The sequence below is a fragment of the Oncorhynchus keta genome, chromosome 31 (genome assembly GCF_023373465.1).
Source record: "Oncorhynchus keta strain PuntledgeMale-10-30-2019 chromosome 31, Oket_V2, whole genome shotgun sequence".
In the NCBI taxonomy this organism is placed as follows: Eukaryota; Metazoa; Chordata; class Actinopteri; order Salmoniformes; family Salmonidae; genus Oncorhynchus; species Oncorhynchus keta.
This window is the reverse complement of record NC_068451.1, coordinates 11,078,108-11,142,599: the sequence shown is the minus strand read 5'-3', so window position 1 is coordinate 11,142,599 and position 64,492 is coordinate 11,078,108. Positions and strand designations below refer to the sequence as shown.

The window sequence follows — 64,492 nt, the reverse complement described above, 5'->3', positions numbered from 1 at the left end:
GTTTTCTTTGCATCTGCCTTGGTGTGGTTATGCTATCCGTTGTCAGGCTCCACAAGGGCCCATGGTTTGGACAATGCACTCATGAATTTCACTATAAAACATAATACTCTGTGCTGTACTGATGTCAATTCGGGTATCTTTTTAGGGCTTTCATCACGTTTAACACGTAAATCCTTTTGTATTGGTCATTATATTAACTGTCCTGCTTTGTCTGGATTGCTGTGGGTAAAAATAATTGATAACAATAAAGAGATCGTTTTCCGTTCAAGCATTTAGTTTTGTTGTTTATAATAGGCCTACACAACTCATTGTTCCTAGACAGTATTATTGTATTTTACTTTTCAGTTGTTTTTCTGTTGCTTTAAAAAGAACATTTACTCAAATCAACTCTGAATGCCATAATTAAATGTCTGCTTTTAATTTGACATTGTATTTCTTGTTTTGTTTCATTACCCAGTTACATCGAAAATCAAGCCGACCTGGAGAACATTACAGAAGTAGACCTTGCCAATTATAGAGAGTTGAAGAATCTGTGAGTAACCTTGCATAATTTGTAATATGTACAGTATTTTTCTAAAGCTGTATGATAATGTGTTTGTAGATGTCTGTTTGTATTACTGCATGACATGTATATATATGCAAAATGTTCTACAATACACCTAGCAGTTGATCTGATTGACTTGGCTTTAAATGTTTGGTTGGTCCTGTCATTGAGTGAGTGGTCTTCTCTACACTCCACCTTGTAGTACATAATCCCTCCCTATTCATCCTCTCCAATGTGCCCTCTACCTTGTTATAGCAATCTGCAGTACAAAACTTTACAACTCAACATTTCATTCCCTTTATGGCTCTTTCAATCAAGGGGGTAAAAACCTCCTGTGTTGCACATTAGCCATTATTCTGCACTATAACCTGCAGTCCTGTACAGTCATTTCATTTCAATCCTTCTTCTGAGTACCTTACCACTACCGTATTCAAAGAAAGGAAATGGTCTGGCGCTAACTAATACAGCTAATACAGACTGGTCAATATACACACTATGGGTTTACTGTAGCTAATTAGTAGCATAATCAGTGATTCACACTTCCTGTTCTGTCTTTTGTTTGTCTGTCGTGTTTCTACCCCCCAGCACGGTCACGTTCTGCAGGCTGGCGTACATCTCGGCAAATGCTTTCGCACACAACCTCAAGCTCCAATATGTGTAAGTGTCCTTGGTTTTACAGAGGGATTGTCTTTCCTTGTCATGTCTCGACCCATGCTTGGGTCAGGCTCTTTGTTGCTGTCAATTAAGGGGAAGCCTCCCGAGCCTTGAGATCTTGAGCTTATTATTCAGCAGAGGTCACTGCAAAAATATAACAATTGCATAACAATAGATTTCTGCTGAAATACAGATTGAAACGACTGAAATGTAAGAATAATTAATTTGATACCATTTTATTCAACAATGACACTGTGTAAGTTATTAAGGCCTTGGTGTAGTATCAGAGGCTCAACAGTAGTGGGTCATGCGGGGACAGATTCTTACCTCTTTAACAGTGTGTTACATTTGTTTTACAAGAAACCTGCCATTTTAATTTCAAGTTAAAAGGATTGGGTTGATACAATGTAGACCAACCTGTTTTTACAAATGTAGTCACTATCAATGCACCAGCTATGGGACCACTTTTAGCATATTGAAATGACTTGGATTCCTCTTGTTAGAACGTTTGAATCAACTATATTAGAAAAACAAACACTGATGGGTGAATTGTAGATTATTTTTCTGATGTTTGTGTTTCTAACTCTGTGATCCAAACTTTCCCACAAATGGAATCCTTCAACGACCTTCTAAAGACACACCGTACAGCACACTGAAAAAGAACAACTACAAACTAACATTAGTGTTGCCCATATGTAGTGTTGGGGTGTAGTGAACTACACATTGTTCAACTAGTAATTGAACTACATTTAGCAGTAACTGGGTTGTTGTTTAACTAAATTCAGATCTTGGTAGTGTCTTCAGTAGTCAATGCCATTTGAATCATGAAGTGGGGCAGCTAACTACTGGAACTACACACAACTTTTTTGGGCGAAAATAAAACAAAATATGGGTGAAGTAGGCAAGAATGTCCTTACTCTTTCATCATCAGACCTGCCTAATTCTCACTTACAACATTGTTTTAGTTTTTAACAGGATAACAACTAAAACTGTGGTTGGTAATATAAGCCCTTAATTCTGTTAACATCTGACCCCAGAGTGAACCGTTCTTGCAATTTGTAGTCTATGACATTTCCGACTTAGATATGTTAATTTCCACACAAAGTAGTTTGGATGTAGTGAACTACTTTTTCAAAGTAACTTTAGTTAAGCAAACTATGTTTCTCTTAACAGTAGCTTAACTTCTTACAGTGTGAAGTAATTGGTAGCTTGGTAAACAATATTTTCAGAGTAGCTTCCCCAATACTGCCTGTATCCATGGCAATCATCTCTCCATCAGTAGCTGACCCTAATCTCCACCATCTTGTCCTCATCATCTTACTAAACGTGTGTGACATGTCCGATGTTGTTCATCTGAAAGACAGGCGGTTTGGGAGGAGGAGGGGGTGTAGTGGGAAGGGCTCTGAAAGGGGTTCAGGGTTGGTGGTGGGGTGGTGGTGGGGTGGGGGGTTCTGGCGAAATCGGAGAAGACTTCCACCAGTCACCATTTACTCGCTCATTTTGGTGGATTATCGACAACTGCTGCATAATAAATACACTCCACTAAGGGTCCATTATCGCTTAATCAATATTTCAAAGAGGGGGCTGTGGGGTGTAACAGATGTGTGTCACCCAAAACGGGTGAGAACATGGGGGGCTCTGATACTGTACCCCCTTCCTTGATCCTTAAGATATTTAAGCAATAAGGCCCGAGGAGGTGTGGTGTATGGCCAATATTCTACAGCTAAGGGTCGTTCGTACGCAAGACGCAACGCAACACGTGGTATATTGGCCATATATCACAAACCCCCGAGGTGCCTTACTGCTATTATAAACTGCTTACCAATGTAACTAACTACTACTCTGTTTTGTCATACCCATGGTATACGGTCTGATATACCATGGCTGTCAGCCAATCAGCGTTCAGAGCTTGAACCACCCAGTTTATAAATTAAGATGCTAGGAGCAGCTGCCATTCCCGGCCATCTTCCCTCCCCCTGTGGCCTGGGAGGAATCGAGCTGGTAATAGATAAGCCCCAATGGCTAACCCATCTGACATGAACTTTTGGGAGCAAGGAAAACAAATAATTTAACCCCTGCTGGCCCCCATTGGCCCTGCCAGAGTGAATATGTATCGGTTGCATGAGCGGGCTCCCCAGTGTGGTCTGCTGTCATCTTCTGAGAGGTTTTGTTTACACCCTCTGTCAGCACAGACGCATTTCAGAGCAGTCATGGTGATCTGCAGCACGTTTAAAGAGATACAATAGGGATACATAGGGGATAGCATATCTTAGCAGTGATATGCCTCAGAAATCCACTGCAAATCACCCGCAATATTTCATATTTTGGATCCAATTAATTAACCTCATACTCCTAATACACAGTATTTGATATGAGTAGAAACCTGTTCTCCTTTCTCCTCTTACAAGTACAAGCAGCAACATCAGGCTAATATAACTCGAGCACTCTAGTAGTGATCGATGGCCAAGTATAGCGCCCACCGTCTCAGAGAAGTGTTTGGGCTAATCACCTAAAGTACAGAACGGTGAGACAAGGTGCGCCAATGACGTTTGTGAATGTAGCACTTGATGTAAAAAGACTTGCCTGGGTAATTGAGCAGAGTACATTTGGAGGCACTAATGTGTCCACCCAGAGAGTAATTCTAAGTAGGTCTGCATTGTTCTGCAGTGAGTGAACATATCATGGGATTAGTTCAGTAGGATTTATTTCAACAACATAAACACACACATTTTACAAAACCATCTCTCCAGATGAATGTTTATTTACTTCACCCCCCCCCCAAAAAAAATATTATAGATAAGACAAAAAAAAGTATATTACAGACTTGATATTTTGTCCTCATTGTGGCAGCGTTTGAGAAAGCAACAGGTGTCAGACGCGCGGTAGAACAGAAACACTCATTTGAATAGATATAACAAAGACGTGTGTAAACATAACAAGCAGCCAGGCTGTAGTGACTGCTGATTGTTTGTGCGTGAATGTGAGGACTCTTGACACGTTGGACGTACAAAGACGAGCATATGGAGACAGTGCAAAAACAAAATGGCCTCTTTTGCTTTAAATATTGAGCTGTTTGCCGTGCAAAGACCATTCTTATGCAAAACTCAACATGGGTGAAACGAGGGTGGGGAATCAAATCAAATCAAATCCAATTTTATTTGTCACATACACATGGTTAGCAGATGTTAATGCGAGTGTAGCGAAATGCTTGTGCTTCTAGTTCCGACAATGCAGTAATAACCAACAAGTAATCTAGCTAACAATTCCAAAACTACTACCTTATAGACACAAGTGTAAGGGGATAAAGAATATGTACATAAAGATATATGAATGAGTGATGGTGCAGAGCGGCATAGGCAAGATACAGTAGATGGTATTGAGTACAGTATATACATATGAGATGAGTATGTAAACAAAGTGGCACAGTTAAAGTGGCTAGTGATACATGTATTACATAAAGATGCAGTAGATGATATAGAGTACAGTATATACGTATACATATGAGATTAATAATGTATGTAACATTATATTAGGTAGCATTGTTTAAAGTGGCTAGTGATATATTTTACATCATTTCCCATCAATTCCCATTGTCGTTCTGTAGCTCATAGGCATCAACAACAAATTATATAATACTGACCACCCATATTTAGAATGTTTTGCCATTTATATGCTGAATGTCCTGTTGGATATATTTATTATTATTATATTATTATTATTATCATAGGCTCAACAACAAATTATATAACTACTGTATTTAGATGTTTAGCCATTTATATGCTGAATGTCCTGTTCCATTTTCATCCCCCTCAATTGTGTCACACAGAAACCTGGCATCTAACTCCCTGGAGCATATCAGTTGGAAGGTGTTCCATTTTCATCCCCTGCTCAACCTGTGAGTAAAACACCCCCCAGAACACCACTTCTGTACTCTCTTCAACTAGTCAACCTGTGAGTAAAACACCCCCCAGAACACCACTTCTATACTCTCTTCAACTAGTCAACCTGTGAGTAAAACACCCCCCAGAACACCACTTCTATACTCTCTTCAACTAGTCAACCTGTGAGTAAAACACCCCCCAGAACACCACTTCTGTACTCTCTTCAACTAGTCAACCTGTGAGTAAAACACCCCCCAGAACACCACTTCTGTACTCTCTTCAACTAGTCAACCTGTGAGTAAAACACCCCCCAGAACACCACTTCTATACTCTCTTCAACTAGTCAACCTGTGAGTAAAACACCCCCCAGAACACCACTTCTATACTCTCTTCAACTAGTCAACCTGTGAGTAAAACACCCCCCAGAACACCACTTCTATACTCTCTTCAACTAGTCAACCTGTGAGTAAAACACCCCCCAGAACACCACTTCTGTACTCTCTTCAACTAGTCAACATGTGAGTAAAACACCCCCCAGAACACCACTTCTGTACTCTCTTCAACTAGTCAACCTGTGACTGAACTATCAACTCAAAGATGGTCACTTTGTATGAGCAAAATAGACCCATTCCACTCTGTTTTGGAACTGATTGCAGAGAAATTTTCAACACTTATTTCACTGATGAATTATTTTCTTTATTGAGTTTTTTCTCTCTATTCACTCTATTAATTCTAGAATGTTCTATTTGCTGTGTGCGTCTTTGATAATAATGACCTCGAATACTTTGTATAGACCTTTAGAAAGAACAAGAAGGTTACACAATTGAGAGAAAACTTTCGGACAAAAGAGACCGATTTTCTCTGTGTTCTCTTTCAGGGTTTTGAGGGACAACCCCCTTGAATGCTCCTGTGATATCCATTGGCTGCAGCAATGGCAGCTTAACGACCACAGTGACCTCGACAACCAACCGCTACAATGCTTCTCAAATGGCCATGCCCTACAGTTAGACTCCGTAGAGATGGAGAATTGCAGTGAGTTGAATTGATCGATTTTTTTACTCAGTTTCAAGATAAAAATGTGATTTTACTTTATTGTTACTAAGTAATATATGCATGAATAGCATATCCACGTATAGTTCAAACATTGTAGAAATAGTCTGACAAGGCTTTATTAGACTTAATTGCATTAGTGGCATTGCTGATTGGATTGCTATTAAACGTCATTATCAACATTTAGTACCCCAGGCCAAACCATAGAGTTTCCAACCCATTCTCGGTCCATTGTTTTGCAGCTGTACCGGATGTCGCCATTGTCCATGCCAACACCAAGGTCCAGGAGGGAGGCAACCTGACATTTGTATGTCAGGTGACAGGAGTGCCCATGCCTGTAGTGAGGTGGCGCACGAATAAACTGCTGTCTCGCTATACTGTACAGGTACTGAGTGATGATGTCACCTGGACATACTGATTGGGGAAAACCAGCTAGATCAGTGTTTTTTCTGAGATATTGCACAATGCACTTTTTGTTCCCCTTAATATGCCTAACATATGTTCAACATATGTTTAAATACAAACTAGTAACAGGATCGGGGTCATATATGAAGGAATATTCACAACTAAAAATAAAATAGAATTATGGTGTGTTTAGGTTTCCTTATTGTGTACATTGTCATAATCATTCAGACTCTCCTTGCATCTCAGATGTCTCCATGATTGTTGTAAACTGTAATGTGTAGCTAAACCCATGTTGTCCTCTGCGTCTTGTTCCATCTGCAGGAGAGGTTCTGGGGCTCCACTTTGGAGCTGGAGTTGCAGCTGTGGAATATGTCATCAGAAGACAACCTGCACAACTTGACCTGTGAGGCAGAGAACCGGGCCGGGCCTGGGGAAGAGAAAGTGACGTTGGACATTGAATGTAAGTGCCAATGAACTATTAAAGCTGTCAGGGTGTTGAAAGCTGAAAGACTCAGTGAGAGCTGTCATACTACAATGAAAGCAGGGGAGGTAGAGGAAGAGAAAAATTGTGTCAATTTTCCTATCGCAGCAATGGTTATAGCCAGACATTCATTCCCCAGAATTAAATATTTTGTATTAATAATTGTGGCAAAAAATAAGCCCACCTTGTCACTTTGCTTTAATATGCCACAGGTCTTTCATTTCGATTATTACTGTTATCAGTTGTCACTCAATAATACACGACTACAGTAGGGATTTTAGCATGTAAATCTTGGTGGAGCAAACATTTATACTTTTTTTTATGCATACCAGCAAAGCCACTACATAACACAACACTAAACAATACATTAATTTCACTATAACGGTGACAAACGGTGCTCACAAACTGTTAGAGTCTTCTGTTCCAACAGCAGAGTTTTCTTTTCAGCACCATGGAGTGAATCCTTACCACCGCTACACCTGGCCATCAGCAGAGGCTTGTCTGGCAGCCAAACAGTTCATTCAGCCTCATAAGTGGATAAGAGCCCATCCATAATTTCGATAAAGACATTAACGAGCCAGCTAAGACGGACGTTGTCAATGTAACTATTTGTTCAACACTTTTGAAATGTAGAGGGACAGAATTCAGAACATGGGTAGTTCTTGGAGTATTCTCTCTGTACACCAATTCAGAACAGTAGGATAAATAAACGGGGCATATATATCTACAGTGCATTCGGAAAGTATTCAGACACCTTGACTTTTTCCACATTTTGTTATGTTACAGCCTTACTGGGGTGGCAGGTAGCCTAGTGGTTAGAGCTTTTGGCCAGTAACTGAAAGGATGCTGGATAGAATCCCTGAGCTGACAAGGTAAAAATCTGTCATTCTGTCCCTGAACAAGGCAGTTAACCCACTGTTCGTCATTGTAAATAAGAATTTGTTCCTAACTGACTTGTCTAGTTAAATTAAGGTTAAATAAAAAAATTACATTATTCTAAAAATGTATTTTACTCATCAATCTACACACAATACCCCATAATACCCCATAAGTAAAAACAGTTTTTTTGTTTACAGATTTATAAAAATAAAACAACTGAAATTTCACATTTACATAAGTATTCAGACCCTTTACTCAGTACATTGTTGTAGCACATTTGGCAGCGATTACAGCCTCAGGTCTTCTTGGGTATGACGCTACAAGCATTACACACCTGTATTTGGGGAGTTTCTCCCATTCTTCTCTGCAGATCTTCTGAAGCTCTGTCAGGTTAGATGGGGAGCGTCGCTGCACAGCTATTTTCAGGTCTTTCCAGAGATGTTCGATCGGGTTCAAGTCTGGGCTCTGGCTGGGTCACTCAAGGTCATTCAGAGACTTTTCCCGAAGCCACTCATGCGTTGTCTTGGCTGTGTGCTTAGGGTCATTGTCCTGTTGGAAGGTGAACCTTCGCCCCAATCTGAAGTCCTGACCGCTCTGGAACAGGTTTTCATCAAGGATCTCTCTGTACTTTGTCAAGGGGTCTGAATACCTTCTGAATGCACTGCATACAGTATTTATATATATATATATATATATATATATATATATAGTTGAAGTCGAAGTTTACATACACTTAGGTTGGAGTCATTAAAACTTTTTTCAACCACTCCACAAATTTCTTGTTAACAAACTATAGTTTTGGCAAGTCGGTTAGGACATCTACTTTGTGCATGACACAAGTAATTTTTCATTTAAACAGCTTGGAAAATTACAGGAAATTATGTCAAAGCTTTAGAAGCTTTTGATAGGCTAATTGACATAATTTGAGTCAGTTGGAGGTGTACCTGTGGATGTATTTCAAGGCCTACCTTCAAACTCAGTGCCTCTTTGCTTGACATCATGGGAAAACCTCAGAAGAAAATTGTAGACCTCCACAAGTCTGGTTCATCCTTGGGAGCAATTTACAAGCGCCTGAAGGTACCACGTTCATCTGTACAAACAATAGTACGCAAGTATAAACACCATGGGACCACGCAGCCGTCATACCGCTCAGGAAGGAGACGCATTCTGTCTCCTAGAGATGAACGTACTTTGATGCGAAAAGTGCAATCAATCCCAAAACAACAGCAAAGGACCCTGTGAAGATGCTGGAGGAAACAGGTACAAAGTATCTATATGCACAGTAAAACGAGCAAGGAAGAAGCCACTGCTCCAAAACCACCATAAAAAAGCCAGACTATGGGGACAAAGATCGTACTTTTTGGAGAAATATCCTCTGGTCTGATGAAACAAAAATAGAACTGTTTGGCCATAATGACCATCGTTATGTTTGGAGAAAAAAGGGGAGTCTTGCAAGCCGAAGAACACAATCCCAATCGGGAAGCACGGGGGTGGCAGCATCATGTTGTAGGGGTGCTTTGCTGCAGGTGGGACTGGTGCACTTCACAAAATAGATGGCATCATGAGGGAGGAGATTTATGTGGATATATTGAAGCAACATCTCAAGACATCTGTCAGAAAGTTAAATCTTGGTTGCAAATGGGTCTTCCAAATGGACAATGACCCCAAGCATACTTCCAAAGTTGTGGCAAAATGGCTTAAGGACAACAAAGTCAAGGTATTGGAGTGGCCATCACAAAGCCCTGACCTCAGTCCTATAGAAGATTTGTGGGCAGAACTGAAAAAGTGTGTGCGAGCAAGAAGGCCTACAAACCTGTAAGCTCTGTCAGGAGGAATGGGCCAAAATTCACCCAATTCATTGTGGGAAGCTTGTGGAAGGCTACCCGAAACGTTTGACCCAAGTTAAACACGTTTAAGGCAATGCTACCAAATACTAATTGAGTATATGTAAACTTCTGACCCACTAGAAATGTGGTGAAAGAAATATAAGCTGAAATCAATCATTCTCTCTACTATTATTCTGACATTTCACATTCTTAGAATAAATTGGTGATCCTAACTGACCTAAAACAGATAATCTTTACTAGGATTAAATGTCAGGAATTGTGAAAACTGAGTTTAAATGTATTTGGCTAAGGTGTATGTAAACTTCCGAGTTCCAATATATATATATTTACAGTATCGATCAAACGTTTGGACACACCTACTCATTCAAGGGTTTTTCTTTATTTTTACTATTTTCTACATTTACATTACATTACATTTAAGTCATTTAGCAGACGCTCTTATCCAGAGCGACTTACAAATTCTACATTGCAGAATAATCGTGAAGACATCAGAACTATGAAATAACACATATGGAATCATGTAGTGACCAAAAAAGTGTTAAACAAATATACAAAATGTTTTAGATTTTAGATTCTTCAAAGTAGCCACCCTTTGCCTTGATGACAGCTTTGCACACTCTTGGCATTCTCTCAACCAGCTTCATGAGGAACGGATTTCAATTAACAGGAGTGCCTTGTAAAAAGTTCATATGTGGAATTTTTTTCCTTCTAAATGCGTTTGTACCAATCAGTTGTGTGTAACAAGGTAGGGGTGGTATACAGAAGATAGCCCTATTTGCTAAAAGACCAAGTCCATATTATGGCAGGAACAAGTCAAATAAGCAAAGAGAAATGACAGCCCATTTTTACTTTTAGACATGAAGGTCAGTCAATACGGAACATTTCAAGAACTTTGAAAGTTTCTTCAGGTGCAGTCGCAAAACCCATCAAGCGCTATGATGAAACTGTCTCTCATGAGGACCGCCATAGGAAGGGAAGACCCAGAGTTACCTCTGTTGCAGGCGATGAGTTCATTAGAGTTACAAATCTCAGAAATTGCAGCCAAATAAATGCTTCACAGAGTTCAAGTAACAGACACATCTCAACATCAGCTGTTCAGAGGAGACTGCGTGAATCAGGCCTTCATGGTCGAAGTGCGGCAAAGGATCCACTACTAAAGGACATCAATAAGAAGAGACTCGCATGGGCCAAGAAACACGAGCAATGGACAATAGACCGGTGGATATTTGAGATTTTTGGTTCCAACCGATGTATCTTTGTGAGCCGCAGAGTAGGTAAACGGATGATCTCCGCATGTGTGGTTCCCACCGTTAATCATGGATGAGGAGGTGTGATGGTGTGGGGGTGCTTTGCTGGTGACACTGTCTGTGATTTACTTAGAATTCAAGGCACACTTAACCAGCATGGCTACCACAGCATTCTGCAGCGATCCGCTTTCCCATCGTTTGGGAATATTATTTGTTTTTCAACAGGGCAATGACCCAACTCACCTCCAGGCTGTGTAAGGGCTATTGACCAAGGATAGGGATGGAGTTCTGCATCAGATGACCTGGCCTCCACAATCACCTGACCTCAATCCAATTGAGATGGTTTGGGATGAGTTGGACCGCAGAGTGAAGGAAAAGCAGCCAACAAGTGCTCAGCATATATGGGAATTCCTTCAAGACTGAAAGCCTGAAAGCATTCCAGGTGAAGCTGGTTCAGAAAATGCCAAGAGTGTGCAAAGCTGTCATCAAGGCAAAAGGTGGCTACTTTGAAGAATCTAAAATCTAAAATATATTTTGTATATTTGTTTAACACTTTTTTGTTTACTACATGATTCCATGTGTTTTTTCATAGTTTTGATGTCTCCACTATTATTCTACAATGTAGAAAATAGTAAAGAATAAAGAAAAACCCTTGAATGAGTAGGTGTGTCCAAACTTTTGACTGGTACTGTATATGTATATATTTTTAGCTAAACAGGTGGGACTCAAAACAGGTGACTCTGCCTCACCTGCCCTGAATGACGAGTCGCCACAGCATTAGTAATACATCACTGTAACGTTACATTGGTGATGCATTCTTTTTATAGTTGCATTTTTCTCATTTATCAACCCTACGCGGACAAAGACCCCAAACAGATGACAGAACAAAACAGACATCTGATTATAGAAGAGACATTATACTGTCAGAGACTGTGGTTTTGCATTAGCCCAGCTTCGCTACTGAAAAATATCTGAATTATTGCAAACTGTGATGCCACAGAAGAGAGTGTGTTGATACATTGGCAATACATTACAGTAAATATTGGCCAAACAATATCATTTCACCAACTCAATGATATTCATTGGAAAATAAATCCCAAAAAGAGTTGCAGCCAAATGCATGAGCATCGAGGGACAGTTAATGAATGTAGGGAGGAAAATGGGCTGATAAGCGTGGTAAGATTCGATAAGAGCCCCGGCTAATGGACTTCTCCCTCCTACTCCGGAACACAGTATTCATCCGGAGTGATTGGCAGCCTGTAAGTGCGTTAGCGCGGCTAATCTATCAACATCAGTCCCCCTGGTGGATGGACACTCATTAACCGCTAGCCTTTAATTACCCTTAATTAGCTCCCCGATCAGTGCGGTGTTTACAGCCAGGGCTCTGCTCTGTTGAGTGGCTGGTCTGACCACTTCCTGTGATTCAGGCGATTGGTGCTGCAAGGGCAGCATCCGTTCAGTAATATATATAAAATAAACTTGTTTGGGAAAAGGTTTTTCAAAATGAAAATATAGACCGATTAGAAGACTCAATCAAACAAATCGAATCTACGAAGAAAACGTTTAACGGTTAACAATAATTTATTATTTAATTTCATACAGAGTTCAACAAAACTCATATTGTGCTCTTTTCTAACTCACTATTAACTAAATTGGGGACATTAAGTCAAACCCGATGGATTGTGCTAATTGTGCTATTTCTTTGCCGTCCATGACTGTCTTTAGCATCTCTTTTCAGAGATATTCTCAAGAGGAAAGAGACAAATGCCTTGGTATCCCTTTAGCACAGTATTTTCTGCAGTAGGGTCATAGGTTAAGAGCAGTGGAATGGTCGGTGGAAATTGTCAGAGTGAGGGGTCTCTCTGCATCAGCATAGTCTTCGATCTAAAGAAGCCATTTCCTGAAGCTTCTTGTCGGCTCCGTGCTTCCAGGTAGCTCTTGTGGTTAGGGGCCCTAACAAAACCTGGATTCATTATTCATACCAGGTCAACAGGTTGACAGTGCAGATGGAGAACATTGATTCATGGAAACTCATAGGAGGAACCTATAGAGCACTTGGATGAGGCTGTACCTTCTATTGACCAACCAATAACTTTGTCTGAAACAGGTTGGATGTGGTAAACTGAAAATTCAGTACAAAGAGATACTTTACGTGTAGATAACTATGGTTATAGCTTAGTGGATAATTATTTCAGCTAAATGTGATCTCATTCTAATATCATGTGTAATGATTTACACACATTTATTGTCAACGATTTTGAGGGTATTGCTCACTGTACAGTAGGTTGACCAATGTTCTGAATTCAGAAATAGCCTTTGTTTCACCTTACCGCCTTACTCATTCACACATCCTAATGGACCACATCTCATGTCTTCCATCCAGTTCCATCCAAAATCATATTCCTGCACAACGCTGAGCAACAGCACCACTGGTGTTTCCCCTTTAAGGTGGATGGAAACCCTGAGCCATCCATCCGCTGGCTTTTCAACGGTTCCAACCTGACCGAGGGCCGTTACACTTACACACAGTTCATTCCCGACTCGAACGACGGCTCTGTGATGCACGGTTGTCTATTTCTCAACAAGCCCACCCACCTGAACAACGGCCTCTACACCATCATCGTGGGGAACAGACTGGGCGTGGACCAGGCCACGGCCACGGGGATGTTCATGGACAACCCCTTTGACCCCTTTGATCCTGAGGGCATCATCCCAGGTGATTGTCTGAAATTAAAGGTCATAGAATAACAATAATAATAGTAATTGAATAGGATCTCAATGATACTGACCCTCACTATTCACCAACTTGTGTTATGTTAGATACAGTCTCATGTGCTTGCATGTACAGTATGTACTGTATACTTAGTCTAAATTTGTCATCCTCTCCTTTTCTTCATGCCAGTCCTTGAAGAAAGTGATCCACGTAAGCCTTTTGAGTGTTATTTTAACAGTGATTATTACCTTGTAGAAACAGATAACCTTCTAAACTGTACCTAACGAGAACAAAAAATACTTATTACAGGTAGTAGAGTGTAAATTACCCAGGATTTTGCTTTCAGATACTCCACGTATCCTCCCCCAACATTTTTTTTTATACACTGTGTCAGTGTCTTGCATACTTTATATGTGGTTATCAAGGTGATTTGTGAGTAACGATCCATCATTAATGATTCCTTTTCTGCTCCCTCCAGTTCCCACCAACAAATCTAATGAGGATGTCACTGAGAACACGGAGAGCAGAGTGTTTGGGGTGAGACACCATTCAATGGGTCTGAACCATAGTAATAATATAACACACAGTATGGAATGCGAATGTTTTAGCAAATGTCTGTTATGCTATGCTAAGCTATGTTGATGCTAATTATGTTTCTGTGCAGGTGTCAGTGGCAGTGGGTTTGGCTGTGTTTGCTTGCGCCTTCCTCCTTATGATGGTACTGGTCATCAACAAGTGCGGCCAGCAGTCCAAGTTTGGTATTCACCGTAAGTGACACACTCTACTATGCAATGTGTTTCAAATACCACAGTAGTGTCTGTCGGTTGTCATTTTGAACAAGGTATAGTCTCCTTTACTCAGAGGGTAAGCAACACGTTACTTGGGATTTCATAGAAGACAGGTACGAAACAACCTGAGATGGGTTAGCTGTTCTCAAAACACCTCAGTTGGTAGAAAGTGAAGGGTTGAGACTAAATTCTGACACTTCCCTGTCTGGATAATTCAATACGAGACAACCCCAGGAGAATATGACATTTTGACAACGGTAAAGACTCTGAAAGCGCATATCCATTCCAAACTGAAATAATCAAAAGCCAGCATCAATGCCAACTCATTTATTACATTATCACATTGGAATTGCCAATAGTTCCGCAGAAAGCATTGTATTCCTTTCTAAAAGTAATTCACATTAGGCCAGGCAAAATAGGGTTTCCGCCAGGCTGTAACTTTGCACACTATCAGCCCAACAGCTGGGTTAGAGTGCCTTAATTACAGCAGTGAACGGCGTCAAGAGCCCCTAGCAGCAGCGTTGGCCATTAAAGAAGACTGATGGAGACCAGCTCATGTAGGCGTGATAGGTCCTCTCGGACCCACCCCCCAGAAAGTGCCTAAGTGGGTCTGATTGCCTAAGTGGGCCCCCCTCCTGGCCAACTCGTTTCCCCTCGCTTGCTGCCATCCACCATTTTCTATCAGGGGCTCTGGGGGTTCTGTGGTTTCCCGTTGAGTGGGTTTTACGATTGTTAATACTGTCTGCAGAAAATACAGTAGTTGCTTACTGCTCCGACGTCCACTTCCAACATTTGAACAATGCATCCATAAATTGCTGGAAAATAAATGAATGTATCACATTCAGGTCTCTCTCTCTTTCTCCAGGTTCATCTGTCTTGGGAACAGAGGATGATCTTGCTGTGTCACTGCGTTTCATGAACTTTGGGACCAGCCCTCCTTCCTCTGACGACTCTGGCATGTCCAGCTTTGTGGAGAACCCCCAGTACTTCTGTGGCATCTTCAAGGACAAAGACATGTGTGAGTGGAATTGGAATTACAACTAGGGACTCTGGATACGTGCTAACTTCATTATGATTGCATTTCATATCTACCATGTTTTTCCTAGATAAAGTTGGTAATGCAGTGATCTTACAATGTTTTATAAGGCCCAATGTTAAAAGCCTTTCTCTTTGTATGTGCAGGTGTGCAACACATCAAAAGACAGGATGTAGTTCTGAAGTGGGAATTGGGTGAGGGGGCGTTTGGCAAAGTCTACCTGGCAGAGTGTGCCAACCTCAGTCCGGACAGTGACAAAATGCTGGTGGCCATCAAGGTATGCATGAGATTCCATCCATGGCCACACTTTCAGAGGTGCATTACATGAAGTTTAGACCTCCTAAACATGATGATGTCATATCCTCCCGTGACTGTGTTTCTCTGTGGTCAGACTCTGAAGGATGCCAATGAGTCGACCCGGCAGGACTTCCAGAGAGAGGCTGAGCTGCTCACAGTGCTCCAGCACCAGAACATTGTTCGCTTCTATGGAGTGTGTACAGACGGAGAGCCACTGGCGATGGTGTTTGAATACATGAGACATGGAGACCTCAACCGCTTCCTCAGGTATGGAAAAGAAACAGAAACTCCTATTTAAATCCCCACAGGGATATCCTCATGGCCGCCCATGTTAACTTCTACTTATTAGCTTCAGCATGGTAACTATTTAGAAGCCGAGGGTTTTGTTCTAACATCTCTGCATCGTTGTGTCCACTGCTCTTCAGCAAAGCCACTTAATTGACCTTGATGAACCACACAAATGCAACTGTTTCTATGCCAGGCCACACATGTAGACACCATCGTCCTCGCTGCTCTACCTTGTTGTGTTCCCAAGGCAATAACCCAATTGGGGTGGACTACATGGACCAACAATGTGTTGGAGTGGTTAAGGACACTTAGTTGTGAGAGTACCAAATTATTTCTGTGATCTGGGATGACTGAATATGTGATTTTAGATGCATTTTGGATATCATATCATTGAAGATGTCCACGTCGACCGCAGAACTTCTTGTATCCTGTGTACACTCTGAAGTTATAAAGACAAGTCTGGTCCAACATGGATGCAGGAGATATGTTCACTGAGCACTCAGACAGAGCACCACGTTGATACTGCAGATGACCACTCATGCTGCACCTGGGACGTACTCTGAGACACCATTGAAACAGACATAGACAGTGTATGTCTGCCACTGCCAGGTGTCCAGTGGGGCCAGACTGGGAATGGAGACTCAATGCGCACACAGACACAGCCCACACTATCCAGATTCATGGATAGATGGAAATCACATTTCCAAGCAGACAGAATGGATGTGTGTCTCTTGGCCTATGAGGCAGCTGCTCGTCTACCCTACCACCTGCCTGTTAAACTAATAGTGATAGAATAGATAACTTCCTGCAAGTGACACATTTCTATTAGGATTGATGGACACATCGAGGAGCTTATTGGGAGTGAGCTACAAGTCAGAGTGGGTGGGGTGGATGCCATATTGAGAGAAACTGTGGAACGTTTGAAGAGTAAGGCTATCATGCATCTCGGAATCAAATTATTCCAAATGAATGCGAGGCGTATAACAAGCCTTATGTTTCCTATTAACCATTTGTTAAGTTGTTTTGTTATGGCTTGGTCTCTAGCTGACCGCCTCTATTACACTTAAAAGATCTCGTATACATCCAACATGTTCCATCTGCAGATTGCATGCAGTAATCATCCATCTGGTCACTGTATGTTGATATTGCATCACTAGGTTGGCGCAAAAGTTAATGCATCAAAGGACCAATCAGAAGCCTAAATTAATCTGGGAGAGCTGGGCCCATATCACAAAGCATCTCAGAGTAGGAGCGCTGATCCAAGATCAGGTCTTCCGGTCCATATATTCATTTTGATCTAAAAGGCTATGTGATCCTATATAAACACTACTCTGAGACTCTGTGAATACAGGTCCTGATGGATGTCAGCCAAAGTATGTCAGCCAAAGTATGTCATATGCCGTTCACCAAAAAGCCTGTAAAACTTGAAAGGTCGTGACCTCTGTCCACCAGGGTGCACGGTCCAGATGCCCATATCCTGGAGGAGGTGAAGATGCCCCCGTTGGGCCAGCTCACTCTTCCCCAGATGCTGCACATCGCCGCCCAGATCGCTTCGGGCATGGTCTACCTGGCCTCCCTTCACTTCGTGCACCGAGACCTGGCCACACGCAACTGCCTGGTGGGAGATATGGGAGAGGGTCTGATGGTCAAGATAGGAGACTTTGGCATGTCCCGGGACATCTACAGCACAGACTACTACAGGGTAAAGGTGGAAGTAGTGAAATACTTTTTTAGGGTGGGGATTTGTCATCTAACACGCCATTGTCATGTAACATTTACACAACAGAGTATATCCAACTCTATGTACAACAAAATACATCTTGATATTTTCAATGTATAGGCTTATCACATATGAAGTAGCATGGTACATCTCAATTGTCATATTAATTATAATTCCATGAATGTACAATTGAATGACCATTGACCTCACTCCTGTCAGGTGGGTGGGCGTACGATGCTTCCTATTCGCTGGATGCCTCCGGAGAGCATCATGTACAGGAAGTTCACCACAGAGAGTGATATCTGGAGCTTTGGAGTGGTCCTCTGGGAGATCTTCACCTATGGGAAACAGCCCTGGTACCAGCTCTCCAACAGTGAGGTAAGGAACTGGGCACTAGGTAGGAAGCAACATGGGGTGGCAGGTTGCCTGGTGGTTAGATAGTTGGGCCATTAACTGAAAGAATGGCGGTTCGAGTCCCTGAGCTGACAAGGGGAAGAATCTGTTGACGTGCCGTTGAGCAACGCTCATTTCTCCAGGTGCTGTTCATAATGACAGACTCTGGGTGTGACCCTACTCTCTAAAGGTGTCTCAGGGAGAGTGGGATATGCAAAAACACATTTCCAATTCAAATGTGAAATAGGACAAATATAAGCACCTACCTTTTTTTGTAAAAGGGGCATCTTTGTATTGGTGATCAAAACCTTCTAGATTCATAGTAATAATGAAGTAGCTATAACTCTGATATCTAGTTGAGTAATGGAACAGTGTCCAGGCAACGTGTAAATACTGTACCACATCATCATTCAGCCAGTGGATAGAGGGTGAAGTGTTTGATCATAGAAGGAGACTAGAGCACTAGGATTTCCCGTCTGCTATACAGCCAATCAATGACTTCATAGTAATCATGGCGGACCCAGTCCAACCCTTTTAGGTTGCACCCCAAGAAGTGGACTCTGTCCTGACCGCAACACACCATTATGGCCTAGAACTCTCTTTCCTTTCAAGTGGAGGGTAGATCAATTTTCCCGTCTACTCAATTCTAATCTCATTGGCTCTCATCTTTGCCCAGGGCCAATGACGTTTAACCTTGTTAACCTAATCCTTCCCCGCCAATGATGGACATGTGTAATTATCATGTCGTCTAATTAGGGAAGGCAGGGATAAATCATCCCAAACACTCCATCTAGGTCTGAGATAAGGAGACGGGTGGCCATCTTGGAAAGTCACTATACATTTTTGTGCACTTATGAAGATGCACACAATGTTCTGAGAACCTTATATTTCTAAGAGCTCGGTAAGAGCGTGGTTGTCCTATGGTTATTATGCATACAACCTTCTCACAACTTTGTGGGAATGGGTTAGGATAGTTGCTTTGAAACATTCTCAGCACTTTTAAGAAACTTTACAAAAAAACATGATTTTCTTGGTGTTTCATTACTTTGACAGAACGTTTCCTAAAAGTTATAAACTAAAATGACAAAAATGTACAGCTTTGTATAAGTAAAAAAACATGGCATGCAGCTCCATCCTGGTAGTGCAGTAGACGAATTCCATGGCTGAAGAACAGAAGATCATAGGTTTGAATCTCACTGACGCTGTGCCACAATAAAAAATACACATGTTTACATAATTAATGCCTAAGCAAATCCTATCTGTGCTTGGAGTTTCAAAACAATGATTCTAAGCTAGCAGTGTTATCAGAATGCGATTTAATTACCATCAAATAACCTATAATTTCCATTCTGAGAATGTTAATAAAAGAGGAAAACATTCAGGGAACTATAGTAAAACGTTTTCAGAACCTACAAATATCGTTTAAAAAACGTTCTGCTTTACTGGTCAGGAAATGTGTGGCTTCGTTCCCAGAACCAATGGGAAACCAAAAACGTACGTTCCCACAACTTCCAAGGACCCAAATGTGCTAGCTGGGCATTATAGTATCATGAGGTTCAGTGCTGACAGGTCTCTTCAGTTCATTGGATTAGGTTAGGGATATTGAACTCTTTAAAAGGGTTAAGTTGCTGGCTCTTTGTGTGATGTGGGGCCAAGGGCAGTCCTTGAATGGGAATAGGCATAGTGCAATTCAGTTCTTGACAGTGATAAATGCATCGAGCCATGCCAAGTGTAAGAATGTGTCAATTTGACAATTTTTCTGATGAATACCATTCCATTCTTTTGAAAGATCACCAGCTTATTAGAGGCAACATCTTTCGTTCTCACAGAACGTTCTCCAGAATTGTGCAGAAGTTGTCGACTCATCTTGACAACTCCACTTATTGTTCTTATCCAAGTGTCTTCACCTTAAGCTCTCTAGCGTAGCTTGAGCTTGTCTGGTCAAATGAATGAAAAGTGACAATCATGAAAACATTCAAACCCTGAGGTAATAGCCACAAATAAAGAGGCATTGCAAAAACTTGGAGTTACTGAAGCTAGCAGACCTTTTAATTCTAACCCCCTCCCTCTGCCTCTATTTGCACCCCCACAGGCTATCGAGTGCATTACACAGGGCCGGGAGCTGGAGAGACCACGCACTTGCCCCAAAGAGGTGCACGGCCTGATGCAGGGCTGCTGGCAAAGGGAGCCCCAGCAGAGGCTGGTCATCAAGGACATCCACAGCCGCCTCCTTGCCCTTGTCAAGAGCCCCCCTATCTACCTGGACATCCTGGGGTAGAGGTTGGGAGGTCTGGGGCTGGGGCAGTGTCCAGGCAAGGGGAAGTAGGGGAACTTACGATCAGAGATGACGGGTATTGGGAAGGGGTGGGAGTTAGGTAATGGACTGTGCGATGGCCATCCTGAACCTAAGCATTGCCGTCATTTACCTCTATTGGTCTTAAACACACCGACACCCCCTCTGATTGGATATTTGCTCAGGCCAAACTTAGCAAGGATCTAGTCTGATCGGTACCATTGGGTTGGGAAGGGAGTAGGGTGAAGTTTCCCCTAGATGCTGATATTGGGTATTTTTGGGCCACTAATGGTTACAGATCGGAGTGGGGGAGGGGAAGCTGATCCCAGATCTGTGCCTCAGAGAAACTTTAACCTGAAGCGATGGGAAGACAATGAAGATGGGGGTTACTTCCTACTTCCTGGCCACTGTTTTTTAACCCTAAAGCTGGACATACTGTACGGACACTGGCAACATCCATGCTGCTTCAGCTTTGCCTACTACCCCAACTCGCCTCGTCTCATGACGACCCAGCCCCAACTCTGTGTGCCGCTGACTAGGAGCGGGAGGAAAAGAATGAGCCAGCGAAGACCTGTCAAGTGTTTACTGTGAGTGTTTTATTGTGTGACTGAACGGGTGTTGTCCTGATGAAGGGTTTTGCATGATTGGAGGAATGCAGACTATACAGTGCCTTTGGGAAAGTATTCAGACCCCTTGACTTCTTCCGCATTTTGTTACGTTACAGCTTTATTCTAAAATTGATTAAATTGTTTTCCCCCTCATCAATCTACACACAATAGCCCATTTTTTTGGTGCAAATTTATTACAAATAAAAAACTGAAATAAACATTTGCATAAGTATTCAGACTCTTTACTCAGTACTCAGCACCTTTGGCAGCGATTACAGCATTGAGTCTTCTTTAGTGTGATGCTACAAGCATGGCACACCTGTATTTGGGGAGTTTCTCCCATTCATCTTTGCAGATCCTCTCAAGCTTTGTCAGGTTGGATGGGGAGCATTGCTGCACGGCTATTTTCAGGTCTCTCCAGAGATGTTCGATTGGGTTCAAGTCCGGGCTCACAAGGATATTCAGAGACTTGTTCCGAAGTCTTGGCTGTGTGCTTAGGGTCGTTGTCCTGTTGGAAGGTGAACCTTTGCTCCAGTCTGAGGTCCTGAGCGCTCTGGAGCAGGTTTTCATCAAGGATCCCATTGTACTTTACTCCGTTCATCTTTGCCTCGATCCTGACTAGTCTCCCAAGTCCCTGCCACTGAAAAACATCCCCACAGCAGGATGCTGCCACCACCACCATGCTTCACCATTGGGATGGTGCCAGGTTTCCTCCATATGTGATGCTTGGCATTCAGGACAAAGAGTTCAATCTTGGTTTCATCAGACCAGATAATATTGTTTGTCATGTTCTGAGAGTCCTTTAGGTACCTTTTGGCAAACTCCAAGGGGGCTGTCATGTGCCTTTTACTGAAGAGTGGCTTCTATCTGGCCACTCTACCATAAAGGCCTGATTGGTGGAGTGCTGTAGAGATGGTTGTACTTCTGGAAGGTTCTTCCATCTCCACATAGGAACTCTTGAGCTCCGTCAGAGTGACCATTGGGTTTTTGGTCACCTCCCTGACCAAGGCCCTTCTCCCTCGATTGCTCAGTTTGGCCTGGCGGCCAGCTCTAGGAAGAGCCTTGGTGGTTCCAAACTTCTTCCATTTAAGAATGATGGAGGCCACTGTGTTCTTAGGGACCTTCAATGCTGTATAAATGTTTTGGTACCCTTCCCCAGATCTGTGCCTCAACAAAATCCTGTCTCTGAGTTCTACGGACAATTCCTTCAGCTTCATGGCTTGGTTTTTTCTCTGACATTCATTGTCAACTGTGGGACCTTATATAGACAGGTGTGTGCCTTTCCAAATCATGTCCAATCAATTGAATTTACCACAGGTGGACTCCAATCAAGTTGTAGAAACATCTCAAGAATGTTCAATGGAAACCAGATGCACCTGAGCTCAATTTCGAGTCTCATAGCAAAGGACCTGAAAGGACTTATGTAAAAAACAGGCTTCTGTTTTTATACTTTAAAACATTTGCTAAAATGTAAAAAGAATATATACAAACATTTAAAAAAAAATGTTTGTCATTGTGGGGTATTGTGTGTAGACTGCTGAGGATTTTTATTTATTTAATCCATTTTAGAATAAGGCTGTAATGTAACAAAATGTGGAAAAAGTCAAGGGGCCTGAATACTTTCTGCGATTAACTGTTGCCTGAGAATATGGAAAAGTTGAATTACTTTAGTGAAGTTTAAAGGGGCTTAGTGATTTTCAAGCCCGAAAATACTTTTCATAGGTGCAATTTCAAACATCTACAATTTTGATAATAACAGCTTTACCATTATGTTCAAGATGTATTGGAACAGTAAGACGCCATCTTTCCATTTTCAAGCTGTGTGATATAATCAGCAGGAGTGAAAATACAGAGAAACCTCTTGTGCCAAGTCAATTGCACTAATCAGAAAGCTTTCTATTGTTAGGCAGTTATGTCAGATCCTTCATTTTTCATATACATAGCCCAGACCATAGTAAAGAAACTGCATACAAAGTTTGTGCTCTTCATGGCTATCATTTGCATTGTATTGGGATATCAATTATCAAGTAGCATTTTGGAATATGAACAAACAGTAAATGGTCATTAAGAGAGATGCTCCTTATCAAGATATAATCTTATTTGATAACCCAATTTGTTTATAACCCAAAACCCAACCATCATCTAGATTGAAAATGTCTGAATACATTATTGTGTGTGTGTGTGTGTGTGTGTGTGTGTGTGTGTGTGTGTGTGTGTGTGTGTGTGTGTGTGTGTGTGTGTGTGTGTGTGTGTGTGTGTGTGTGTGTGCTCAATGGTAAGTTTGACCGGACGTCGTCTACTGTTGATATTGCTCACTACAGTTGTTTATAGCTAATGGAATACAGTACAATGTTTCGCATTTCTCCGCCTACTCATTCTAATCCGAATGTACAATATTACAAACATTATAGTAGAGTTGTACAGTTATTCTTTTGACCTATTCATTATTTATCTGATGTATTACTCTGCTTAAAATGTTTTACTGTATATGAAATAATTTGCTGTCAGAGGAAAAAAACAATGACGACTAATTGTAAAATAGGAATATTTTTGAAAAAACAGCGTGGGACCTTCTATTAAAGGCCAGGAAGGTGTTTTTCCTGACATACTAGTCTTACCTTTTTTTGCATTTAAATACTGTAGAATGATTTCTCTGCCCAAGGCCAGTGAGTATACTCCAAATATAAACATGTGTAGGCAGTGCAAGATTATAGCTCATCGGTTCAGGTACAGTTACATAGCTTTCATAGGAAATAGCCATGTTAACATGCCTTATAGTGACCCCAAAGCATTTAACATCAGCCTTTAACATCAAAGCAAGCTGCTGAAATCCAGGAAGGGACAAGATGGTTGAGAGAGATACAGCGAATTGGTTTCACATGTAACAGATGGATAACGGTGATCGAAACTTCAGGAGGAGAGTTACAGATGGAATTGAAATAGAGACCGTGATACAACCGATAGACACACAACAAGGTCCACTCTCCCTTTTAACCTTTCACCTTGAAAATAAAAGCAGACATTTTACAAGACTAGTAAAACAATTTGGACACCTTTGAATGTAAATATGTACATGTACTTTATTGATGTAAAAAAAAAAATGGTAATGTTCAGATATTGTTACCCGAACACTTTGTATATCGTCTGCCCATGAATAAAACAACCATTTGGTTCAAGGAGCTCAGTTTCCAATTGTCTACCATCTTACAGTACATGTTCTTATAATATTTCAGAGGATGAACAAAAACAGACTAATTGTTCCTACACGTTTTAGCCTGCAAAAGCACCTTACATTGTGTGGAAGTCTGTAATCAATTACCTGAATTACACACAGCAGTACATTCTCACTGGAAGTCTCACCACACACATCAGTTACTGGAAGAATAATGTTTTATATGACCTTAGGTTACCCCCCCCCCCCCAAACAAACAAGCACACTTTGGATATATTACAGCAGCCTCTCATCACTTCACACTTTTTTTTCTCCCTCCCTTTTCTCCATATCCACTCCCTTAGGAGTGCTAATGGGTTGTGAGTAATGTTATATCGCTGGCTCTCTCCCTCTCTTTAGTGTATTGGAAATGAAAACACTTGTTAGGCTCATGCTGGACCACTGTTTCCTATGACGTCTTACAGGCAGAGACGTGACTATACCTTCAACCCCCTATACATTTACATTTACATTTACATTTAAGTCATTTAGCAGACGCTCTTATCCAGAGCGACTTACAAATTGGTGCATTCACCTTATGACATCCAGTAGAACAGTCAATAGAGATATACTTTCCACTGCCCATCTCCTTCCAGGACTGGGGCCAAGCAAGTCTCCCTCATCATCACTCCTCCTTTTTAAGATACGCTAATACACACTCTTTCCAAGGAAAAGAGCGCCTCTATTCCCCATCTGAAGTTTAGAGACCAATATGTCAGCATCTTCACCATTGACTGAGAGAAAACAATAACCTCAAATTGCCTCAAAACAAGATAAGCAGTGTATTTTGTTGTGTGTTATCGCAATTTGGTAGAATCTGTCAAAAACAACTATATTTTCTACTCTTGTGGATGGGGTGGGCTTCATACTGTTGGCTACAGAGGCAAAACAAATGATCCTTGTTCAATCATGCCCCCTACTGCTCACATTCATACATACACCAATACTTTGTTCCCTCTTGCAGTAGAACATTAGATCATTGCTCAGTGAAAGGTTGTCATCTAGTGTATTGGAAAATAACTGCAGTACTACCCTATACGATCCAACATTTCAGCTGATACAGTTGTTATACACAGTCGACAGACAAACACATTAATGCTGTCAAATATGTGGTAAGTCATTTTTATTAGAGAATTGATTCCAGGGATGAATACACTCTAATAAGGCAGCATTGACACAATTTTAGTAACAAGATAGCAAACAATGAATTTTTTTTTTCTCTTCAGTTTTTCCCCCAGGAACTATATTAAGTTCTCCACACAAAACACAGCATATATGCTAAATAAAAATACAAATTGAATTAAAAGTAGTATGAAAGGAAAATAGGTACAGACATTCATTCAAACCGCTTCTTCCCTCTCTCCTAAAACCTAGCACTCTTCAGGAGTCACTGGAAGTTCCTTGGTGTGTAGTTTGTTGTGTCATCCAACCAAATCTTTGCATAGCTTCCTATTTTACTTACTGTAACATGCCATTCAATATGAACACACTTTGGGAATCATCATAGCTTCATGAAAGTGATCGAAGTAAACAAACAGATGCATTTGAACTAATAGGTCATCACTGTTTTTATTTCTCCAGCGATAACCTAGTTTGAACGAAAGTAGATTTCAATGACAAAAGCATAACAGAATGTTTAGAAATGTAGTTGAACATTCAAATATTCAACAAGTTAAAGGACAATAGGTTATATGCACCAACTGCAGGTATATCAGCACTACAATATGTCAATTCAGATACAGTTATGGTCGATATGGTCGGCCACACGCTAGTCACAACCCACAAGTTGTAAGACGATGAAAGCACCATACCAAAATCAATAGTGTAAAACGGAGTGCTATAATGATGATGAAAAGGGCAACTACATAGGTCTCTCTGTGTTCAATACACTAACCCTCAAAACAAAAATTGTTTTTCAAACAATAGGGCTCTCGTTGGAGTAAAATGAAGTGTGTCTATGTGTGTTTGCCTATACTGCCTGTACACTCTGCTCAACCTGCAACACAGTCCATTTCCCTCACTGACACAATATCACTTTCTATTCGCTCATAACCACCCAAAGGCTTTAGGGGAGACTTGGGTTAGTTGTCACACGTTTTACTCTGGTGTGTATTTCTCAGCACCAGTATATATAACAAGACTCTTTTCAACATTAACAGAAAGACCAAAGATCTTGGGTTGAAATAGGGATCCTATTAGTATGTTTTATTCCAACATTGAGTAATAAGCCATCAAACACTCTGCCCACTTGTGACAACCAGTCCCATCGCAGGGTTGGTTGTCACACAGTATAAGGTTCACAGGAGGTTGGTGGCACCTTAATTGGGGAGGACGGGCTCGTGGTAATGGCTGAAGTGGAATCAGTGGAATAATATCAAATATATCAAACAAATGGTTTCCATGTGGTTGATGCCATTCCATTCGCTCTGTTTCAGCCATTAGTATGCGCCGTTCTCCTCTAGGCATTCTCCACTGATGGGGTTGGTTGTCACAATGTTGGCTATTAGTTTATTCCTTTAGTAAAAGGAAATTAAGCAATATAGTTCACAGCGTCTTAGAAATAGCCTTTCTTTTATCAAATGATATTCCTAACAAAATGCAGGGTAACATATGACATTTTGAGTCAATTTGTGTGTGCGTGTGTTGCACACACATGTGTACATTTGTCGGTGTGTGACAGATAAAATATGTTTGGGAGAGAAAGGCAACAGACCCAGATAGCAGAGAAACCTCTGGACAATGGATGAATGATGAATCGGGAAGATGCAGTTTTAGACATCGTTTGCTAATTGGCAAGACGTCTCACAGATGGTTTTAGAATACCTCCATTCTAAATTCTACAGTTCTACATAGTATATATGTCGGCCAGGCATCAAGACTCTATTCTGATGTCTCTGCGACATCTTCCCAATGTGCTAACGCTCTTACATATATTATTCCCAACACATTTTGATCTTCCGGGAAGGAAGGTTTACAGCAACAGATCCCAATGCTAATTAAGATGCTACATGCTACCACATGGCTTGACCTAGGAACTCAGAAATAAGTATGGAATGTAGCTCTCCCTATAATATATTTTTTTTGACATGTATACCCCCATAATGCAAACATTTATTTTTGGATGAAAAATGAAAAAAAATACTGGATGAAAAAAAATATTGCCATCTTAAAAAAAAAAAGAAGTTTTGCCTATGAATTAAAAAATAAATAAATACCCTCAACTAAATGTTTTGTTATGATGACATGAATCGACCAGGTGGATTAGTTCTTTTGAAGAATTCACACATTTTAATCTTAAAAGTATTACACAGTGCCCTCTAGTTTGGGAGTTATAAGCACTGTGACAATCAACCCTGGTCTCCCCTACACACTGAATACAGAGCTACATGATAAAATAATGACGTGTGTGTTAGGTCTAGTGTGGTATATGGTAAGTGCTATTATGTCAAGAAATGATCACATGATGTTGAGGATGTAATTAATCATTTTTCCTCATCTATAACATTTACAAAAATAATCATGCAAATATACAGGTAATGCCCAAAATAAAGGAAACACTTCAGTAAATGAGGGATACAAAGTATATTGAAAGCATGTGCTTCCACACAGGTGTGGTTCCTGAGTTAATTAAGCAATTAATATCCCATCATGCTTAGGGTCATGTATAAAAATGCCCTATTGCCCATTATTTTGGCTACCATGGCTAGAAGAGATCTCAGTGACTTTGAAAGAGGGGTCTTAAAGGAGCACAGGGGGCTCAAAGGGTGTGTGTGTCTCTTAGTCACCACATTTAAACCCAATTGAACACTTATGGGAGAATCTGGAGTGGCACCTGGGACAGCGTTTTCCACCCCTTCAACTAAACACCAAATTATGGCGTTTCTCGTGGAAGAATGGTGTCGCATCCCTCCAACAGAGTTCCAGACACTTGGTGAACCTATGCCAGGGCATAGAAGCTGTTCTGGTTCGTGATGGCCCAACACCCTAATAAGATACTTTATGTTGATGTTTCCTTTATTTTGGCAGTTACCTGTACATATTCACTACGCTTTACAACTGAACAGAAACAGTAAGTGCTGTTATATATACTACAAGGATGAAATACTCAAGAGATACCACACTCTTTTTCAAAGATACATGTAAACAATAGCCACTGACAATGTTATATCAGCATGGGGTGAGTGGTGTATTGGTTTGCCATAAACCTGCAATGACCACCACGATACCACATGAATACGACAGTGACAAGACCCTTTGACCTCCACTGACCACATCCACATGCCTGGGACATGAGGAGACATCACTCATTCAGTTCTGTTGTGCATCATCTAAGATTTCTTCCATCAGATAGCTGTTATAAACAAAATCATTTGGTATGTCCTATCGATGTTACAATGATGGGTATGTTTTAGGGAGAATTTCAGTAATTCCCTGACATTTAAACAACATGTAGTGTTTCAAAAAATGTATCCAATGACCATTAATGTATGTTGTAGATGTAACAACTAAGAGTACTCCAAAGAACAATTAAAGTGACTGAGCATCCACAGGAACACAAACTGCAAAGAACCATGGAGTTTCCATGGAAACGTACCTCTGTAAAATGGCACCTGTCTTTTAATCATAGACATGGTACAGTGCTGTAGCTTTCAGGTACACGCTTAGAAATAAGGGTTTCAAAAGGGTTCTTTGGCTGTCCCCATAGGAAAAACCTTTTTGGTTCCAGGTAGAAATATTTTGGGTTCCATGTAGAACCGTCTGTGGAAATGGTTCTACAAGGAACTCAAAAGGGTTCTACCTGGAACCAAAAAGGGTTATTTTAAGGGTTCTCCTACGGGGACAGCCAAAGAACCCTTTTAGGTTCTAGATAGCACCTTTTGTTCTGACGTTTAGAGCAGGTTAATCTGAGAGAGCTATAATATAATCTGAGCACTACACTGGTCTGCAAATGTCTTCAAGTCATAGTGGAGATTTAAATGAGATGGTATTAAAACAAAATGGTGGAATCATACTAAGTAGGCCAGTTAGTGATGAGAATCATGTAATGGATAGTCATACTTTATATTAAATATGGGTTTTGAGATGTTCTAATAATGGCTTACAAATATATAGGACAATTGAAAAACAGTTGCTAAATACTTATATATTAATATGAAAATTCCCTGCAAATTTAGAGTTAAAGATTTTTCCAGTTTGAGATTTACACAAAGCAGAAATAATGTTAAGACTACTTAGGTAACATTTGGGTAACTATATATAAAAGAAGGCACTTTTATGTGTTGTTAGACATCACATATGCTTCATACAACCCAGATCCTTTCAAGTATAAGTGAAAAGAAGTCGGCATATGATACTTTAACTCGAAATACTTCCACAACTTTAAACAGTAAACTATGATACTGAATAACTGAAAGGCTTCATAAGAATAGCTGGGTATTCGGCTTCAAAGTAAACAGTGAACACATGAATAAACTCCTAAACAAACCTTATAATGATGATAGAATAACATGTAGAAAAAAACCATCCTGTGATAATAATCCAATGGGTTTATACAAATACTACCTAGTTTTAAAAGGTAGAATACAAATTCTTATGGTTATTATTTCCAAAGTTCACGACTGGGATAATGGTTTAGCCAACCCTTTACATTTGAACATACTGGTTGGTCACTGGTTGTGGGGAGTATCACTGTTGCTTGCGTTTCGCGGGTGGTGTCAGTGGGTGGTTGGCACTGTGGTGGGGGTTCCACAGCAGAGGGGCACTGAAGATGCCAATGATGCCTAGGTTGAGGATGATGCTGAGGGCCAGTGCCCCCAGGGTACTCAGGAAGGAGGGCACGGCCGCCTGCGCAATGAGCCACGCCCTGCGTGAGGTCATATCTGCTAGCACCGCCTCCATCTGGAAGTGGGTACCCACCACGGCACAGATGTGGAAAAGCTGGTGACTGTGGCCTGAGAGAGGAGAGAGAGGAGGAGAGAGAGATCAATGAGAGAGAGTTATTAGAAATGCTTGAATCTGATCATACTGCAGTGAATAAGGATTTACCAGGGTTGCTCAAAGAATTGTCACCGTTCAAATATTTGCCTACAGTGCCATCACGGACACAGTAGAACGGACACTGATATGCGCCAACAATAACTGGCCACAGGCCAGACTAGCTAAAGCTTGCTCAATAACTGATGTAACCTCCCAATTCCAGTTGCCATGGTATCCGGGCATTGGCGTGGACGTACCGAAGTAGTCGAAGCGCCCCGGGGCCAGCCTCTCTGGGAGGTGTGAGGCAAACAGGAAGCAGGTGAGGAAGGCGAAGAGGAGGTGGTAACAGTGACTGGGCAGGGCCTCACTGTGACAGCAGCTGCCCCCGCAGCACAGCAGCAGCTACACACACACACACAGACACACAAACATATACAAACACACATAAGATCATTGGCTCAAACAGCGGCCAAGGGATTAAAAGCTTTAACAGCATGTGGTCAAATCTTTATTTATTCTACACAAAATCAGTTTCTAAGTTAATGAGCCAAAAGTCCTGGTCAATGTATTAAAGAGAGGCATTAATCGGATCTAAACTGTGACATAACAAACAGAATGCAACCCAATTACCGTAAAAGCAGACTTTCTGTGAACTCTGTCTACACCTTCTCTAAATACACTCACTCTGTAAAATAGAGGGATGTTGTCAAAGATGAATGGAAAGACAAATGCCCCTGTCCGGAGAACTTTACTGCGGTGTGGAAACTGCATCTCCAGGAATCTATAAACAAATAAAAACAGAGGGGGGAAAGTTACAATGGTTTCAACGACCAGGAGAGTGATGCATCATGGGTAGGATACCGTATTGGCTGCCTACCTAGAATAGCAGGACAGGCTGGTGCAGAATAGTGTGTTGCAGATGGCGATGGGCACAAAGTGTTGGTGCAGCCAGCTGTTGACCCAGCAGTCAGGCATCACATAGGAGCCATAGGTTATGGCACAACCTGGACACAAACACACTGAAAGGTTTTAAAAAAAACATACGATATCTGAAACTAAATCTACCATGCATTTACCTACCATACACTCACCAAGCACTTACAATAATTATACATTGCAATGCTCATAACATATCAATTAGGCTTTAATAACCTACTAATGAAACATTGGCCTTGCACTTGCTGTACATATGCTTCATTACCAGTTTCAATCCCAATGATGTACTTCCAATAAATCTAGAAGCTGTTTTAAATAAGCTTGCCTGCAAAACACCATCTACAGTAAACATTTGCAATTCTTATCCCAGAAACATCTGGCCATTTAGGGCTGGGTATGTTTTAGGGCTGGGTGTGTTTTAGGGCTGGGTGTGTTTTAGGGCTGGGTGTGTTTTAGGGCTGGGTGTGTTTTAGGGCTGGGTATGTTTTAGGGCTGGGTGTGTTTTAGGGCTGGGTGTGTTTTAGGGCTGGGTGTGTTTTAGGGCTGGGTATGTTTTAGGGCTGGGTGTGTTTTAGGGCTGGGTGTGTTTTAGGGCTGGGCATGTTTTAGGGCTGGGCGTGTTTTAGCGCTGGGTATGTTTTAGTGCTGGGTGTGTTTTAGGGCTGGGTGTGTTTTAGGGCTGGGTGTGTTTTAGGGCTGGGTGTGTTTTAGGGCTGGGTGTGTTTTAGGGCTGGGTATGTTTTAGGGCTGGGTATGTTTTAGGGCTGGGTATGTTTTAGGGCTGGGTGTGTTTTAGGGCTGGGTATGTTTTAGGGCTGGGTATGTTTTAGGGCTGGGTATGTTTTAGGGCTGGGTATGTTTTAGCGCTGGGTGTGTTTTAGGGCTGGGTATGTTTTAGGGCTGGGTATGTTTTAGGGCTGGGTATGTTTTAGGGCTGGGTAGGTTTTAGGGCTGGGTATGTTTTAGGGCTGGGTGTGTTTTAGGGCTGGGTATGTTTTAGGGCTGGGTGTGTTTTAGGGCTGGGTATGTTTTAGGGCTGGGTGTGTTTTAGGGCTGGGTGTGTTTTAGGGCTGGGTGTGTTTTAGGGCTGGGTATGTTTTAGGGCTGGGTGTGTTTTAGGGCTGGGTATGTTTTAAGGCTGGGTGTGTTTTAGGGCTGGGTGTGTTTTAGGGCTGGGTATGTTTTAGGGCTGGGTATGTTTTAGGGCTGGGTATGTTTTAGGGCTGGGTATGTTTTAGGGCTGGGTGTTTTTTAGGGCTGGGTATGTTTTAGGGCTGGGTGTGTTTTAGGGCTGGGTGTGTTTTAGGGCTGGGTATGTTTTAGGGCTGGGTGTGTTTTAGGGCTGGGTATGTTTTAGGGCTGGGTGTGTTTTAGGGCTGGGTGTGTTTTAGGGCTGGGTGTGTTTTAGGGCTGGGTATGTTTTAGGGCTGGGTGTGTTTTAGGGCTGGGTGTGTTTTAGGGCTGGGTGTGTTTTAGGGCTGGGTATGTTTTAGGGCTGGGTGTGTTTTAGGGCTGGGTGTGTTTTAGGGCTGGGTATGTTTTAGGGCTGGGTATGTTTTAGGGCTGGGTATGTTTTGGCAGAAAGGAGAATTGTGGTATATTAAGGATCATATTGTAGGCGCCTCAAATCCATTAATATGGATTTGAAAAGGCACCTTTTCAAAGTAAGAGACAAAGTTTGTTTGAAAGAGAGGGACAAGCCTATCACACACACCCATACAAGCAAACACACACCCAAGAAAAGCCCACGCATTCACAAGCAGAATGCAAATACCCAAGTATGTGAATTGGTTGAGCAAGCACGTGGACACAGACATAAATCCATGGAAAATGTATATGTGAAGGTGTAGAACAGTGGTATGCACACATCCATAAAAACTTTTCCCAGATGCTGGATCCGAGAGGAAAACATATGCTGATATTTTTATCTACTCTGTCTGTTGACCTAAATCTGCAATCTGGTGTGACATGCTTTCTGTTTGTAAGTAGCCCTGTATGGCTCCTCTATTGGATGAGCAACCCTCAGGCTGGATGTCTTAAATGAAAGACAAACATTATTCCAAGATGAAAGAATTGTAAAAGAAAACCAACTCTGATTTCACTGTTGGTATTGAGCTGTCGAACTTGTTTACATACTGCTTTATTCAGCTCATATGTACAATAGGGCAAAAAAAGTACTTCGTCAGCCACCAAATGTGCAAGTTCTCACACTTAAAAAGATGAGATAGGCCTGTAATTTTCATCAAAGGTACACTTCAACTATGACAGACAAAATAAGAAAAGAAAATCCAGAAAATCACATTGTAGGATTTTTAATGAATTTATTTGCAAATTATGGTGGAAAATAATTTTAGTCAATGCCACTCCAACATTGCTCGTCCTGATTTTTGAAATATTTCTTAATTCCATTCTTTGACTTTTAGATTTGTGTGAATTGTTAGATTGTTAGATTATTGTTAGATACTTGAACAAGACATGTATTATTATGAGGTTTTGTGGGCGAAAAAAACTTCATTACAGTGAATCTGACAAGCCCAGACAGCACAGCAACACGACACACACAGTGCCAAATCAAACATACACAAACAATGACGTAACCACACAAACAATGGTTACAAATGTGGCAAGTAGTATACAAAGTTCTAATCGTGCAAATGATTGCCCAAATTCGCCGGGACTTTTTGGAACTTGAAAGATTGCACGTGGCCTTTAACATGTGGGATTGCACCGGGTCGGATTAGTGGAAGCTGTAGCCTACTGTGAGAGTAGGCTGACTTGGTACTGTAGGAAATGTAACCAGAAAAAATAACTAAAGGTAAAGGAAGTACTAATAGTCTAACTGTGAAGTGCACACAGTCAGACTTCATGCAGCGGGCCTTACCCAGGCTGTAGAGGCTGAGGGCGCCGTAGTCAAAGAAGTAGCAGATGTGGCGTGCCTCGGGGGACATGGTGCTGAAGGTGTGGGCACAGCTGGAGGTGAATGGGTACACACAGATCAGCAGCATGTACACCAGCAGCGGCCAGGTGTAGCTCTCCGACAGGAAATTCAGTGTGGAGCACAGGACGCTGAAGCGCCACAGGAAGTACCTGGGAAATGAGAGGCGTCGCAACACCGTCAGTTTCAATTAATATGAAATGGGGGAGTGATCGGAAGATTTGATACGAAGGCAGGAAGACACCAATCTGATATGTATGTTTTCCAGTCTAAACCAACCGTAATTGTTACAGAATACCTCCGGCTATCTATGGATCTGGTCTCCTTGTCTACATTCAGAGTGTTTGCATTGGTGTACATACCATGTGGGCAGGAAGTGGGTCCAGATGTTGACTGTCTCATTGGTCATCTGGAAGCTGCTAAGGATGCAGTCCAGGGCGGAGCTTTGGGGGTGACGGTATCCTGAGATGATGCCATCCTCCCGGAACACCTGAAGGCAAAACACTGTGATACACAGTACACAAGCTACTATAGAGATTATCTAACAAACAACTGGAGGACATCAAGACCTGTCCTCCTAGTCTGGTACATCTGGGCCTGTATTTCAAAAAGTGTCTTCGAGCAGGAGTGCTGATCAACAAATACATTTGCATTTTAGTAATTTAGCAGACACTCTTATCCAGTGTGACTTACAGTTGCATTCATCTTAAGATAGCTAGGTGGGACAACCACATATCTCAGTCATAGTAGGTATTTTTTTTAGTAGCTGTAAGCAAAGTCAGTGCAAGTAGGGGGAAAAAGTCAAGTGCGAGTTTTAGTTCACGAAAGGCCATCTTTATTTTATTTTTTTATTTACAAAAATGGCTTGAACATTCAGTCTGTGAAACGTCTGAAGGTTTGTGAAATGGTTGCGAAAGGTTCCTCTTTCAGTATGGTCACTCTTACCTTGGGGACTTGGTGGATGTCGAAGAGCTGGGGGAGTTTGATGCTAAGCATGTCTGTGGGCAGTCTGATGGCCCCCCTCCCTCTCTGGCAGGCCTCCCTGAGCCTGGCCCTGCATCCCCGGCAGAGGACACACCAGACTGGGCAGTCAAACGCTGGGGCCTGGGCCCCCTCTCCAGGCCCTGGTTCCCATTGCATACAGCGGTCCCAACCCCAGGCTTGGCCCCAGCCCTGGGCCCAGCCCCCACCACCGCTGGCCACCCCACCCCCCCACCACAAAGGAAAGACTGCAGAGGGAGAACAGGAAGAAAATGGCTGTTAGATATAACGCTCTAGAAATTACACTGACATACACTCAGATATATTGTGTGAGGACTGTTACATACCCATCAGAACTAGAAATGTGTTTACAAATCACACATGACACATCCACTGTTTGTGAATTGGTTGGGGAATGGTCCACTCTGTTTCCACTTGATTTCAAATTACAAACCAATACAAAAACATTCCATAGAATTTTCTCATGGTTCCATCAAAATGAGTATTCCTTCTTTTGTCATAATGTCCTTTTTGACTGGACTCAACACAGTCTTCCATTGTGTCAACCTTCTCTAGACGTCCCCAGACATGGACTCAGATGTAGACAGTGGTTAGCATTGTCACATTATGGTGGGCTGTTAGCTAACAAAGCTAGCATGACAATAACATGTTCCTGCTATGTAGTATTGAACAGAGGACTCCTTCTGTTCAGATAGCAAGGGAGATTGTTAATAAGAGCCTTTTGTTAATGAAGCCAGCAACCCACACCATGTTCAAGCTTTGCTTGCCATTTATCAGCTGGCAAAACAACAAAAACCTCTTGTTGGTTTCATGCAAATCTGTCATCATCTATTGAGAGTTTCTGTTGAGGAAGTTTCATTTTGCCCTACTTACTGATATTTAAATCACTCATCATCTCTCACTGTCTCTTTATAACTGAAAGGTATTTCAGATACCCTTTATGGAAATACACTGAGTGTACAAAATATTGAGGCCATCAGGACCACATTTACAACATGAACTTCTTGGGATTACTTAATTAGCAGAATAAGTATGTGTGCATACAGGTGGGCCTACAGGTAGTGCCATCCCAAGGAGCACACAAATCCTATGAAAAGGAGAGCCTAGGAGGCCAAAATGGAAGCCACCGTGTATTCAATGGACCACTGAGTGTACAAAAAGCTAGGAGCACATTCATAATATTAAGTTGCACTCCCTTTTGCCCTCAGAACAGCCTCAGTTCATCGGGGCATGGACTCTACAAGGTGTCGAAAGCATTCCATAGGGATGCTGGCCCATGTTGACTCCAATGGTTCCCACAGCTGTGTCAAGTTGGCTGGATGTCCTTTGGGTCGTAGACCATTCTTGATACACACGGGAAACTGTTGAGCATGAAAAACCCAGCAGCAAATCGGTGTGTCTGGTACCTACTACCACACACTGTTCAAAAGCACTTCAATATTTTGTTTTGCCCATTCACCCTCTGAATGGCACATACACAATCCATGTCTCAATTCTTTAAAATCCTTCTTTAACCTGTCTCCTCCCCTTAATCTACACTGATTGAAGTGGATTTAACAAGTGACATCAATACGGGATCATAGCTTTCACCTGGATTCACCTGGTCAGTCTATGTCATGGAAAGAGCAGGTGTTCCTAATGTTTTGTATACAGTGTATATCATAGAAATGTGTGCAAACCACTATCAAAGCTTATTGTGAAATAGACAGAAATGACTTGGGTTGCAAAGTCATACCAAATTCAATATAATATCATTCAAATTGAAGAGGCAGTAATTGGGAGCACGCTCGACTTGTGTGAATCTGTGAGGAACAGGAAATTTGTGATGTGCAGTTCACAAATTATTATTTTTTTAACAACCTTTCTAACTGCCTCGAGAGTCATGATACATTTTTCAGAGTGACTCGTTCCTTTTAGTCGTTCGTTTGACCTGCTCTGCTGGCCACGATGAATCCTACAGCAGGATTCAGACGCGTTTCTCCGGCTCAGTGGTTCCAGAGCTGTCTATATCATATGTGCGTGCAGGAAAATAGATCATGCTGCATATGCAGCATAGAGAAGAAGAATACATGTTTAGAACTGGTATTTGATCTCATGGTGTAAGAATTCATGTAATTAGTTGATTATTGAAAGCTATACAGCTTTGTAGAACCCTAAACAGCCTGCCTCTGCTCAACAAAATCGAGTACGAAACGCTTGGGGGCCTGCAACAGTTCGCGAACGATATCTTCCTCTCTGCAGTCAAGTCATTCCGCAAAGAGTCGTTCACAATCTAGTCTGGTTGTATGCTTATCTATCACCCACGTACGTTGTTTGAAGCACACTTGAGTAAGTCTCAGTCACAAATGACAGCTCCAATAAGCCCCCTGTGGTGAACGGGAGGCTTGTAGAATCCTGAGCCTTTCCAGTTTTTAGTTAATCGTTCGCCGGCAGGGGGTCCTGCGCGCTCTAGGTAATGAATCAAATGAACGAAATGAGTCGCAAGATTCATACTTCTGACTGAACGAGTCGAAGCGATCTGAGTCAGTAAAAATAGTCAAATTTCCCATCACTACAGGAAATACTGTGTGATAGCCACTGAGGCACACACAAACAGCAGAGCATGTATGTGCTGAACAAGCAAACAGGATGGATAAACATGCCAGGAGAGGAAGGATCATGATGTCTACCTGGAACCAAAAAGGGTTCTTCAAAGGGTTCTCCTATAGGGACAGCCGAAGAACCCTTTTAGATTCTTGATAGCACCTTTTTATCTAAACATGTATGCTAAAGAGCACAATCAAACTAAATTCCACTCCAGCCATTATCACGAGCCCGTCCTGTCAAATTAAGGTGCCACAAACCTCCTGTGACCACCATCCATACGGTTTCCTTTGTGAGAGTACAGCTACAACCGCCTCATATAAGTCCTATCCTAAGGCTCAGAACGGAAGTTGCTCTGGTCTGATGATATGTCATAGTCAGAGCACTTATCTCAGTGTTGGCTGGGTGAAATATTACCTGGAGGTTGCCCTGTCATTATGGTGCATATCTCAGGCTCTGTGATGTGACAGTGTGTGAGGGGAGACAGAGACAGAGAGAGGGTACAGGACACTGCATGGTGGCCCAGCTGCAGGCCTTATCCTATTTACTGGGACAAAGTGTGCTTTGTGACTGAGGCCCTGTCTGGAGAGAGCAGGACCAAGGGCCGACTGTTACACACTGGCCTGGGCTCTATGAAAATGAGTAGCCATTCTGCTCAACACACACACACACACACACACACACACACACACACACACACACACACACACACACACACACACACACACACACACACACACACACACACACACACACACACACACACACACACACACACACACACACACACACACACACACACACACACACACACACACACACACGCACGCACACACAATATTATATTGAATTCTGTATGACATTGCAATCCAAGTAATTAGTCTCTATTTCACAATAAGCTTTTAATAGTGGGTTGCACATATTGATATGTACAAAACACTTGGAACACCTGTTCTTCCATGACATAGACTGACATATTGATGTCATTTGTTAAATCCACTTTAACCAGTGTAGATGAAGGGGAGGAGACAGGTTAAATAATTATTTTTAAGCCTTAAGACAACTGAGACATGGATTGTGCATGTGTGCCATTCGAAGGGTGAATGGGCTTAACAAAAGACGTGCCTTTGAAAGGGGTATGGTAGTAACTGCCAGGAGCACCGGTTTGAGTGTGTCAAGAACTGCAACGCTGCTGGGTTTTTCATGCTCAACAGTTTCCCGTGTGCATCCGGAATGGTCCACCACCCAAAGGACATCCAGCCAACTGGAAACAACTGTGGGAAGCATTGGAGTCAACATGGGCCAGCATCCTTATGGAATGCTTTCGACACCTTGTAGAGTCCACGCCCCGATGAACTGAGGCTGTTCTGAGTACAAAAGGAGTGCAACTTAATATGAGGAATGTGCTCCTAGCGTTTTGTACACTCAGTGGTCCATTGAATACACAGTGGCCTCCATTTTGGCCTCCTAGGCTCTCCTTTTCATAGGATTCATGTGCTCCTTGGGATGGCACTACCTGTATGCCCACCTGTATGCACACATACTTATTCTGCTAATTAAGTAATCCCAAGAAGCAAGTTCATGTTGTAAATGTGGTCCTGATTAAAACCTAGTTATAGGGTCAAAATGTTGCCTGTATAATGTTATTGGACTTTGGGAGTGTGCGGAATACTCACTTTTGGTTACCACAAATCCCCACCTAGACATAGATGACTAAAACATCTGTGGCCATATTCATAAAGTGTTTCAGAGTAGGATTGCTGATCTTGTATAAGTGCTGCCTTTTAGATCATAATGAATAACATTGAATGAACAGGGAGGACCTGATCCTAGATCCGACTGTAAATACGCTCCCTGGCTTCCTTTCTGCAGCAGAGAAACTGTGGTGAAGAAAACAAAATGAATTATTCTTAATCCTAACCCACTCCACTATGAAGTCATCTTTCATTCTAAGTGGACTCATCTTGACTCCAACTGTCCTCTCCCTCAGTACTCTCCCAAACTGACTCTTCCCAGCCGCCTCATTGCTAATCAGCTGTAAAAAAAAAAATGATGTCAGGTGGTCATGTGAGTAAGAAATACTCTCACTGCAGAGTGGAAAATAAACATGTCCACATATTTTGGTTTAGGGTACGCCCCAATTTTGTTAACTTCGTAGGAATCTGAATTGTCTCGCACAAACTATTGGCATCCATGTCCATGTTTATGGGAAAGATCTGCTAAGTGACCAGGTGATGATTGGGTAATGGTCCAAACCAATTTATCTGATTAGATCTCATGACAATGAGCACATTGCAATGAGCGCATTGCAATGAGCACATAGATGATAGTTCTCAGCTTACTTTTAAAAGAACTGCATGTTCTTTCACAACCAGTAAATCTACTTATGAATAACACAGATTTATAGCCTGGAATCTAACACAATGGTGAAAGTGAGCATATCAGTTTGGATTCCAGGGTGTGTCTAACAGTGTACGGTCCTTTCAGATTCCAATTTCGTACTCCATCCACAGTTGGTTGGGGAGGACGGGCTCGTGGTAATGGCTGGAGCGGAATCAGTGGAATGGTATCAAACACATGATTTCTATTAGAGGTCGACCGATTAATTGGAATGGCCGATTAATTCGGGCCGATTTAAAGTTTTCATAACAATCGGAAATCGGTATTTTGGGGCGCCGATTTCCGGTTCTTTTTTTATTTACATTGTTTAATTTCTTTTTTTTAATACCTTTTATTTAACTAGGCAAGTCAGTTGAGAACACATTCTTAATTTCAATGACTGCCTAGAAACTGTGGGTTAACTGCCTTGTTCAGGGGCAGAATGACAGATTTTCACCTTGTCAGCTCAGAGGTTTCAATCGTGCAACCGCACAGTTAACCAGTCCAACGCTCTAACCATTGCACTTCACGAGTAGCCTGCCTGTTACGCGAATGCAGTAGAAGCCAAGGTAAATTGCTAGCTAGCATTAAACTTATATTATAAAAAACAATCAATCATAATCACTAGTTATAACTACTGATGTAATTTAGCAGGCAATATTAACCAGGTGAAATTGTGTAATTTCTCTTGCGTTCATTGCACGCAGAGTCAGGGTATATGCAACAGTTTGGGCTGCCTGGCTCATTGCGAACTAATTTGCCGGAATTTTACGTAATTATGACATACATTGAAGGTTGTGCAATGTAACAAGAATATTTAGACTTAGGGATGCCACATGTTAGATAAATACCGAACGGTTCCATATTTCACTGAAATAATAAACGTTTTGTTTTCGAAATGATAGTTTCCGGATTTTATCATATTAATGACCAAAGGCTCCTATTTCTGTGTGTTATTATGTTATAATTAAGTCTGATTTGATAGAGCAGTCTGACTGAGCAGCAGCAGGCCCGTAATCATTCATTCAAACAGCACTTTCGTGCATTTTGCCAGCAGCTCTTCGCAAGCACAGCGCTGTTTATGACTTCAAGCCTATCAGCCTAATGGCTGGTGTAACCAATGTGAAATGGCTAGCTAGTTAGCTGGGTGTGCGCTAATACTGTTTCAAACGTCACTCACTTTTAGATTTGGAGTAGTTATTCCCCTTGAGCTGCAAGGGCCGCGGCTTTTGTGGAGCGATGGGTAACGATGCTTTGAGTGTGGCTGTTGTCTATGTATTCCTGGTTCGAGCCCAGGTAGGGGCAAGGAGGGGGACGGAAGCTATACTGTTACACTTGCAATACTATAGTGCCTATAAAAACATCCAATTGTCAAAGGTATATGAAATACAAATGGTATGGAGAGAAATAGTCCTATAAATACTTTATTAACTACAACCTAAAACCTCTTACCTTGGAATATTGAAGTATCATGTTAAAAGGAACCACCAACTTTCATATGTTCTCATGTTCTGAGCAAGGAACTTAAATGTTAGCTTTTTTACATGGCACATATTTTACATGGCACACATTACTTTCTTCTCCAACACTTTGTTTTTGCATTAATTAAACCAAATTGAACATGTTTCATTTGAGGCTATATTGATTTTATTGATGTTTATATTAAGTTAAAATAAGTGTTATTTCAGTATTGTTGTAATTGTAATTATTACAAATATATATATATATATTTTTTAAATCCGACAATTAATCGGTATGTGCTTTTTTGGTCCTCCAATAATCGGTATCGGCGGTGAAAAATCATAATCGGTCGACCTCCAGTTTCTATGCATTTGATGCCATTCCATTTTCTCCATTCCAGACATTATTATAAGCCGTTATCCCCTCAGCAGCCTCCACTGTCTCCATCAGTAGTAGAATGGGAATTCTGTTTGTCTATTTCTGGTAAAGTCGAATAACGGGAGGTCTTGGAGGTGTTGCTCATGGGCCTCTGTGATAACAATGTGCTCACTACCACCCACTCTCAACTACACCACCCACTCTCAACTACACCACCCACTCACAAGGCTGTTCTGCACAGTAGCAACACATTTCTCTTCAGAATAATTTATTGGCAAGGACTTGATCATTCGCGCCTTTCTATCTACAATACTATACAATTGTGCAAAGTAGTAACAAGAAAGTGAGAAGTAGGTTAAACCCTCCGTCAGAGGTGTTTGTTTAAGTGTCAGTGAGTGTCTGTCTGTGTTTGTGTGCAAGAGCATGGTAATACAGCAAACAAGGGGAAAACAAACAATCTAAACAGTGACTGCCAGTGGCGGTGACCATCCACAGTTCCCCTACCAACATGTTTCACAATCTACAAATGTTCACATTTTTCCCTCCTTCCTCGCTCTCTCCTCTTCGCCTCCTCTTTAACCCTCCCCACCTCTTTTGAATGTGCAGCTTCTCTCCCACTTTTCCCTCCTTCCTCACTCTCTCCTCTTCGCCTCCTCTTTACCCCTCCCCACCTCTTTTGAATGTGCAGCTTCTCTCCCACTTTTCCCTCCTTCCTCGCTCTCTCCTCTTCGCCTCCTCTTTACCCCTCCCCACCTCTTTTGAATGTGCAGCTTCTCTCCCACTTTTCCCTCCTTCCTCGCTCTCTCCTCTTCGCCTCCTCTTTACCCCTCCCCACCTCTTTTGAATGTGCAGCTTCTCTCCCACTTTTCCCTCCTTCCTCGCTCTCTCCTCTTCGCCTCCTCTTTACCCCTCTCCACCTCTTTTGAATGTGCAGCTTCTCTCCCACTTTTCCCTCCTTCCTCGCTCTCTCCTCTTCGCCTCCTCTTTACCCCTCCCCACCTCTTTTGAATGTGCAGCTTCTCTCCCACTTTTCCCTCCTTCCTCGCTCTCTCCTCTTCGCCTCCTCTTTACCCCTCCCCACCTATTTTGAATGTGCAGCATCTCCCCCACTTTTCCCTCCTTCCTCGCTCTCTCCTCTTCGCCTCCTCTTTACCCCTCCCCACCTCTTTTGAATGTGCAGCTTCTCTCCCACTTTTCCCTCCTTCCTCGCTCTCTCCTCTTCGCCTCCTCTTTACCCCTCCCCACCTCTTTTGAATGTGCAGCTTCTCTCCCACTTTTCCCTCTTTCTTGTTCCACTCTCTCGCCCAACTCCTGAATTCTGAAATTCTTTCCCTGGCTCGTGATCTCGTCACGTGACCTTCCTCAATAGAAGACTTTATGACTCAGGAGCTGAAGATAAGAAGTCTACGTGGGGAGCATGTTGACATGGGCACATGTCCGTTTTATGTAAACAAGAACAAGGCACATCGTTCGCCCCATAGAACATTGCATTGTCATCTAGCTGCATGATTCTGTACAGTTTGCACTGGGATTGGAACATGGAAGAGATCACCTCAACAACACACACAAACAATATGACTGACGGTCAAGTGTACCCTGAACCACAGGATTCACCGGTTTCTGTCCATACTGTGCTGCAGAAGGTGTGAATCCATCAAATAACTCCATTTACATTTACATTTAAGTCATTTAGCAGACGCTCTTATCCAGAGCGACTTACAAATTGGTGCATTCACCTTATGACATCCAGTAGAATAGTCACTTTACAATAGTGCATCTAAATCTTAAAGGGGGGGGTGAGAAGGATTACTTATCCTATCCTAGGTATTCCTTAAAGAGGTGGGGTTTCAGGTGTCTCCGGAAGGTGGTGATTGACTCCGCTGTCTTGGCGTCGTGAGGGACGCCAGGACATGTATAGCTGAACCAACTATCAGACCCTCCCATTGACCCAGATGGAGTACTCATTAACGCGGTCTGTTGAGGACTTTAAATTCACACTATGCCACTATGCCATATGACATTATTGTAGGCTAGTGATAAATGGATTAGAATAGCAACTGTTAAATCCAGTAAGAGCTAGAGTTTCTTTCTTCTTAAATGAATCCTTCCTCTCGTCGCTTCTTTCCTGTAATCACTGATCTAACGTGAATAAATTGTTGAAAGCGTAACAGACCCTTTGCTTTCACCAATCTACAAACTGCTGAATGACTCTCTCACAGTTTATTTGACACGATTTAAACAGGGTCACACAGTTCCTTGCTGCAGGTGTGGTGTCAACCAGTAATATCACTTATGATAATCTGTGATTAACTATAAGAACACAGTGTCACATGGAACAAGTTGCAACTTGTCATTGCAATAGTAATAGAGTGGCAACAACAGTAGACCAGACCAACCAGCTATGTAGGGAAGAGATCTACATTTGGTCTATGAAATGTTTAACTCATATAGCCTAGGTAGGGCAAGGTAGCTGTCCTACCTGTCTCTCGCCCTACCTTTGTAGAGTAACGCACTAAAGCCCTGTACCAGAGCCAGGGTGAAACTCAATTAATTGCTCTGTCAACAACATGAACGTTGCAAAAGAAATAATAAATGCCTGAGTGCATAGTTTCATGAGAGAAACGAGATCCAACAATTGGACAAAGTTTCTCATAAAGAGCATATCCTGTTCAAATTCAAATGAATCAGACTTTTTTATAGGAATGTACAATGCCTGAAGTCATATTCATATGACATTAATACTGGAGAAATGGTAAAGGCAGAAACACAACGATCACAGACAAACTGTTATGGCACAGGCTAAAAAGACAATCTCAGAGAGAAACTTTCTGGTGAGAGATTGGGATCTATTTTCCCCAAGAGAATAGCATTTACCCTGGGAGTCAGGCATGTGGAGGGAGAATATGCCCTAAAGAGAGCCGAGATGTGAAACTAGGGAAGGACTGCCTCACAGTCTTAGTGAACTGTAGGCGATCTATCAGCCTATCCTAGTAGCTCTCTACACAGCCCCTGCCCAGAAGAACCCTGGAGAGACTGAAGAAATGTTCCTCAGCGCGATCACGTGGACTGTTGCAGCAACAATAACAAGACAAAAGCCATTATCTGTGCTGCCGGCCAGAAATGACAAGACCAAGAATGTTCCCGCCGTGCGCGTTTTTAATGCATGTTTGCTTTCCAAGAAAGAGGAGTACTGGATCGCCAATCTATTTTCAGGGACTCTTTGGTCTTGATTTTCATGTCGGATAGCCTACCATATTGTAATAAAAGTGTTATAGGCCAATTGCCTATATGTTCGAGCGCAATGTCAAATTTGTCACACTTCAGACAATAAAAAGCCTACACACTCATGACAGGCTACACTGCCAATTTCATCAATACAAATGAAATGTGAACACAAAAAGGCAAATATGCCGACAAAAACAGTGTAATTATATTTTAAAAGACAAGATATATAGGTTACATAATATAATCTGCATAATAGCTGAAAAGTCTGTTTCCGTGGAGACATTTTCCTAGATAACATTTTCAGGATTTCCATAGTTACCTACACGCAAGTGGCGCACACACATAAACGCACGCGCGCAGGTACTCCCTCGCATACACCCACACAGCATCAAAAGAAAAATTAAGATATCAAAATCGATCAAATATAGGCTATTCGAAAGAAACATCGAACACTAAAAATGTAACTTTAAAAGACCTCGAATAACATTGGCTGATATATTATAGGCCTATCTATGTGTGGGAGGGGTAGCTCAACAACAAAAAAACAAGTGATGGTTTTCAGAAGTAGGCCTATAGAGTAATACAGACAGTGCTTGGAAAGAAAAACGCCATTTACCGGTAATCATATCCAGTAGCCTACACACACACTATAGGTTGTTACATTGTAACAAGCAAACTATGGGACGTGAAGAGAAAGAAACGAAGTCAAACCTTTCAGCTTTATATTGGCGGTGAGCTCATCTGCGCGAATCTTCACTGGTGCAATGTAGTCACTGACCAAAATGAACAATTGTTGCTTGTAATAAACTATAGTTCCATTGTACATCCGATTATCCTGACCATTGGAGCCTGGTGTAAATCTGTATAAACTGTCTATGTCCTGCATTCCTTCACAGGCGAATAAAAACACTGCAAACCCGTTGCCCCAACGTCGAAATCCCACCCTCCTCACACAGCGACTTTTTGATTGGACGGGGACAAGAAAGAAACCTTGTTATGGAAAATCAGGAGACAAGGCAGAGAGCAATCTTTTAAGGAATCCCATATCATCGCATAATTATTATAATTTACATGCACAAACAGTTATATAATTTTCTTAATAAAAATGCCACATTGGAAAGTTTTTCACATTACATTGTTTAAACAGATCCGAAGACTATTGGATGATTTCAATGATGCTGATTTTCTTCTGTAGCCCATTCAATACCATAATCATATAGGCGGTTTCATATAGGTTTCAATTTTTCAGAAATGTTCACTCAGTAAATCAAGGCAGGCAGGTCACTTTATAATATTCCAACTGAACCAAATCTACATGAAAAACAGGGCTTTTTTTTCATGGACTGAGAGGCACATTGACAAAATGCTTTGTTAGGACTTTTTATCCTCCCTCAGCACCCCTAGGGCCAAACTACCACATTTGGGGTCAAGGGGGCCACGGGGCATTAACCTCTGCCAAAATGTGCATTAACACATGTTGCCATGGTGCAGAGAGACGAAAATGCTGTTTTCTAATGCTATTCTACACATTGTCATTATTGTTTTTTTAAAGCAGATTTCCTGTAATTCTGCCAGGGGCAGAGAACAAAAAGTGCTGCCATGAGGCTGAGATAACATTTTGCAGTTTTAAAGCTAATTTCCTAAAATTCTACACATTTTTGCTATCTGCTATCATATGCTCCTATGCAGGTTCTAATGATGAACTTCGCCAAAATATGCTTTTGGGAAACAGGGCCCTGGACTGTTCACCTCCCCACCACCAGAGAGTGGGCCAGCCCTGTGCTGTGCCAACCATCTTCTGTTGGGGTGGCGCTGACCCCGCTGCCAGGGGATTGGTTACTCACTGCCATGCAGAATGGTGGGCATGGGGCCCAGGCATCCAGGGTAGTGAGGGGCACGAGACCTCACAACAGAAGAGACCAGGATAGATGGCACACAGAGACCTACTCACAGGACCGAGATTGATTGATGAGCCAGACTACACTGAACGGGTTCAGAATGAGAAGTTAGAGAGGAAAGTGGAACAGAACTACCATATTTCAATAGGTACGGGTGTTTTTAAACTTTCGAACACGCCTGTAAAATAAAAAACATTAAATGTGTTCCAACAGCAAGCGGTACCAGAGTGCTAAGTCTAGGTCCAAAAATCTTCTTAACAGCTTCTACCCCAAAAATAAATTCAACAAATAAAGAAACGTCATCTCACTGTCAACTGCGTTTATTTTCAGAAGATTTAACGTGTAAATATTTGTATGAACATAAGATGTAACACCTGAGAGATAAACTGAACAAGTTCCACAGACATGTGACTAACAGAAATGGAATGTGTCCCTGAACAAAGGGGTGGTCAAAATCAAAAGTAACAGTCAGCATCCAGTGTGGCCACCAGCTGCATCAAGCACTGCAGTGCATCCCCTCCTCGTGGACTGCACCAGATTTGCTGTGAGATGTCACCCCACTCTTCCACCAAGGCACATGCAAGTTCCTGGACATTTCTGGGGGGAATGGCCCTAGCCCTCACCCTCCGATCCAAAAGGTCCCAGACATGCTCAGTGGGATTGAGATCTGGGCTCTTCGCTGGCCATGGCAGAACACTGACATTCCTGTCTTGCAGGAAATCCCACACAGAACGAGCAGTATGGCTGGTGGCATTGTCATACTGGAGAGTCATGTCAGGATGAGCCTGCAGGAAAGGTACCACATGAGATAGGAGGATGTCTTCCCTGTAATGCACAGCGTTGAGATTTCCTGCAATGACAACAAGCTCTGTCCGATGATGCTGTGACACACCGCCCCAGACCATGACAGACCCTCCACCTCCAAATCGATCCTGCTCCAGAGTATAGGTCTCAGTGTAATGCTCATTCATTCGACGATAACGCGAATCCGACGGTCACCCATGGTGAGACAAAACCACGATTCGTCAGTGAAGAGCACTTTTTGCCAGTGCTGTCTGGTCCAGCGACGGTGGGTTTGCGCCCATAGTCGACGTTGTTGCCTGTGATGTCTGGTGAAGACCTGCCTTTACAACAGGCCTATAAGCCCTCAGTCCAGTCTCTCTCAGCCTATTGCGGACAGTCTGAGCACTGATGGAGTGATTGTGCATTCCTGGTGTAACTCAGGCAGTTGTCGTTGCTGTCTTAGGTACGGACATTGCAATTTATTGCCCTGGCCACATCTGCAGTCCTCATGCCTCTTTGCAGCATGCCTAAGGCACGTTCACGCAAATAAGCAGGGACCATAAGCATCTTTCTTTTGGTGTTTTTCAGTCAGTAGAAAGGCCTCTTTTGTGTCCTACGTTTTCGTAACTGTGACCTTAATTACCTACCGTCTGTAAGCTGTCTTAACAAATGTTGCATGTTCATTAATTGTTTATGGTTCATTGAACAAGCATGGGGAACAGTGTTTAAACCATTTTACAATGATCTGTGAAGTTATTTGGATTTTTACAAATTATCTTTGAAAAACAGGGTCCTGAAAAAGGGACATTATTTTTTGCTGAGTTTATAAGTCTTCTGAACAGCTAATCAAATGGCTACACAGACTATTTGATTTGAAACACAATATTTTATTTTAAATGTTGGCCGGTCATAGTCTCTGGATAAGTTCAACTTATTGAAACAATGGCTATTATTGTCATAAGGGTGCAGCAATGAGTATGTTCTGTTCAAATAGGTTGCTTTCCCAATTCAGAGTGTCCTGTGCCATGTCATGAATTGTGTAAAGCTTTGAAAAGTTGCCACTGTAAATGGTTTCTACAAGAGAGTGAAAACAAGAAGACATTTTAAAATGAGTTCATTTTATTGTTCAATGCGTGGCCACACACATACCGAGTTCCTTTGCACTGTGCATGATGGGACATTTAGTGATGATGGTAGATGGGATATATCAGGAGTTCACAGGGGTCAAAACAAACACCTCGCACTGCCATATTGGGACAACAGCAGGCCCCGCTCTCCTTAACATCTAGCAACAGCACAAAGCTGACCCACTCGAGTCTACCTCTTCCTAAAATGGCACCATGACACAGAAGTCAGGACTATTTCCTTGAGAACGAAAGGATTACCAGACAGGTTTAGGGAAACAATATAAGACAACCCCATCCCTCCCCCTGCATTTCATTCCTGTGTGTATTCAGCACATCTTACAAAACACAAAATAAAGTATATTTGGGTACAAAAATAAAATCCAAATTAAAACAATAGCAGGGCATAAACCGTCATTATTATTCCTCCTCATACACAGATAACAATACATTAATCACTGGACACAAAAAGTACACCGCAAAAAAACTGATAGGAAAGAAACAAATCCTGGAGAAGTGTACGTCCATTGACCTGAACCCCTGTTTGTAACCCTCGAGCTCCAAGACTCCGATGTGTCGAGCGGCTCATCGATTGGCACGCTAGAGATGTGTTCTCTTTGGGATTTACTCCACATCCCCCTGCCTTAGCAGACCAGACCCAGCCAGCCATAGGGCTGACATAGTCCCACCTTCACAACACAAATAGAGGGAAAGGAGGAAACTGGAAACACTGCTCTACACATCTAAACCAATGGATTTAACTGAGCGTGAATGTGTATGAGTGGTTCTCTCTCGACACGTAATGTACTCGTTTCTATCGTATACAGTATATGCCTGGTTATGATGTGAACCAGGGTCACTAAGTGCGTAGCGTCCCCACTTAATTCTCACCCCGACCTTTGGGATCACTTCTTTATGTTTGGGGGTCTTCTGCTGTTTCTTATTGCCCCCTTTGCCCATGTGTCTCGCCTTTTCTTTCCTTCAACTGTTTTACATCCCCCCTTCTTTCTTTCCGAGAGTTGATTTTCCTTGGAGACGCAGATACAGACAGAGCAACAGAGTGGGAGAGAGAGAGGGAGTGAGTGTGTGATCAGCTGTCCGCCGTGCCGACCTCGCCCCCGAAGCTCTCAGCCAATCTCCTTCCACTGACGGTAAAACTCCACAATGTTCTTCAGCTCCATGCCTGCTGTTGCCACTGCCTGGACGGCCGACTGTTACCAAGGAGACACAGACAATGGAGGGTAAGACTTCAACTCTTCTAACGCCAATGAACATACAATGTAAGGTAAATATCACGGAAGGATGAACGGGGGAGGTCGAACATGCCAAACTTCTCTCAGAAAGAACTCTGGCTCTCTACAAAGATCTACACCATGGCAAAATGGTTTATAACAGGGAAATATTAATAGCAATACTGTACAACGCAAGGGATAAACCAGAAATACACAGTAGTCAGACCAGCCGCCCATACCAACAGTGATTGCTGGAGAGCCTAAGGAACTGAGTGAGTGGTTGTAGTTATGATGTGTATTGTTGCTCACTGACCTTCATGGGTACAGAGCGGGTACACAGATCCTCCACTGAGTGACCGGTGAGAATAGTGACCATGCCAGCTGTGTCTTCGTCTCCGTTGCTCTGGGAGACGGTCAGCTGACGACAGCTGTCCACAGTCTTGTATAGATGCCTTGAAATCAGGACACATAAGGAAAACAGTTAACACTGGGAAAGAGTTTTACAGCTTTCATGAAATCTTTTACCACTTTTGAAGCATTTGTATAAGAATGCTAAGTATTGAGAGGTGGCCATGTGAAGAGACTGCAGAAAGACAAATGGAGGCTTACCAGGCTTCCATGTCCTGGCGTTTCAGTTTGTCCCTCTCAAAACTCCGCCCTGACTCCTTCTGGCAACGTATGTACCTGAGGTAGAGGGGGGCGGAAGAGGGGTTTACAACATACATTGTCTTCATCCATATGGGTTGCAGCCTATTTTTAGTTTACTGGATCACGGATTCAGAGTGGGTTATGGTTAGAAACATTGTTTTGTTAAGATCTGAAGTATTAAGGGCAATATGGGCCCCAACAGCTAGCTCATTTGAAATCGGTTACTTGAGATAAATTGATATAAAGGAACAATGACCTGTGTATCATTGTCTCTAGGGTTTCACACAGGATAAAGGCTAAGCACATTGAAAATGGCTTTATCTTTACATTCATGGAACTGTCAACTCAACATATCCCATTCAATGACAACAGGCTATGCTTCTGACACAAGAACTGGCTTCGCTTGTGCTGGGTTGGCTGATTGTGGTTGTCAGATCTTAAAATGTGGCCCACTATATTCATCACACTTGAGGGTTGAGACAGACATATACCTGTTGCCTTTACGGAACTCAGACTCCAAGAAGCGGATACCGTCTCTCGCTCCGGCATTCTCCTTCTTCAGGTGGTCAAGGCCATCAATCACTGAAGCACATAACAGTCAACCATCATGTTTAAACTTTGGTATCTATTCATTTCATGCTCTAACTAGAAAGACAACACAGCTTCAGTCGTCCCCTTCGGGAACTTACAAAACACAGCCAGCAAATAGCCAATGTCAAAACAAAATAGCAGGGCTATTCAACTGGCTGCCAGTAGGACAAATCAGGCCCGTTTATCAATTTAGAGTGGGCTTCTGATCAATTCTGAAAAGTATTAAAAAAATAAAGAGCCAAAATTAGCCATTGTTCAACATTCTCCAATGGGGGAAATCTGTTTCCCTGTAGTCCCGCCCATGAAATGCTGTCAATCAATGTCACCCAACATACCTGTTACAGCCAATCAGAGCTGCTAACAGGGTCTGTCTGCCCACCTATCGGCTTTTTCACAGCAGATGAGATCACTGCAAATCATGCTCTGGTGTAAACTCAGCAGTGAGTTAAACACCACAGACTCAGCCATGGTTATCATAAACTTTATCCAATCAACATCTAGCCTGCAACATCACTTGATTTGTGGTCTGCTGAGCATCATGATCTACTTTTACATAATGATGCTCAGTGGCTAAGCACGGGTAATAATGATGTCAAGAGAGCAGCCTGTGTTAGCTTAGGAAGGAGATAGTTGCTTTTCTCCGTGATTGACGCCACAAAAAAGCCAAAACATATCTAGTGAAAATGCTTGATGAACAGTCCATATCAGATGTTCGTTTTTCAGTGACATCTTCAATCAATAGAAAGGATTTAATTTGAGAGTACAGGGAAGGGATAAAAACAGTTGATATGATTGAAAACCGTGTCAAGAAAAAAAATACATGTTATTTTCTCCTCTGATTTGATTTCCCTACACTGCGCAACTATATTCAGTTATCATCAGTACAGATCACTCCCGTGATGTCAGAGTTTTAAGATAAACTCCTCAAATCTGGTTGCAAAGTCAGCTTTCAGTTTAAGTCCCCACAGAGGTGGTGCAGTTTGTTACAGGGAGTCTTTCTCTACTGATGCGAGGGGAGAGAGACTTCTCTGCACAAGTTAGTCAACTGAGATATGACATGCCTAAAAGGTTCACTATGTGTAAACAAAAACAAAAGATGAAGCCATGTCTAAAATGGACAGGAAGGTAGGAATTAATGTGATGCAGGTCAACTGTGTTACAAGTACAAATGTTCCATTATTTAAACAATTTCATGCACTGAATTAGGCTTATCTTAAAGCACTTAAAATGTACTTTTAATAAATGTGCTTTATAAGAGTAATCCCATGTATAAGATGTCTGGCCCCCCTGTAAATAACCTGATTCAAACCTGGACCCCATATACTTCAATAACCCTGCAATATAGAAATCATATTTATCACAATTTTATCTCCACGCAATTCTGGTGAGAAACCTTTAAATTATGACTGCATTCAAACAGACTCATCCAGTCGAACACTGGGTTTATTCACCCAGACAGGGCATGGCTCTGTGCTCACCTGTGCGGGGAATGATGATGATGAAGCAGCCACTGCCAGCCAGATGTCTGAGGAGGTTGAGGTGCTGGCACAGGGCGGCAGAGTCAGGTACCAGGTACGGAGACATGGATGACTGGGTCTTGGGATGTTGCAGACTGCCCTCTAGCTGAGACACCTCCAACTGTAGGGTAAGACACGTGACAAATTGCTTAACTTGACGGGATGTTGAGTGGATAATACAGTGTCCTCCATAATTATTGGGACAGTGAAGCATTTCATCTTCTTTTGGCTCTATACCCTACAAAATTGGATTTTAAATCAAATCTATAAACTTTTTACCACACAAGTGAATTTGTCCCGAACTTCTGCTCTCCTAAAATGGGGGAGGGGGGACTACGTGCAAAAAGTGCTGTAATTTCTAAACGGCTCCCCCGATATGGATGAAAATACCCTCAAATTAAAGCTGACAGAGTCTGCACTTTAACCACATAGTCATTGTTTGATTTCAAATCCAAATTCTTGCATAGAGCCAAAAGAAAAAAATGCTTCACCATCCCAAGAATTACAGAGGGCAGTGTATTTGTACATTCAACATTAAGTAATATACTTCAATGGAATCATCCTAACCATCAGCTGAAATCTAATGAAATTCACTTCAAGGTTTTGGGTGCAAAAGTAAATTAAGACATATACACCCAGTATACCAAACATGAAGAAAACCTTCCTAATATTGGAGTTGCACACACCCCCCCTGCCCTCAGAACAGCCTCAATTCGTCAGGGTGTGGACTCTACAAGGTGTCAATTGCGTTCCATAGGGATGCTGGCCCATGTTGACTCCAATGCTTCTCACAGTTGTGTCAAGTTGGGTGGATGTCCTTTGCGTGGTGGTCCATTGTTGATACACACAGGAAACTGTTGAGCTTGAAAAACCCAGCAGCGGTGCAGTTTTTGACACAAACCGATGTACCTGCCACATACCATACCCCGTTCAAAGGCACTTAAATCCTTTGTCTTGCCCATTGACCCTCTGAATGGCACACATACACAATCCATGTCTCAATTGTCATAAGAGTTAAAAATCCTTATTTTCTAACCTGTCTCCTCCCCTTCATCTACACTGATTGAAGTGGACTAACAAGTGACATCAATTAGGGATTATAGCATTCACCTGGATTCACATGGTCAGTCTACAGTATGTAATGGAAATGGAATGTTACTAATGTTTTGTACACTCAGTATAGTGTCAGATAGCTAGATTGATAGTGTTTGGTTTATGATAGAATGGAATGTTCCAGAAGAAAGACCTGTAGTCGGAGCTGAGCCATGTCTCTCATCAAGCGATTTCGTCGAGCCTCCTCCTCTGCCTAGACACACAAACAGTGTTGAAATAGATAATAGTATTTGAGCTTCACAAGTGAAAAAAATACTGAAACTAGAGTGACTGCTGCTGTTTTGGTCTCATTGGTTCATTCAACTGTCGCTCACCATTCGGATCTGGGCCTTGGCCTGCTGAACCAGGTTTTCCTGCTCCGATTGGGTGATGCTGGTGAAGATGCCCGCCTCCGGGTTGAAGTGCAGCACATTGCATTGGAGATTAGTGAGGAAGTGGCCAAAGCTGCGGATGCAGCACACGCGCACCACACACTGAGATGGGGAGAGAAAGGGAGAGATCAAGTGAGATAGTAAAGTAGAGAGAGGGCAGCAAAACAGTGAGGGTGTCTAAGGGAAGCTAGGTGTGTGTACCTCCTGTACGGGGCTGAGGGAAGGTCTGGGGCGGGTGTAGTCGAGGCGGCGGTGGGCCAGGTTGAGGGCAGGTAGGTGTCGCAGGGCCAGGTCCTCAGGCAGCAGCAGGGACTGGATCAGGCCAGGCTGCTCACACACACTCAGCAGCTCCGTCACCTCAGTGTTCAAACCCAGCTCTAAAATACACAGAGAGAGAGATTAAGAAGTGACTTCTTCTCACATGTGCTCCACAGAATGAGACACATTTGGAATTTCATCCCTGAAAAGATGGGTTAAAATAACCAGAGAGGAAAAGAGAACAGATGGAATGAGAAATATAATGTGAGAGAGGGGGAGAGAAGAATTTGGCCAACTCAAGCCTCCACCTCGGGCTCCCGAGTGGCACAGCGTTCTAAGGCGCTGCATCTCAGTTCTAGAGGCGTCACTACAGATCATAGTTTGACTCCAGGCTGTATCATAACAGGCCGTGGATTGGGAGTCCCATAGGGCGGCGCACAATTGGCCCAGCGTCATCCGGGTTAGGCAGTCATTGTAAATACTGTAATTTCCGGACTATAAGCCGCTACTTTATTCCCACACTTTGAACCTCGCGGTTTATACAATGACGCGGCTAATTTATGGATTTTTCCCGCTTTCGCAAGATTCATGCCGCCAAAAAACTGAGCACCGTCACATAATGTGACGTAAATCGAGCGCGCTCAAACTTCCCATCATTCTGATTATGGTAGTAATTTTGTCACCCTCATCATGGCAAAGACACGGAGAAATACATATGATGCAGCTTTCAAGTTGAAGGCGATCGATCTGGCTGTTGGAAAAGGAAATAGAGCTGCTGCGCGGGAGCTTGGCCTTAATGAGTCGATTATAAGACTTTGTAAACAGCAGCGTGAGGAACTGACTCAGTGAAAAAAGACAACAAAACTTTCAGAGGGAAGAAAAGCAGATGGCCCAAAGTATTTGCAGCCACTCAACATCAGTGTAAATCATGCATTTAAGGTGGCGCTCGTGTTCAGTGGGAGGCTTGGATGACAAGTGGGGAGAAATCCTTCACTAAAACGGGCCGCAGGCGAAGAGCAACTTATGGTCAAGTCTGCCAGTGGGTCCTGACAGCGTGGAGCATTGTCAAAAAATCCACTATCAACAACGGGTTTCGAAAGGCTGGACTGCTGCGTGTTGAAGGGGCAGCATGAGCTCAGCGGGGTATATTTGCCTCCGGATGAATGTGACAAGCGCGACAATGAAAACGATCCAACATCGGATGAAGCAATTCTGAGGCTATTCAACTCCGACACCGAAGGAGATGACTTCAGTGGTTTCAGTGCACAGGAGGAGGAAGATAGTGACCAATGACTTTCTTGGTAGGCTACTGTTTAAATGTTTGTTACAATCCGTGTTTCGTTAAAGCCTATTTATTTTTGTTACAAGCCGGGTTTCGTTTAAAGGCTGTGTAAAGTTAATTTGTTTCAATGTACCTGCGGCTTATAGACATGTGCGGCTTATTTATGTACAAAATACATATTTTTTAATAATTCAGTGGGTGCGGTTTATATTCAGGTGCGCTTAATAGTCCAGCAATTACAGTAAGAATTTGTTCTTAACTGACTTGCCTAGTTGAAAAAAGGTAAAAATAAATAAATAAAAAACGCAGATTAACAACCCATAAAAAGAACGGGTGCATTTAGTAACTCACCTGCTTCCAGCATCTTGTTCCCGTCAGGCAGCAGGTTGAGTAGCACAGACAGTCTGTTCCATAGGCTCTGAGAACTCTACAGACAGAGTAACGGCGTTACATTGAGCAGAAGACAGACAGTGAAACAGACACCAACAATGATGAAGACTACAAACCCTTCACCCGAGTCAGCTGATACAAAGATTAACTTGTATTTTACCAATTTAATGCAAATTGGATTTTTCAATGCATATTGTTTGTAAGAGCTTCTACTGAAAAATCCACCCCCTTTACCTGTGCACACATGACGATAATGTCAGTGTTGGTTCTCAGCCAATCCACAAACACCTTGACCACCTGGATGAGCCCCTGATTGGTCAGAATCTCCAGTCTCTCTGACAGGGTCTTCTCACTGTGTACTGATTGGTTGCTGTGCACGCTACACTCTGAATCAGAATCCACCTCTACAGGGAATGGACAAATAAAAAAATGAACATGTGTTTATTCTACACCCTAGTTCTTAGGGGTAACCTCAGATATACTGTTATAAAATGGCATCATTTTTGCAATGTGCTGTTACCCAATGTAGTCTTTGGGAAAGACTAAAAACAGACTAGAAGTACATCATTATATTGAAGTTAATCTTTAAAAAAAAAAATGAATATCCTGCACTATACAAAAATCACATAATAATCAACACAGCCGTCACTGTGTGTGGGCAGGTTACTAACCATTGTCGTTGGTTCCGTTGGCAGTGACCGGGCCGGCGTCGCAGGGTGAGTCCCCCGGGGGAGGCGGCGTCTCCTGGGAGGGGGTGGTGGAGGAGGCATCTGGGTCGGTGGAGGTGGGGTTGGTGGAGGAGCTGTGGGGCCTCAGCAGCACGTTGCTGAAGGTGGGCGCAAGGCGGAAGCAGCGCTTGGCCTGGAACAGCTGGGATGACATGGCCTGGAGGTTACTGCTGATACTGGGGTCGCTGGGCAGGAGGGGGCCATTGGTGGCTGGAGGGGTGTCCCCGTCGCCGTCCTCCCTGGGATTGGCTTGCTCCTCATCGTCTTCTCCGGGCTGCAGCTCCCCCCGAGGAGGGGTGTCCAAGTTCTCCGGGGTTTCTGAGTCCTCTATATCCTCCAGGTCGGAGCGTGACTCCTGGCTGTTCATGTCCGAGTCAGTCTCCACATCGAAGGCCGTGCCGCCCTCCTCGTCTTCCTCCGAGCCGCTCTCCCAGGTCCCCTCTGTCGGGTGCTCCCTCCCTCTCTTGCTCTCCTTCCCCAGCATGGCGGGGGTGAGTGGGGGTCCCGATGAGGCACCCCCAGAGTCGGCGCAGCCCCTCTGCTCTTCTTCCTCCTCTTCATCACTCTCGAAGCCCTCGCTCAGGTCGCTCTCATCTTCTTTGCAGGTGGCGCGGCGGCGGCGCAGCATGGAGAGGCGGGCATACTTCTTTTGCTTCTGTTTCTCCTCCTCCGCCTTCCGCTCACCGACGCCTGCTTTCTGGGCCAAACTACTCCGGTGGCCCCCCTCGTCCTCCTCATGGTCCAGAGAGCCGTTCTGCAGGGGCCTCTCCTCCGATGTCAACGGGTCAGTCGGGTCTCTCAACTCAGAGTCGTCTAGGAGCAAACAAATATCATCATCGTTCCATTTGTTTTTCAGAGGATTAACAGAACATGAATAGTGTATAGGCAGCATGAGGTTAGCTGGGAGTGGTGTTCTCACCTGTGTTGTCAGTTTGCAGTGGGGGCACCTGGCTCTCCCCCTCCTCCAGCTCAGCCTGCAGGCGGATGTTGACATGGTTCACCAGGTGGGAGAAGAGGGCCAGCGTGAAGGCTATTGACGCACTGTACTGCTTGGACCCTACACAAACAAGTCGACATATCAACTTTGCAATACAACGAATCAACATATCCCCTTATTTCTCCCTTGCAGTATGTCACTATCCTCACATGCCGACTCAGCTCTACTTAAAACACCCTATACAATGTTTGAAAAGCGATTTGTAAAAACAAATATGTGACATCTATATTCTTACTGACCTCCCCGCTTCAGGCTGTGCACCACCATGAGGCAGGTGACCACCATCTTGAAGATGAGGGCGTCGGGGAGCAGGGCGCAGGGCGAGTCGTGCTCCTCAAGCTCCTCCTCGCTGGGGGAAGTGGCCTCGTGGCCATGTGGCGGCGAGGGCAGGTAGAACAGCACCAGGTTAAAATCCTCCAGCACCGACTGACACAGAGAGGTCAGCTCTGTCTCCAGCAGACTACTCACAGGGAGGAGAGAAATGGTAAGACATTACAAACACGGACCCAACAGACAATAGAAAGCAGGTTGAGACTAACCAAACAGGGTTATAAAAATTCAATGAATTGTTATTATCATCAGATAGCTTTGTCATATATGGACAAAATGTCAAGGTTCCTATTAAGATAAATGACTAGGGCCTAAATGGTTAAAAGTGAGTCCTAACCTGTTCTTGGGCTGTAGTAGACTCTGCAGGTACATGTAGCTCACCAGAAGTTGCTTGATGTCCTTGGATCTGGAAAGAAAACAGTTGTAGAAAGAGTAATAATCCCAAAGAGGACTATCTCAATACCTGTTTCAATGCTGACCTAGTGATTTGTCATTTCAGGGCTGTGGTGTGAGGAAACCAGACTGACCTTTGCCGTGAGGGAGACAGCTTCTTCAGCTCCTGTTTCTTCACCTGGTGGTACATCTTAGCAGCTTTATCAAACAGACGCTTCAAATTCCCGTAGGCCCCCTCGAAGGGAGTCTCCGACTGTATACTGTTCAAACACGGGACCATAGAGGAGACAACCATGATCAATACTTGGTGGTAGGGGTGTGACGATACCAGTATCGCAATTTTTCGTCCATGGCAATGAAAACACGAAGCAGACCCAACTCTTTGGTCCTTTAAAAAACAGCTGTATGTAAAATAGTGTGTGCTATAGCTCGGAAAACAAATAATTGTGGCTGGATGACAACGTTTTTCCAAAATCAGGGCTGTTTTCCGAAAGCTCAATCCGCTTTGTGTTTTGTAAACCCACCACTACTAACGGTTATTGCAAAACTGGTATCGTCCCGGTACCACTCGGTGGCAAGTCTTTTTTTAACGTGTTCTGGATCCGAAATTGGGCTTCTTCTCCTAACAGACTGGTTTCAGAACCTCTACCATTTCAAACATGCTATTTAGTGCCTACTGATGTGATCCAAATATGAATTGCTGCCATGAAGATATTTCTCCCCAGCAGTGTGACTACATTGCCCCACTAAGGTAGAGAACAATAGCACAGCATAGTCTACAGACCAGTCATAGATTGTGGATGTGCTGCAGTAAATCTAGACGTGTTGAAGTCTCCTCTCACCAGCGTAGGTAGTAATAGGTGGCCTCCACGTTGTAGAATTTACTCCCCGCCAGTGTACCTAACTGATTGAAAGGCATTCCTGAAAACAAAACATCAAACACTTGTCAACATCATGGCACAATAAAGACATTGCTTTCCTTTAGCAGCAGCCATTTAATATTGACTTTCAGTTCGACTGATGAAGCCCTCTGAAGCCCTCTCAAAAAGACAGAACGTTTCAAATGTGGATCAGTGATTTCTTGAGACTGAATGCACTCTCCTGGCCAACAGTTACTGAATTTCCCGTTCCTGGCTGAAATGGTCCGCTAACCGTTCAGCTAGATCACTATGAGTTGCGTAAAGCTTTGACCAGTCATATAATAAAGCTCAATCAATAAGTCCTGTGTGAGTTCATCTCTATGTGGGCAATATAACAAGAGTGATTCATTTGTAGATGGTGGTGTGAGTAAACCGGTTAGTGTGAAAAATGGCGGTAATGTGCTGTGAACGAGAGGGCCGGTAACACCTTGTTGTCAACTCACCTACGTGCGGAGTGACTGACAGGGCCTGGTGGTAGAACCGCTCTGACAGCTGCTCAGCCTCCACCCCAGCCAACTCGTTCTGGTAACGGGCTGTGGAAAACATTCAAACAACCTCCTGTAAACCTCTCCTATACATTAAAATAAACGTGACCTTGGATTTGGGAAACTATATTCCATGGTCATACAAATAAGGTTGTCTCAAATCTATTTGGTGAGAAAGATTAAGTTTGTATTACCGAGATCTCCCAGGTACACCAGGCAGCGATGGCAGGCCATTTGGGCCCACTCCATCTCCTTAGGGGTGGCTGATACCGGCTTCTTCCGACCTACAAAAACAAATACAATAATTTATACACAATGTCAATCACAGATACCGCTGACCTGAGTGTGTCTCTCACCGATGAGGGGGTCGGTAACATGGGTCCAGTCGATGCAGTCCTGCATTTCCAGCTGGTAGTGGGACTGGATGTAGAGCAGCAGGTGCTGATAGAAGCCCACGCCGGCTATCAGGTGAGTCCTGTAGGCACACTCCAGGGCACTGCGACTGTGGATGTGCTGCAAAAGACAGAGAGATAAAAAGGGGCCAGGTAATAAGAAGAGATTAGAAATAAAAGTTAAGGGTTGTGTGTAGGGCATGAGGAAAGATAACGTGTGCATGTCTGAAAGCTCAGGAGTCACTGTACTGGCCACACAGTCAACATTTCCCCAATAACTTAGGGTGTTTTCACACAGTCCCTTTTAGCACATTTTTGTGAACTCAGTGTGGTTTGCATAATGCAGTGTTTAAAACTCCAAAAGGAACTCGGACCCCTCAAAACAGCCCCCGAAGCAAACTGAGGACATCTCCAGAGTTGGTCCGAGTTCGGTTCCATTATTTAGGGCAATGCTCCCCAGGTTCGCTTGCGATTACACACTACTGCAACACTGTTTTCCCTGCCATAACCCCTCACATTGGTGCCACAAGAGAGAAGATTATGTGCAGTTCCGAGGGGAAAAAAACAGTGTGCCGTTTTTGGATATTGATTAGCGATTGTCAAGGACGCACAGACATTCCAAAATGTGTAGTGTTTTTAGTTCAGATTATTTGTTTGCAATATGTGATCTATAAGAGAGTTTCATACACTGTTTATTTGATTGTGGGGTTGGAAGTGTGAGAAAACATATTTGGTGAGAATCAACATAACGTCCAAATCTATTCTAGCTCTTTAAGGGGCAGTAGCCTACATTGGGTGTACAATTTTCAATTACAGCATTATTTAATCTGCAGTTATTCTTCCACTATTTATTCTGTTACCAATAATAATTACAAGTTAATAGTATCTTCTGATTACAATTACTTTGTCTCATCGTTTAACTAAATGCAATATATTAGATTATGAAATGTAAGTAAGTATATCTGTCCAATAACATATTTTGATTAAATGTATTATTTGTGATATATATATATATATTTTTTTTTTTTAACAACTAGGCAAGTCAGTTAAGAACTCATTCTTATTTACAATGACGGCCTACCAAAAGTCCTCTTGCAGTGACGGGGGCTGGCATTAAAAAAAATATAGGACAACACACACAAGAGAGACACCACAACACTACATAAAGAAAGACCTAAGACAACAACATAGCATGGCAGCAACACATGACAACACAGTATGGTAGCAACACAACATGACAACATGGCAGCAGCACAAAACATGGCACAAGACAACAGCACAAAGGAAAGAAGGTAGAGACAACAATACATCACACGAAGCAGCCACAACTGTCAGTAAGTGTCCATGATTGAGTCTTTGAATGAAGAGATGGAGATAAAACTGTCAAGTTTGAGTGTTATTTGCAGCACGTTCCAGTTGCTAACTACAGCGAACTGAAAAGAGGAGAAATCCAGGGATGCGTGCGCTTTGGGGACCTTCAACAGAATGTGACTGGCAGAACGTGTGTTGTATGTGGAGGATGAGGGCTGCAGTAGGTATCTCAGATATGGGGGATTGAGGGATTTATAAATAAGCATCAACCAGTGGGTCTTGCGACAGGTATACAGAGATAACTAGTTTACAGAGGAGTATAGAGTGCAGTGATGTGTCCTATAAGGAGCATTGGTAGCAAATCTGATGGCCGAATGGAAGTGGCTTGTCCCAGAGCGCATTGAGTGAATGTTAGAAAAAGATTTTGGGTCATTTCTAAATATAGCAATGTGAATGCAAAGAGGACTACAAAAGAGTAGAGTCCCCATTCAAAAGCGAGGAAAGTGTGAATACAAAGAGAACAGAGTTCTTTAGCTTCATTTTTACCACAATGTTCACTTTAAAGAGGACGGTGATCAGTTATTTTAAAGAGGACTATATGGGAAAACACCCTTAAATGCTGTACCTTCTTGTGGGTCTTGATGACCTGGATGACCTCGTAGTAGACCTTCCTCCACAGAAGCTCCTCAGCCTTGCGACCATAGTCCACAGGGTGGAGAAACATCAGCTTCACACACAGCTCCCTCAACCTGGGCACAGAAGACGGATGAGGTTGGGTTTAGTGCTTTGCCTCTTGCCTTAGTGTTTAGGGCAAAGGTTGGAGTAGAGTAAAATGCTTACTTGTTGCGAAGGCTGATGTTTTCAGGCTTGAAGACCTCCCTGTACGATGACTTGCTGCCAATGATGACATCCAGCTTGTGTACCGACTCAACCACTGCCCTGAGCACGCAAGAGACAGTTATTATGGCAGGTAAATTACTTGGTAATTGTCATTGGAGGAATGAGGAAACTCATTCTTATAAATGTAGGGAGCTAACGTTAGCTAGCTAGCTATAACTGGAATATATAAACTGTCATACATGTTTCACACTGAGATAATGGTTGACATTATAGCTTCCTAACTAGGTATGTGAAGTTAAAGGGACTTGTGAAAAATTGTGTTTCGACCTAAATAGGCCTAGTTATGCATGTTAAAAGTAGCCAGTCGACATTATTCATGTGGTGATGTTCTGCTAGACGCTTCTAGTTAGCTGATAAATAACTAACTAGCTAGCAAGCTAGCAAGCAAGCAAGCAAGGCCTATCAGCTAACTAGTACTGTGACAATACTGACAGCTGAAGCTATCACAACGTAGTTAAACTACTAACATTATTTAGAAAGCAAGTTGACACAGGAATAAGTTAGCTAGCTAATAGTACAGTAGCTTGTTACTGTGCTGTTAGTGCTCAGTTGTCTAGAAGCTAACGTTAGTTCGCTAATTAGCTATCCGCTTCATAAGTTCCCACTGTGCTACATCTGGTTATTTAAAACCCATACTATCGAAAATGTCCGACTACTTCGTAAAAATGTCATTGCCCTTCGACGATGGCTTCGTGACAAGTACAGTTAACTAGCTAACGTTAGCTTATGCAAGTCACAGAGACAGGTGACTGGGTAGTTAGCTAACTAGCTATTTGAATAGATGGCTAGCTAGTTAGCAAACTAGCTAAGGTTAGCTAGCCATTTATTTTACAACTGTTAGCTAGCTAATGTAATTTTTCCCAGCAAAAGGCCTTTATCTCACCTGTATAGCCGCTTGATGAGGAGGACTTTTGCCTCTGGCTCGCTATCCTGCCCAGGTCCACTCATGTTAGCATCTGGTGCCAAGAGTCATACGCTCCAGTCCAACAGAGTCTGCGTTCCCACCCTCTTCAACCCCACTCTTGTCACGGTTGCTCCGGGCTTGCCTCACCGGCAGTGACAACTGTGTTGACTAGCTAACGTTAGCAGCTCTATCCTCTCCCGCTAACTACTACGTCGCTTTCGTATCTTATGTCGCTTGCCAAACTGCCCATCCGTTCGGAAACCGTTTAGGAGAGGGAATGCCCCAGTGTTTGTGTTAATTCCCGGTCAGCTATCACACCCCGATGGTTTCCTTGTGTTTTTCCCCGTTCCAAACATCGCTACGAGTAAGAGGACAGCCATTAAACAGCGACTGCCAGAACAGCGCGAGACTTCGCGTGAAACCTTAGACCTGCTTCCGCGCGCGACCGGCACTAGTTACCACAGCCACAAAATCATGAACTCCACTAATTCTACAATTTCCCTTAATTAAAATATGACTTTACCTTAACCCTAACCTTTACCACACTGCTAGCCTTATGTCTAACCTTGAATTAAGACCAATAAGCAAACATTTTTTTTTTAATTTGTGGCTGTAGAACCTAGTGGAAACCTAGCTATATTGCCAGACAGCCAGAGTCATTATGATTAATTTGTTTGTTTGTGATCCTTGGCAATGTAAAACGTTTGTATATATT

General features: G+C 42.7%; 3 protein-coding genes across 4 annotated transcripts in view; 1 reads left to right on the top strand and 2 right to left on the bottom strand.

Moving 5' to 3' along the window:
* LOC118364403 (high affinity nerve growth factor receptor-like) overlaps window positions 1-22,646 on the top strand; it is a 26,862-nt gene extending 4,216 nt beyond the window's left edge. The window contains exons 2-17 of the mRNA XM_052489560.1: window positions 458-532; window positions 1,130-1,201; window positions 5,025-5,093; window positions 5,957-6,111; window positions 6,372-6,514; window positions 6,856-6,994; window positions 13,372-13,704; window positions 13,891-13,911; window positions 14,180-14,238; window positions 14,366-14,468; window positions 15,355-15,507; window positions 15,672-15,802; window positions 15,917-16,089; window positions 17,563-17,812; window positions 18,050-18,208; window positions 20,316-22,646. Coding sequence (XP_052345520.1) covers window positions 458-532; window positions 1,130-1,201; window positions 5,025-5,093; window positions 5,957-6,111; window positions 6,372-6,514; window positions 6,856-6,994; window positions 13,372-13,704; window positions 13,891-13,911; window positions 14,180-14,238; window positions 14,366-14,468; window positions 15,355-15,507; window positions 15,672-15,802; window positions 15,917-16,089; window positions 17,563-17,812; window positions 18,050-18,208; window positions 20,316-20,501 — 2,221 coding nt within the window. The 3' untranslated portion in view covers window positions 20,502-22,646. The remainder of the gene's footprint in view (window positions 1-457; window positions 533-1,129; window positions 1,202-5,024; window positions 5,094-5,956; window positions 6,112-6,371; window positions 6,515-6,855; window positions 6,995-13,371; window positions 13,705-13,890; window positions 13,912-14,179; window positions 14,239-14,365; window positions 14,469-15,354; window positions 15,508-15,671; window positions 15,803-15,916; window positions 16,090-17,562; window positions 17,813-18,049; window positions 18,209-20,315) is intronic.
* Window positions 22,647-25,441: 2,795 nt separating this feature from the next.
* LOC118364404 (membrane progestin receptor delta-like) lies at window positions 25,442-46,114 on the bottom strand. 2 transcript variants are annotated; one of them, XM_035745918.2, is made up of 8 exons: window positions 45,922-46,114; window positions 35,128-35,411; window positions 34,545-34,672; window positions 34,129-34,334; window positions 31,189-31,330; window positions 30,996-31,092; window positions 30,569-30,713; window positions 25,442-30,286 (listed from the first exon to the last, which is right to left on the bottom strand). In XM_035745918.2, the coding sequence occupies exons 1-8, from the start codon at window positions 46,094-46,096 to the stop codon at window positions 30,021-30,023; spliced, it is 1,443 nt and encodes a 480-aa protein (XP_035601811.2). In that variant the 5' UTR covers window positions 46,097-46,114; the 3' UTR covers window positions 25,442-30,020. The 2 variants fall into 2 exon arrangements, with proteins under 2 accessions (XP_035601811.2, XP_035601812.2); XM_035745919.2 differs by having other exon boundaries at window positions 31,189-31,315.
* Window positions 46,115-48,992: 2,878 nt separating this feature from the next.
* On the bottom strand, window positions 48,993-64,208 carry LOC118364402 (nonsense-mediated mRNA decay factor SMG5-like). The gene is made up of 22 exons (XM_035745915.2): window positions 63,757-64,208; window positions 62,814-62,912; window positions 62,599-62,722; window positions 60,627-60,783; window positions 60,465-60,554; window positions 60,229-60,318; window positions 59,708-59,786; window positions 59,000-59,125; window positions 58,810-58,878; window positions 58,382-58,602; window positions 58,065-58,202; window positions 57,089-57,958; window positions 56,652-56,821; window positions 56,379-56,454; window positions 54,689-54,864; window positions 54,431-54,589; window positions 54,250-54,309; window positions 52,965-53,124; window positions 51,387-51,477; window positions 50,857-50,931; window positions 50,561-50,699; window positions 48,993-50,226 (listed from the first exon to the last, which is right to left on the bottom strand). Exons 1-22 carry the CDS (start codon window positions 63,819-63,821, stop codon window positions 50,143-50,145), a joined length of 3,318 nt encoding a protein of 1,105 aa, XP_035601808.1. The 5' UTR covers window positions 63,822-64,208; the 3' UTR covers window positions 48,993-50,142.
* Between the last annotated feature and the right edge of the window lie 284 nt (window positions 64,209-64,492).

Coding starts and splice junctions, on each gene's coding strand:
- LOC118364404 (XM_035745918.2), bottom strand. CDS start 46,096: ATGCAGGACATAGACAGTTTATACAGATTTACACCAGGCTCCAATGGT. Junction 34,673..35,127: donor ACATCCACCAAGTCCCCAAG/GTAAGAGTGACC, acceptor TTTTGCCTTCAG/GTGTTCCGGGAGGATGGCAT. Junction 30,714..30,995: donor ACATCCCTCTATTTTACAGA/GTGAGTGTATTT, acceptor GTGTGTGTGTAG/CTGCTGCTGTGCTGCGGGGG.
- LOC118364402 (XM_035745915.2), bottom strand. CDS start 63,821: ATGAGTGGACCTGGGCAGGATAGCGAGCCAGAGGCAAAAGTCCTCCTC. Junction 62,723..62,813: donor AACATCAGCCTTCGCAACAA/GTAAGCATTTTA, acceptor TTCTGTGCCCAG/GTTGAGGGAGCTGTGTGTGA. Junction 50,932..51,386: donor GAGTTCCGTAAAGGCAACAG/GTATATGTCTGT, acceptor CCTCTACCTCAG/GTACATACGTTGCCAGAAGG.